Source organism: Dermacentor andersoni, chromosome 1 (genome assembly GCF_023375885.2).
Source record: "Dermacentor andersoni chromosome 1, qqDerAnde1_hic_scaffold, whole genome shotgun sequence".
Taxonomy (NCBI): domain Eukaryota; kingdom Metazoa; phylum Arthropoda; class Arachnida; order Ixodida; family Ixodidae; genus Dermacentor; species Dermacentor andersoni.
The window spans coordinates 409,236,533-409,308,621 of NC_092814.1; the positions used below are offsets into that span (position 1 = coordinate 409,236,533).

At 48.7% G+C, this 72,089-nt stretch overlaps 1 pseudogene; it reads left to right on the forward strand.

Moving 5' to 3' along the window:
- Positions 1-27,539: 27,539 nt before the first annotated feature.
- On the forward strand, positions 27,540-32,594 carry LOC126518682 (putative nuclease HARBI1; annotated as a pseudogene).
- Positions 32,595-72,089: the final 39,495 nt, after the last annotated feature.

The window sequence follows — 72,089 nt, forward strand, 5'->3', positions numbered from 1 at the left end:
CAACACTTGAGTACACAATTCGCGTAAGAAGGAACAAAAAGGTTAAAGTTTATACAGTTTTCTAATCAATTGAAGCACAACAACAACAGAAAAAAAAAAAGCATGTATGAAATTTTCCATACCTGTAGCTGAAAGGTTAAAGTTTACACAGTTTTCTAAAAACAACAAGAAACATGTACAAAATTTTCTATACCTGAAGTTGAGCATTTCTATTAGTCTTCGGATAGTAACAATTCTTTTACCGTTTTCTTAAAGTTTTGCTTTGAAATTCCAGAATTTAGCAGGTCCAATACCAAGGGGTAGTCGTTTAGAAGGTTAGGAAGTTGAACTGCTAGTTTTCGATCTCCGTATTTTGTTCTGCAACGTGGTTTTCCTATCAGAGTTTTTCTGAGGTTATAGCTTGTCGTTCTGCCATGGTATTTACTTTGGAAGGAACATTTGTCTTCCCAGAATTGCCGTGAAATTTCGAGGAATAATTTGTAAGTGTGAAGTTTTGATGCTGTTAATATTTTATATTTGTTATAGTATGGTTTAGTGGTATCAGTACGTTCTAAGTTACCTATCGCGCGCAGTGCGCGGTTTTGGAGTGTTTGAACTGATTTTAAGTTAGTTTGTGTAGTGGTTGACCAAACTATAAAACAATAAGTTAATCGAGAATGTATAAGCGCGTTGTAAATATTGCGCTTCACATTTATCGGTTGCAAATATCGCAACCTATTTAGCACACCGACAGCACGAGCAATATTTTTTCTAAGAACATCTACGTGCAGTGACCAGGACATATTTTCATGGAATATAATTCCTAAAAATCTGGCTGTTGGTGCCTGTTCGAGGCTGACTTGCTGAGGAGTGTTAGCTGAGGGTGGATTATTGTTCCTTTTGATTTAAACACTAGATACTTAGTTTTAGTTATGTTTATTTGGAGTTTATTCGCATTTAGCCACAAGCTTAGTTGCTGTAACCAGATGTTAGCTTGCTTAAAAAGATTTCCTATTTCCCTTCCTGAGAAGAACACGTTAGTATCATCCGCGTATAATATAATATTGGAACAGCCTTGAATATTGACAATATCATTAATATAGAGTAAAAATAAAACAGGCCCCAAGACGGATCCTTGCGGCACGCCGTACTTAATGTGCTGAATTTCGGAACTAACTCCATTTATTGTTGTGTACTGTGTTCTAGAGGGAAGATAGCTTTTTATTAAGGATAATGCGACACCACGAATTCCATAAAGAGGTAGCTTTTTAAAAAGGACATCATGTTGCACGCAATCGAAGGCCTTCCTAAAATCTAGAAAGATACCTAGAGTTAACATTCGGTTTTCTATGTTGTCAAGGATTTGTTCCTTTATTTCAAGTAAAGCGGTTTCTGAAGATTTAGCCTTAAAAAAACCATATTGCTCCTGAGCTATTATTTTGTGCGAAACTTGCACGGTTTATTCAATAGTTGGTGAAAGATAAGAGAAAAATGAAGTGATAAAGTACACTGCGGGGCCCTTTAAATAGGCCAACTAAAGTCGTAGGCGGGATCTTGCTCACGTCAACGTCACGTGATATGGACTGAATTCCACGGCGCTTGGCTGCGGCACCCACTCACCCGGCGACCTTTCACGAGCCCGCCACCGCAGGTCGCAACCAGCAGGTCCAGGATCGTAGGCGCTTATCCTTTCTTCTAGGAGACGTTGGTTCGCGAAAGTCCTCCTGTAGAGCTTGACAGTTCGTGGAAAGGACGTCTGGTTGTGGACAGGCGGCTGATCCATTGTACCAGTTGACGTCTTCACGAGCGTGCCTCTGCTGGCGGCAGCCCGGGGTTCCCGTCTGGTTCGCGGAAAGGGTTTTCACGCACACGCACAAAGGAGCCTGTGAACACTGCGGCGCGTCCGCCAGACCGGCATCCACTCGAGACAACCATATCGAATTAGCCATTCTTCGTTTCGCTCAGGCATGCACACACGAAGGGGCCTGTAAGCACTGCGGGGCCCTGCCAGACCGGTCATCCACTCGATACAACCATGGCATTTGGGAATCCATCCTTCGTTTCGATGAGGCATGATGGTAGAGCATCCTTTTTGCTCGGGGTGTCACACGCCAACCATAACAGCATGTCCGGCGGGGGGGGGGGGGGGAGATCCCGATGGCGTAGGGGCCAGCAGCCACTGGGCGATGAATCGGCGTTTCAGCAGCAGAATTTCCCTCCGTGGTGACAAACCCTTGCTTCGCAGCTGGTAGATTCCTGGGTGTCGTTTATCAGTCCTCGTGGCGCTCTTGTTTTTTTCTCCCTGGTCCGATCAGGTGAAACGACTTGCAAACAGGTCTCGCAACTTTTCGACCCCTGTTTGGGCAAGCAATCACTCCAGAACAGTGCCGGACCCACAACCACAAAGCGAGCGAGCACAAGGTGTTAGCGCTGGCGTCTGGCACCACGTGTTGAAAGGAATTTCAACCGACCCTCTCTCACCCTGCATCGTCGAAATGAGGCATGACTTCGCCTGCTATTGTTGGCGTCCCGCACCTCGTGCACAAAGAACTTTCTTGAACGAGAAAACCAGTCAAAAACACAAAGGACAAGATGAGATGTTCACACCACAACGACAGTCGTTGTGGTGTGAACATCTCATCTTGTCCTTTGTGTTTTTGACTGGTTTTCTCGTTCAAGTATGTACCAACTGGCCCAGATTTCAACCCTTCTGCGAAGAACTTTCTCTCACGCGCCCTTCTTCCACCAGGCCTTGTCGAAATGAATCGTGACTTCCTAATTCGACATGACGGTTTCGAGTTTCTGCCTGTCTGCCGGAAGCCCCGCAGTGTACAGGCCTCTTTTGTGTGTGGGTGTGCGAGTTTAGCGAGACCCTTCTCGAATTGGACCTAGAGGAGAACTTCCATGAAGCCGCAACACGCAGAAGAGGCGGACAGGCGTCTACAATTCCAGGAGGCGGGACCACCTCTTCCTTGCAGCAGGCTCGGTATAACCACCAGGAGGGGCCCTCTTTCTGTGCCGTTCACGTGACGTCGACGGAAGCAAGATCCTACCCACGATTGTAGAGGGCATATTTAAGGGGCTACTGCACTTTTAAACACTTCATTCAAATGAACTTTTGCAAATGCACTTTTAAACACTTCATTCTCTTCTCTTCAATTTTCATCAACCTTTGAATAAACCGTGCAAGTTTCGCACTAGAAATCGTCTCGCCCTTGCTTGGTCGCCATGGTCTACCGGATGCCTGCAGCCCGCCGACAACGCCACGCTACCCAATAAGTAACGTCGGTCGAGCTTCAATAGGCAGGCGCCGCTACTTCTCGGCAGCAGTACGATACGCTACCCGGGACTATGCAACAGAGGTCACCCTCCTCCAAGATACACCAGGCTTTAAAAAAAGAAAAGCCGCTACTGCTTTCCCATTCTTTTTAACGCGTGCCCCCCCCCCCCCCCCCCCGTGAGCACTACAACAGCCATTTCTTGAAAGCGTTATGACGTGCTTACTAAAATCAGCTAACAATCAAATACAACTTCGCGATACTAAAAAAAATTAAGAAATACCAACGTAAAAACCACGGAAACCCGACTTACCCTTATTGTAGCGAATATCGAAGGTGTACTGTTGAAGAGCCAAGCTCCAGCGCAAAAGACGACCGTTTTTCGTAGACATGGACTGCAGCCATGTGAGGGGACAGTGGTCAGTCTCTATGGTGAATCTTGAACCAGTGATATAGCAAGCTAGCTTCTGCACCGCCCATACTACGCAGGCGCATTCTTTTTATGATGCGCTGTATGCTTCCTCACGAACTGAACGCTTTCTACTGGCTGACAGTATAGGGTGTTCGTTCTCGTCATCTTTCTTTTGACAAAGCACCACCCCCATAACCCTGTCACTGGCATCACACTGAAGAATGAATGGCTTAGAGTAGTCGGGCGCGTTGAACATTGGCTGACTGGTTAATGCTTTCTTCAGCATACTAAAAGCCTTTTTTTTTGCGTCATCCCACTTTACCGTTTGTGGTTCTGTTTTTCTGAGAGCATCCGTTAAAGAACTCGCAATCTCGGGATACCGCGCGATATATCTTTGGTAATAACCTGCCAGGCGAAGGAATGATCTGATGTCGCGCTTGGTGCATGGTTGCAGGAAGTTGTCTATGGCGATCAGTTAACCTCGGAAGGCCGACGATGACCTTGCCCTATGACATGACCTAGATAAGCTACCTCCGCGCGCCCTAATTGGCATTTGGGAGCCTTGACACTTAAGTTGGCCTCTCGTAGATGACACAACACGGTTCGCAAGTGCTGCATATGGTCCGCCCTTGATGAAGAAAACATTGCTATGTCATCGAGATACGGAAATGCAAAGTCCTCCATTCCCTGTAGCACTTGATCCATAAGGCTAGAGAAACAATAGAGAGAATTCTTCAATCCAAAGCTCAGGACTCTCCACCGCAAGATTCCCACAGGGGATATAAACGCCGCAAGCCTGCTTGCCTTCTCAGTTAACTGAACTTGCCCGTACCCTCTGACTAAATCGAGCGTAGAGATGAAATTAGCACTGCTCACTTTCTCAAGCCTTTCCACGATGTGCGGTATTGGGTAGGTCTAGTCTATCATGATTAAGTTGAGCCTGTGATGTCGACACATGGTCGTGGCTCCTTTCGTGGGACCTCAACCAAGATAAGAGGCGAGGTATAATCACTTTCTCCTGGTTCGTTTACACCTAGCTCGAACATCATGTTTATTTCAGCGGCCATGACTAGACGTTTACGAGGTGAAACGCGATAAGCTTTCGAACGAACTGGGTCTGATGAGGTTAAGTCGATGTCGTGAACGTTTGTAGTGGTACTGCCAGGTGTGTCTGAAAATGTGCCTTCAAATTCAAACACGAGTTCTGTGATAACAGAGCGACGTGACTCAGTTGGCTCTCTTGTGCGCATGTCTTCCGCGTTTAAACCCATCGCACGTGTGCCGACAAGGGATGCACCGTACCTGCATAAAACCTTGTTTTTCGTGCAATAAAGGAATCTTGCAAAAGCTGCTGCTGCGTCCACATGGTTATTACACTGGCGACGAGGCACGGTTGTGCCCACGCGGGGAGGGCATTCCCGGCAAGATGGCCGTCGGCGTTCGTATCGGCTAATTTCACTTAAATGGAAACTCTTCATGGGAGGATTACGTCGAGCGTATAGAGCTATGCTGCAGAGCAAACAAGCTCCAGGAAGACGCCGACAAGAGGGCAGTATTGCTGAGCTGCTGTGGGGAGGATACATACTCCCTGATAGCTACACTCGTAAAGCCTCTCCGACCACCGAACGCTGACTACCAGTCCATCGTAAAAGCTGGGAAGAATAACATCAACCCGAAGCCATCCGAGCTATATTCAAGGCACGTGTTCTCGAAGCGAGATCAGCACGACACCGAATCTGTCGCTGACTACGTTACAGCTTTACGTAAGCTAGCCGAGAACTGCGGGTTCAACGACAACCAGCTTCCTCCTGACGTAATGCTGAGGGACCGGTTGGTTTTTGGAATCTCCGACAGCATTGTGCAGCAACGTTTGTTGGCCGAGAAAGACCTAACATTTAAGACTGCCTGCGATCTAGCATTGACGGCAGAAGCTGCTGCAAAACGTCAAAGGGTTATGGGGGGCCTACATCAGGACGTTGCAGATTTGACAGCTAAAGTGGAAAGGCAACACATGAAGCAGCATAAGAATGGACAAGATGAAAAAATTTCAAGCGAGCAGTTGAAACGGCAGTGTTTCCTGTGTTTAGGCAACCACGCTGCATACCTTTGCATGTTAAAACCGCAGTATGCTTCAAATGTTCCGTGGAAGGACACTTGGCCAAAGTGTGCCGAAAGAAACAAAGAGGTCAGGTTAACCACCAGCTGGAAAATATGCCAAAATCTGTGCAAACTGAGTATGATGACATGCTAAATATTAGTCAAGTGACTAGCGGTTGCCCCAAGTTTGTGGTGGCCGTAAATATAGGTGGTGAACTAGTGCCCATAGAAGTCGACTCAGGATCAGCTAGATCGCTTATCAGTCAAAACACCTTTAGCAAACTGAAACTGGCAAGGCACATAAAGCTTGAAGAATCGGACACCAAGCTCGTAACTTGGACTAAGGAAGGATTGGACGTCGTCGGAAAAGCCACACTTCCGGTTAAATTCAAAGAACGACTTCGAGCGGCCGATACTCGTTTTAAAAAACGAAGGTAGCACGCTTTTGGATCGTGATTGGTTCAAGGTCTTGAACATTAATGTCACTGGGCTTCACAGCATCGAACAAAACGCAGAAGCCCTTATCAAACAGTTTCCGGATGGTTTTGGCGAACCATTTCCAGGCGCTGCTCTGCCACCGCTACAGATCGAGCTGAAGCAGGACGCCCAGCCCAAGTTTTTAAACTGCCGCAGCATTCCGTTCGCACCCAAGGATGACGTCATCACAGAACTGGAAAAACTGGAACGTGGAGGTGTTCTGCAACCGACGCAGTACTCCGAATGGGCCACCCCTGTGGTCATCGTCCGTAAAAAGGATGGGTCATTAAGAATATGCGGCGACTATCGCAGTACAGTCAACCAAGTGGTAAGGAACAACGTTTACCCTTTACCTACTAGCAAGGAACTTTTCGCAAAGTTGCGGAAGGGCCGTATTTTTTCTAAAATTGACTTGACGCCAGCGTACCAGCAACTTGCAGTTGATGACGCTACAGCGGAAGTGCTCACGATAAATACAGTAAAGGGCCTGTACAAAGTGCGACGCTTGCCGTTTGGTGTGTCGGTAGCACCCGGATTATTTCAAAGAGCAATTGATACAGTGCTTGCAGGTATATGCCAGGTGGCGACATACCTCGACGACATCCTTGTGGCCAGCGAAGCAGCAGATGAGCACTACGAAGTCCTCACGGAGGTTCTCAACCGACTGTCAAAAGCGGGACTGCGTATACAAGGCGACAAGTGTCAGTTCTTCAAAGAGAGCCTAGAGTACTTTGGACACCGGATAGATGCAAATGGCATCAACCCGTCAAAGGCTAAAGTCGAGGCGATTCACAAAGCACCTGCACCAAAGAACAAGAAGGAGCTCCAAGCTTTTCTAGGTATGGTGAATTTCTACTACCGCTTCCTAAAGGGTCAGTCTCAAGTTGCAGAAGTGCTCTACCGCCTACTGGACAGCGACCGTACGTGGAAATGGGGTGAAGAGCAGCAACTAGCTTTCGAAAGACTAAAGACGTTGCTGACGTCCGAGTCACTTTTAGTGCATTTCAATCCTGATGCACCCTTAATTCTGTCTTGTGATGCATCACCCGTGTGTCTCGGAGCTGTATTAGGTCACAGCGATGCTCAAGGACGCGAGCAACCTGTTGCTTATGCGTCAAGAACACTCACTCAGGCGGAACGGAATTACGCCCAGATTTACCGCGAGGCTCTAGCTATTGTCTATGGCGTCCGTCACTTTTATCAGTACCTCCGTGGGCGAGAATTCCGCATCTTGACAGATCATAAGCCACTACTCGGTATCTTTCAACGAGACAAGCAGATTCCCGTTGTTTTGTCACCGTGCATGTTGCGGTGGTCTTTGTTGTTATCTGCTTACGAATACAAACTGGAGTATAGAAGGACGCAAGATCACAGGCAAACGCTGACTGTCTAAGCAGGGGACCGATACCCGGTGACAGGAGGGACACCGAGCCTCCTGGCGACGTCCTTTTGATAGAAGCAGTGGAGTACCCTCCTTTGAGGGCAGCAGACGTCGCATCAGCCACTATGCGTGACCCTTGCCTGTCGCGGGTGAAGAAATGGGTCGCAACTGGCTGGCCAGAACAAGGTGTGCCCCCAGAATATGCTGCCTATCAGGTGAGGCGCGGAGAGCTGTCTTTTCACCGTGACTGCCTTCTGTGGGGTAATAGAGTCGTTCTACCAGAAGAACTGAGAGCAAATGTCCTGGCCATTCTGCATGCAAATCACCCTGGCATAACGGCCATGAAAGCTCTGGCAAGGTCATATGTGTGGTGGCCGAAGATCGATGCCCAGATTGAAGAGTTCGTGCGTCATTGCAAACTCTGTCAAGAGAATAGGCAAAGCCAACCGAAAACGCCTGTGCGTCTTTGGACTAAACCCGAAAGCCCGTGCAGAAGAATTAACATAGATTTTGCAGGGCCGGTTCGGGCATTTTCTTTCTTGTTGTCGTGGACGCGCTATCAAACTGGGCCGAGATCGAGATAATGCCATCGCTTCATTCCTCAGCCCCGATCGAAAAACTGCGAAGAATGTCTGCTGCATACGGATTGCCGCAGTTAGTTGTTTCTGATAACGGCACAGCCTTCTCAAGCAACTGATATGAAGTGCTGTGCCACACGTGTCAAACATGATTCGTTCTTTTTATGTTACGTCATAGGCAAGCAGACTATATATATAGTTCGCTGTCACTGAAAACAAGTGCGGCACGTGCTCTTGGATCGCGTCCGTCACTCTACCACCCGCTACAACAGTGGCGACGAGGGTGACCACCCCGCGGAGCCCCCGCCACGAACAGCGGCGTCTCGGTAGCGCTGGGAGTCCTGCTGGGTACTATGGGTACTAAAGTAATTGAGTCTACGGAGCATCGGCGGTCATGGCCCTGGCTACGAACCTCGGTACCCCAAGTTTCGACGAAAATCAAGATAAGTGGGATATTTACATGACTCGACCGGAGGCATTTTTTGAAGCAAATGATAATACAGATGATAAGAAAAGGGCGCTCTTGGTTTCGACACTGTCAACGAAGACGGTAGGCGTTCTTGCTGGACACTGCGCCCCTCAGAAAGTAAATGGCCTGAGTTACAAGGACGCACTTACCATCCTAAATAACGACTATGCGCCGAAGACTAATGAGGTTGCCGCAAGTTACAAGTTCTTTACAAGGGATCAGGCTGCAAGCGAATCTGTCTGGGACTATGTTGTTGAGCTACGCAAGCTTGCGGATAATTGTCACTTCGGCACCAGTTTGGACCGTATGTTACGGAACCGGATTGTTTTTGGCATCCGAAATCGGGCGGTGCAGCAGACACTGCTTGAAAAAACTGAGCTCACACTTGCCCAAGCTGAAACGATTGCCATAGCGGCAGAGACAGCCGCACTGGAAGTAAGCGCCTTGACTAGACCTGATAATGAGGCAGCGGTGTGCACTGTAGCGAGTAAATCGCGCCGATATCAGACCTTCACCAAAGATAAGCAAAGCCATACTGAGTGCGCACGCTGCGGAAACTACGATCACGAAGCAAGTGACTGTCCGCACAAAAAGGAGCAGTGTTTTCGCTGTCGGAATACTGGTCATTTCACAAGAAAATGCCGCTCCCAATCGGGGCTCCGGGCTGGTCGTAGGAGCGATGGCGTCGCTAACGCAGCTCATTATGAGAGCGCTGTATCCGAAACGGAGGAAGGTGATATTTCATCAGTCTTCACATTGCAGGAATCACGGGAAAAGAAATCTTTGCTCCAGGCGTTCCGCGGAGTTATCCACTGGGGTGGCGTGCCCTTGAACATGATTATTGAACCGGGATCGCCGTTTTCTATAGTTCCGCAGGAGGTGTATCTAAAGCCCCGTCTGAGTTGGCCACGCTTATCGAAATGCAAACACACGTTCAGCTGTTACTTGGGCAAGCTACCTATTGTCGGTGAACTGCACCTTGAAGCCCATTTTGTGGGGAAGACTGTACCTGCCACACTGATAGTTACAGGTTGCTCGGTTCCCAGCCTTTGCGGAAGGGACTTAATCCAAGCGTTCTCGCTTTTGCCGTCCGGGTTTCTCGCTACGGTTCAATCGACGTCAGCAGATCCCGACAGCCTCAGGACCGAGTTTCCTGCGCTTTTTGAGCCAGGACTTGGAAACATTTAGGGGCCACCTGTGAAATCCCACATTCGAGAAGGCGCCCAACCGAAGTTACACAAGGCGCGGTCAATTCCTTATGCTCTTCGTGAAAAAGTGGAAACTGAGCTGGACCGTTTAGTAGAGCAAGGCGTATTATCGCCCATAGCACATTCTGAGTGGGCGGCGCCAATAGTACCAGTACTGAAGAAAGACGGGTCTCTTCGCATCTGCGGCGATTTCAAAACCACAATCAATGCTGCGTGCATAACTGAGCAGTACCCTTTACCAAACATTAAAGACATTTTCGCGTCGCTACGTGGGGGATCATTTTTCACAACACTGGACCTTAAGGATGCATATAACCAACTCCCATTGGATGAGGAGGCGAGGAAGTTGGCCGTGATAAACACTCACAAGGGGTTGTTCTGCTATAACTGTCTTCCGTTTGGAGTTGCCTCGGCTCCCGCGATTTTTCAGCGGCGCAGGGAAACGGTCCTGGCCGGTCTTCCAGCCGTGCAGGTGTATTTGGATGATGTATTGATAGCGGAACGTCAAGACGATAATGGCTCAGTGCTTTGGGACGTTTTGCGCAGGCTTCAAGAGAATGGTATCAAGCTGAAGGCCCAAAAATGCCGTTTTTTCAAAGGCTCAATCGTCTACCTGGGCCATCGCATTGACAAAGACGGCTTGCATCCGCTTGAAAAGAACCTAGCAGCAATACGCGACTCGCCACGGCCTACGAATGTGAGTGAACTGCGCTCGTTTTTGGGTCTGTTGACTTATTATCACCGGTGCTTGCCACACATGTCAACGATGCTGGCCCCGTTGTATCTTCTGCTTGAAAAAGAGCATAAATGGCACTGGGGAACGGCGCAGGAAAATTCATATCTCAAGGCTAAACAAACACTTCTGAGTTCGCCTGTTCTGACGTATTTCGATCCCAACCAACCAGTGCGCTTGGAATGCGATGCGTAACCTTCGGGTTTAGGTGCCGTAATCTCGCACCGAATTGGGAAATTGGATATGGCCATTGCCTTCCGTTCACGCACGTTAACACACGCCGAAAAGAATTAGTCTCAGCTCGAGAAGGAAGCGCTCGCACTGGTGTTAGGAGTAACAAAGTTTCGAGACTTCCTGCTCGGCTGCAAGTTTGTATTCGTCATGGACCACCAACCACTGGTGGGACTTCTACGTGAAGATCGACCTGTGCCCCCAATGGCGTCGGCACGTATTCAGCGATGGGCTCTGTTTCTAAGCCAATATAGCTACCGCATAGAGTACAAGGCCGGGAAGGAAAATGCCAACGCGGACGCACTCAGCCGCTTGCCCGTGCCGATAACAGACGTTTGTCGATCGGGCACCTTACCAGAATACGTGTTGTCTTCAGAGATCCTTGATAGCTCGTTCGTGCCAGCGGATGCCATACGGGCGCTGACGAACGGAGATGAAAACCTTAGCGTTGTGCAGCACTTTGTACTGAATGGATGGCCTAAACGCTTGTCACCGTGTCACAATCACCTTCAACCTTATTTTTGCAGAAGACCGGAGCTGTCAAGTGTAGAAGGCCTGCTCTACTGGGGTCATCGCATCGTCGTACCCCGCAAAGCGCGAGTCTCCATGCTCGCTGAGCTACATCGGTCATACCAGGGTGCATCTGCGATGAAAATACTGGCTCGGACGCTGTTCTGGTGGCCTGGGTTGGATGGTGAGATCGAAAGCCTTGCACGTTCGTGCATCTCATGTGTACAAGCTCAGCCAATGCCCCATCGACAGGTTCCTATCTGTTGGCCAGAAACGGGTCCCAAATGGTCAAGGCTTCACATTGATTATGCCGGACCGATAGAGGGACGCATGCTGTTGATAGTCGTCGACTCGCATACTAAATGGATTGAGGCACTTCCCGTCAAGTCGGCGACCACAGAAGTCACAATCGCGCGGCTTCGAGAATTGTTTGCGCGTTTTGGCTTGCCGCAAACAGTTGTATCAGAAAACGGGCCTCAGTTTGCAAGTCAGCAGTTTTCCCAGTTCATGACTGTCAACAGCATAACTCATCTACGTAGTGCGCCGTACCACCCACAATCTAATGGTCTGGCAGAGCCTGCGGTCCGCACAATAAAGGATGGCCTTCTTAAGCACTCGATGGTGAACGATCGCGAAACAAAATTAGCGCGAGTGCTCCTAGGCTATCGACGTACCCCACTACCGTGCGGCAAGTTTCCTTCAGAGATGCTGCTGAACTACCAAATTCGTTCCCGCTTGGATACTTGCGTCCCTTCTCTACCTAGAAGTTACTCGCAGCCTCTCATGTTCCAGTCCGGCGACCAGGTGTGGGTGCGCAACTTTGGCCAAGGGAAGCGTTGGCGTCCAGGCATCGTCAAGAGCGTAGAGGATTCACGCCTTGTAACGGTCGACACTCCAGATGGCCTAGCCAGACGTCACTTCGACCAAATTTTCCGTCGCGTGCCTGTGTCACCCGTGACCCCAAAAGCGGAGGCTCCCGACTCGCTTCAACCCAGCCCGGACAACAAGAATTGGCCCACGTCAACGCCAGAAGGCCGGTGCAGCCTGGCCAATCCAGAACCAACTGGCGCTGCGCCTGTTCCTTCGACAACACCTCCAACGTCCCTCCCAGCCGAACAGGCTCTCTGTCCCCCAAGTCCGCCGGTCTTACGGAGGTCTACCCGACAACGTAGACCCGTGCAAAGACTGCAGTTTTAAAAGAAAGGGAGAAGTGGTATGAAGTGCTGTGCCACACGTGTCAAACATGATTCGTTCTTTTTATGTTACGTCATAGGCAAGCAGCCTATATATGTAGTTCGCTGTCACTGAAATAAAACAGTGCGGTACGTGCTCTTGGATCGTCTCCGTCACTCTGCCACCCGCTACAACAGCAACGAAATGCGATCTTTCTTGAACACAAATGGCATGCGCTACATGTATACAGTGCCATACCATCCCGCAAGCAACGGAAGGGCTGAACGCATGGTTCGCGAGCTAAAGTGTGCGCTCCGAAAGCAGAGCCAAGGCACAGTGGCGTGTAAAGTTTCTCGTTTTTTATTCAAGCAGCACACCATGCCCCACTCGGAAACCGGGAAGACGCCAGCAGAAATGCTGGGCAGGAGATTCCGCTCTGCCTTGTCCAAACTGCACCCTGACGCAAAAGGCCCTAGATGTACCAAGCCGCCATCCTCGAGGGAGTTTCTACACGGCGACCCCGTGTATGTGCGGAACTTCTCTCGTGGTCTGAAGTGGCTGGTCGCACGGATACTGAGTCGCACGGATACTGAACCATCGGAAGTACAGACTTCCGATGGTTCAGTACACCGACGTCATCGCAACCACGTGCGGAGAGCATGGGATGATGTATACCGATAGTCTCTCACGCAAACCCCAGCTTCAAGCTTCCTGCGGCTAAAACTGCAGTGCAGAGATCGCCTAGTCCAGAAGTTCCGCAAGCATGCTGTGGGTGTACTCGTGTACGTCGACCAGTGCTTGGTTATGGCATTGACTACTAGGTGGGAAAGGATGTGACAACAGAGCGACGTGACTGAGTTGGCTATCTTGTGCGCATGTCTTCCGTGTTTAAACCCATCTCACGTGTGCCGATAAGTGATGCATCGTGCCTACACAAACCCTTGTTTTTCATGCAATAAAGGAATCTTGCAAAAACTGCTGCTGTGTCCCCCACATCGGTTATTACAAGTTCCCTCAGTTCTGCCCTTTGATTGGGATTCAACTCTGCCTGCTCTACTAGCTTGTCAATGGTCTCGTGAATGTCTGTTTCCCGTGTTACTGATGTTAACTCCGGAAAGTCGACAGGCATCTCCTCAGGTTGGTTAAGGGATATGTTCACAATGGCCTCCCTCTGCCAGTATGGTTGAAGTAGATTGCTGTGGTACACTTGTGGTGTCCTTCGTTTTCCCTGTACCGTGATTACCAGGGGCGTAGCCAGGGGGGGGGGGGCGCTTATGGGGCTTCAGCCCCCCCCCGAAATTTTTTCGTGCTGTCCATGCATCGCCGACAAAAGTAACCCCCGGTGCCGGAAATCATTCTAGATTTTGTCTAAAGAGTGTTTTTCACGCTCGAAAAGCCATTTCACCGGGAAAATTGCGAACTTGGGCTGAATTTCGCGGCAACACCCATGCACCGGGAGTCACATAACGCAAGCAGCCCCATCCGAGCACAAAGTTTCAAGGATGTTTTCATGGCGAACGGGCTCGCCGCGGCATCTCGCGGAGGCCGCGGAATCTACACTCTGTCATGGAATTTACGGAGCGCGTGGATATCAATTCCGAAACTTCATGTGTATAAAGTTCTCAAACTTTTGATGTGAAAGGTGCATTGACATTTCTAAACGTGTGCTTTAGATTTTCAATCGCGGAACTATGTAAGTTTAATGCTCCCATAAATATTTGACGCCAAAGGTGCATTTACTTTTCCAAAGTCGCACATCGGGCCATGCAACGAGACAAGCCAAATCAACATGCTATCAGACAAGTTGACAGAGCCCGGAGCGAGGCCGGATGAGAGGAAGCGTTCTGGTGGTTCATTCGTGCCGTCATGTCACATAAAAAAAATATCAACATTTTTTTTTATCTGCGCCAAAGCATCCAGTGATGACACTAAAGCCAGCCAAGGCAACTACGTTCTTATTTATTTTTTCTACTTTGACTTTTAATCACGAGGACACATTCAGCCTCTTGAATTTTTTTGTTCTCGCTCCCCTACCCGCGCGCTGCCAGAGTCAGCCAGAGCGCATGCGTTTTTCTCGCGTTGACCCGACCACCGCGCGGCGCACTTCGGTGGGCGTTCGGTTTTCTCTGGCCGAGTGCATTTTCGCCCGGCAGAGCTTTGGACGCTATCTAGCTAGCCGACGAGAAAAAAAAATTGGAGGCTTATCAAGGTTAAGCCCAGTGGATGCGAAGCATCCACTGGGCTTAACCTTAGCGTATCCTTAGCGTTTGGAGGCATCGTGACCGCATACACGCCCGGCGCAAAGACGCTGGCGCGTTTGCCGGCACAGAGACTGACGCGACGGCGGGCGCGCGCCGCTTCATCCCTGGCGTGACGTCACATATCACGTGATGCAGCGATGGTGGCGCCTCCGCCGGGCGACGTCCGACGGCGCGATATGAGGCCCCATCTGCAGCCGGTGTGACGTCATCACGTGACGTCACATCATGTGATCTCACTTCAGGGTCAATGGTGGCCACCGCCGAGAGGCGACCGACGGCGCGATATGAGGCCCCATGTGCAGCCGGTGTGACGTCATCACGTGACGTCATGTCACGTGACCTACTTTAAGGTCACTTGAAGGTCAATGGTGGCCACCGCCGGGCGTCGCGCGAAGGCCCGAAACCTACGTTAATATGCTTCGAATAAAAGAAACAATGGTCGCTAGCCACCATCACTGTGGGGACTCGACGGATTGCAGCGCGTTCGCTTGAGCGCAACCTCTCCAGAAAGTCTTGTCTCGCCGGTATAGGATACCGAGCAGTATGCGCATGGTTCTTGGAGGACCAAGCGTCTCGTGTTTTCTTCAATATTCCTTTAATAGCCATATTAGTTGCCCAAAGTAGGCATTCGATTGTGACCAACATACCTTGCGTTTTTTTTTTTGTTCATTGCGGTGTCCCCGCTCCACAAAAGAAAAAAAGAAGCGTTGTGGTAGTGAAGCGAATTGTCGCATGGTGAAAGTGGTAGTTTGTTACTTCTTTTGTGGAAAGTAGTGGGCCATGGGACGCTTCAGCTGCCGGATACTCTTATTATATTATTGCGACAGCAATTATATGGACGCTCTATGCGCATTCCTACCGTCGCCGTCGCCCTCATATTCCGCATAAAGTCCAAGTGCGATAACATCGTGACCCCGCGCCGCATGCTGTATGTGCGAGTGAAAGCGTGTGGGTGCTGGGGGGGGCGACGATAGTGGCTCAGTCTTGTGTGCGCAAGGGAGAAAAGTGAGGAGCAAGCACGCCGCCTTCCGTCGCGCGCGATACATCGGGGGGAGTGGATGGAATGGGGGCAGGATCTAGGATTCTGTGAATCTGTGATTGCGCAACATGTTTATTTGCCTTGTTTGACGCATTATATACCGTTACTTTTTCTTAGATACGTAGATTTATTGGAGACTTACTTATACGTATGTTTAAGTGTCGTGTTGCGAGATTTTGTGTATACGTGCAGTGAACTTCGTTTCCAGTGGCACTTTTTTGCCCTTTATCAAGCTGTATCTTCGCATTTGTATATTCCATTGTATATTCGCAATTCTAATGTACGAAGGCGAGTCAAATTAAAGTGAGCCTACCCACCCCGCGCAATTATGGTTCTGTTCATTATCTGCAAGGCCTGCGCGTAGCACACAGGCATCTCTCATTAACAACAGTGACCCGCAGGTGTGAGGATAAATGTTCTTTAGTGCTCTCATACACTAGGTTGAACATGGTTGCGTGCTGTAATGGACTCTCCAGAAGTTGAGCAGCGTGGTGCCGTCAGGTTTTTGACAGCTGAAGGTGTTTACCAAAAAGAAATTAGTCGCCGTATGGCTGCCGTGTACATGGAACATTGCATTTCATTGGCCACTGTGAAGCGTTGGAACAAACGGTTCAAAGAAGACGTGAAAGTTGCAAAAGCGATCCCAGACCGGACCAAAGCCATCGTGCACCCCTAACAATATTGCAGAGGTTGATGAGCTGATGAGACAAGAAGGGAGGATAAGCATCGATAAACTGGCAGAGTGTGTGAACATCAGTTACGGTTTGGTTCACGCCATAATTCATGAACATCTCGGTTATCGGCTCTTGTGTGCGCAATGGAGGCGCAAGATTTTGAACCACCGCCAGAATAAGGAGAAGATCGGCGTTGCCTTTACTCATCTGATCCGGTATCACAATAAAGGTGAGGATTTCTTGTCTGCAATTGTGATCGGAGACGAACCATCATGTCACTACTACGAGCCTGAAACACGACGGCAAAGCTTACAATGGAAACATTCAAATTCACCTCCCCCAAAGAAAGCAAGGCAGTCATTTCCACCAGAAAGGTGCTGTTGACTTTTATTTTTCGATCGTCAGGGGCCATTACTGATAGAATTTGCTAAATCTTGAGAGACTATCAATTGATTCCGATATTGTGAAACGCCGGATCGGCTGCGTGTCGCAATCAAGAACAAACTACGTGGAAAATTGACGAATGGGGTCATCTTGTTCCACGACAATGCCCGTTCCCACGTCGCTGATGTGGTTAATACAAAACTGGCAAAGTTCAAGCGGGAAACGCTGCAACATCCGCCACACAGCTCAGACCTGTCGCCTTTACATTTTTCATATCAGCGGCATGCACTGCTTTGCTGGCTTCGAACTGTTGTAGTTCTAAAGTTCGTGTTATATATTCTTTACTTATTAAATAGACAAAATACATGGAAGCATTGACATCAGTTATGTTGGGCACAATGTTTGGCACATACGAGCTTATTCTTTTATGAAAAAATACATAGTTTACTTGTATTGACAGTGCTTAGCGTTCAACAATTCGTTTGCAGTATCTTTGGCAATGGCAATGCAGTTATTATTCCTGTATTTGATCCCTAGGCAAATTGTTTAAGAGGAAGCTTTAGGTCAGGCCCAACTCCGACGCGGGCTATACGGATACATGTAAAACGCAGAAACGCTTTTCTGAGATAACTCCTGAATAGCTTTTAATAAAAAATTTTTTGCATTTGGGAGAGTAAGTTAAATTCTAGTGTCTGTGGGAAGCGGAATTTCAATTTAGGGCCTGAACTCTGTTTAAAATATTTTTAAAAATTCCAAAGTTCAAAAAAAAATAGGAGCACGAAGTTTACAAATTAATAGCTCTGCATCAAGAACAGACATCGCGGTTCTGTAAACGGCATCCATTACACCATTCAAAGAGGACAAATTCTATATGTCACTTTGTATCTTACGTGAATAGGTTATGTTATGTACAAGGATTCTGCAAAAGCCGTATTTCCATAACACTTAATTTTTTGAGTCTCATGTGTAACGTATCAATTTTGTCCGCTGTAGATGTGCTATTATGTGCAATTCACAGCATTGTGATATCAATTTTCATTGCTGATTTACAGAGTTGTAAACTTATTTGCTTCGTTTTCTGAAAATTTTCGAATTTTGCCACTTTTCAATAAAATATTGACGACCTAAATAGGAAATTCAAAACACAGTCACTACAATTTAGGGTTTTTTTTTAAATGCAACAAACCTCGTCAAATTTGGTGCAGTGGTTGCCGAGAAAAACGAATTCTCCTGCTACATGTATTTGGATAGGAGCATCCGACCTAATGTTTCCTCTTAAGGAGGAGGCCCACCTGCAACGTGAGCCCCCCCCGAACGAAATTTCTGGCTACGCCACTGGTGATTACATAGTTTGTTTCAGGTAATTTCTGAATTATGTCAACGGGTCCTTCCTACTGAAGCTGTAGTGTGTTTTTCAATAAGGGTTTCAGGATAATTACCTTTTCCCCAACTTCAAAGCGTCGCGTTCGAGGCGTCCTGTCATAGTCATGCTTAGCATTGCTTTCTGCCTTACGCATTTCCTGCCCTGCTAATTCCTGAGAAGCGTGCAGACGGTCCAACAGCTCTAGCAAGTATGCCACAACCGAAGGATCGTCTGCCCGGCCTTCCCAGGCTTCTCGAAGAATGCGAAGAGGGGAGCGAAGGCAGCGTCCATAAACGACCTCTGAAGGTGAAAATCCTGTTGATTCGTGCGGTACAGTTCGAAATGAACATTACTGCAGGCAAGCAAACTTCCCAGTCGGTTTTGGAATTATAATAAAGGGCTCGCAAAAGCCGTTTCATGACTGAGTGGACTTTCTCTGCCGCATTTGACTGCGGGTGGTACACTGGGCTATGAATAATTTTATTACCGTATGTTTCCAGAAACGTCGAGGTCAGTGCACTCGTAAAAACGGATCCTTGATCTGACTGGATTTCTGCGGGAAACCCCACTCGCGCGAAGATAGACAAAAGCCCGTTCACGATCTCCACCGAGCTTAGTTCTTTGAGGGGCACTGCCTCTGGCAATTTCGCTGCGGGACATAGTGCGGTAAGAATATGCCGATAGCTCGACTGCGTTGCAGGAAGTGGTCCCACTCTGTCTTTTATGAGCCTGCGAAACGGCTCCGTGCTAATGGGAAAAAGTTTCATTGGCGCTTTAGCCTTATCTCCGGGCTTGCCTATGCGTTGACATGTGTCGCAGCTTCTTACGAATGCTTCTACTTTTCGAAACAGCCAGGCCAGTAAAATTCATGCAGTAAGTGGTCCTTTGTTTTACGAATGCCCAGATGGCCTGTCCAAAAGCCCCCGTGAACCAGGGGCAGGAGCTGCTCACGATAGGGATGCGGCAGCACGAGTTGGTCGAATTGCGCTCCATTTCGACTGGCATACTTTCTATAGAGGACGCCTGCCCTCTTGAGGAACGTTACGTTCTGTTTGGCCAGACCTTCTTTCGCGTCTGGCCTTAGGTTACGCAGAGTAGAATCTTGACATGTGACACTGCCACATTCATTGCCGAGCACTCAATGTGGCAGTGCTTACATTGAATAACTTTATTCTGCATTCTGCTTCTCGAGACGTTACAGGCTCCGGTGCTTTCCTGACATCTTCATTAGCTGGTATACTTTCCGTATTATCCCCTATATGGCTGACCTGTTTGGTGCTGGTTGACGAATCCTCCGTCAAACCTGTTTCCTCCACCACTGGACATACGTACACTACCATGGCCGCGAGCTCCCTTGCCTTCGAGCGATTTAGGGCTTGCACTATTCCCTCACTAAACCCGATTCCCCTGTGTCGCAGCAAATCCTCAGATTTGTTGGAGAACAAATATGGATACTGTGGCGGGAGATGTGCCGAGACGGTGACTGCATTGTCTTTTCAGCGTCGCCCATTGCACCCTCTTCTCTGAGCCATTCTTTCATGTTTACCTCCAAGGTTTACGCGAAATCCGAGTATGACTCACTTTTGGTCTTCTCAACCTCCCTGAATTTTCGCCTGAATACTTCTGCTGATAATATATACCTTTAAGCAGCCTCGGTTTGACTTTATCGAAGTCCTCTGCTTCTTCTTGCCCCATGCGAGCAATGATATCAGCTACCTTACGTGGCAGTAATATAAGCAAGCGTTGCGGCCTCGTGTATCTTGCGAATTTTGTCTTCTCACACACGCGCTTGAACTGCACCAGAAAAAGACCTATGTCCCCTCCTACTGCGTAGGGTGCCATCAAGTCTGTCATCCTGCGCTCACTTTGACGTGCCCCTGTGCTAGGTCTCTCAGTATCTTGAGCTTTCAGAAGCTCAATCTCTAGGCGCTTCATTTCGAGTGCATCGCGTGCAACACGGTCGCGCTCTTTGGCCTCACGTGCTGCCCGCTCGCGCTCTCCTTTTCCTCTAGGCGCTTACGCTATTCCTTTTCTTCTAGACGCTTACGCCCTTCCTTGTCTTCTAGGCCTCCCTTTCTTTTTATCCTCAATGCTCTCTAGGCATTCCTTCAGTTCATCGTCGTCAGCCCCGGCCGCTTCGATCGCCTCTATGATCTCCGGCTTTCTCTTTGATTCGGCAATTTGGAGGCTCAATGCTCTGGCCAAGCTCAAAAATTCCGGCTTCTTTAGTGCCTTCAAGTTCATCGCTGCCCTTATTACGGCTAACTGTTCACTCTATAACAACCTCGACGTACTCAAAAATGCCGTAAACGGTTAAAGAAAAATCACTGCTTTTTACTTCTCCAAACAAATGCGTAAAGCCAAGTGATATCTTATTGAAGAAAAGCCGTGCACTCACCATATGCAGTCATGAATCCTGACACCTTCCTTCCAAAAGTTGTCACCAAGACGAAGAGGAGGCGATCTCTTAGATGCCGTCCAAAGATAGGGTCTCCAGGGTAAGGTATCTGAATCGCTGCCAACCAGTTGTTGCGTTCTCTAGGGTAGCGTATCCCAACCGCTGCCACCAGTTGTTGCGTTCTCCAGGGTAGCGTACCTCACCGCTGCCGATTAGTCGCGACGCCTATTTCTCTAAGCTGGACCGACGTTACCGCTGGGTAGCGTGGCGTTGTCGGCAGGCTGCCTGCATCCAGTAGACCATGGCGACCAGGCAAGGACGAGACGATTTCTAGATCGAAACTTGCACGGTTTGTTCAATGGTTGGTGAAATATCAGAGAAGAATGAAGGGAAAAAGTACATTGCGGGGCCCTTTAACTAGGCCCACTAAAGTCTCAGGCGGGATCTTGCTCACGCCAACGTCACGTGATGTGCACTGAATTCCACGGTGCTTGGCGGTGGCACCCACTCACCCCGCGACCTATCACGACTCCGCCACCGCAAGTGGCGACCAGCAGGTCCGGGATCGTAGGCGCTTATCCTTTCTTCTAGGCGACATTGGTTCGCGAAAGTTCTCTTGTAGAGCTTGAAAGTTCGTGAAAAGGGCGTCTGGTTGTGGACAGGCGACTGATCCATTGTCCCAGTTGACATCCTCACGAGCGTGCTTCCGCTGGCGGCAGTCCGGGGTTCCTGTCTGGTTCGCGGAAAGGGTTTTCACGCACACACACAAAGGGCCCTGCGAACACTGTGGGGCGTCCGCCAGACCGGCATCCACTCGAGACAACCATAGCGAATTAGGAATCCACCCTTCGTTTCGCTTAGGCATGCACACACACGAATGGGCCTGTAAGCACTACGGGGCCCTGCCAGACCGGTCATCCACTCGAGACAACCATGGCAAATTAGGAATCCATCCTTCGTTTAGATGAGTCATGGTGGTAGAGCATCCTTTTTGCCCGGGGTGTTAGACGCCAACCGTAACACTTTACTTGTTGTGTAACCGCACCGATCGCCTACAGAGGGACCAGGGTAAAAATAGTATGGAGGGTAGCGTTGAGGCTCTAACGACATCTAAAGCGCGTGTCTTGGCTCCTAAACGGGAAACCAAAGAACGGGATACCGACGTGGAAGTGAGCAATCCACTCGGCGATGAGTCCGCAATTGAACCAGAAAATGCTTCAATATCTCTGAGTAGTGACGGAGAGACTGTGAAACATGAAATAGAGATTGTCGAAAATGCAGAGGTGAAGCCTGTTAGGCAGTCAGGAAGAACAAACAAAGGAAACCGAGATCGAGAGCGCATTGATGAGCGACGCCGAATGTGTCGAAGGGTTAATTTTTCTGTGTGCTCTAGTGCGCTGCATGGCATACTAGCAAATGTGACGAGATAGGTTCTCGTTAAGGAGCAAACAGTAATTTAGCTCTCAACATGACGGAGGAATTGGCGACAGAAATTTCGTGCCTAAGTGGAATGAACGAAATTACGGGTGCGGAAGATGTAATGAGGGTCAGGGCGTCTCTGGAAGCTTTGACAGACATGCGATTGGCTGATCTAATAAGAACTTGGTAAAAGAGAACGTGGATTTGTTTTCTCAAAATGCAGGAAAGGCGGAGCTGATGACTCACGACATAGAACTCACATCCGAGACTGCAGATAAATCACGAGCTTACAGGACGGCACCGAGACAGCAGGAAATGTTCAAAAGAGAAGTTGAACGGATGCTAGAAGAAGAAGAAACTTTATTAAAGAATAAGCTGGCAGTTCTTCCTGTGGTGGCCTCAGGTGACGGCTCGAAGTCCTTGGACTCGAGCGGCATCTTCGGCCGGATGCTAGAACTTAATATAATCGAGCCTTGCGAGAGCTCCTGCGCTTCTCCGCTCATTCTTGTAGAGGTCTGGAGTAAAGACCCACGACCTTGCATTAATTATAGGAAGCTGAATGCGATAACCAAAGATCAGGTGTATCCCATTCCACATATTGAGAACGTGAGTGCCGTGCGGTATATATCCACTTTGGACTTAGGGTCTACTGGCAAGTATCAATGACGGAGCGAGCCAGCCAGTGCGCTGCCTTCGTGACTCCGATGGGCACATTTATACCCGTTGTGTTGAATTTCGGGCTGAAAAATGCTCCTTTCTGTTTTCAAGGTTAATGGACAGGGTGTCAAAGGGTGCGAAGGAGGGTGCCCGTTCTTATTTAGGCGATATAGCTATATTTTCTGTCAGCTGGGAGGGGCATATCTATCACCTCCGTGACGTTTTTCGGTGCTTGAGTGATGAAGGTCTCAATGTGAAACTTACGAAATGCCAGTTAGCTCACGCCGAGGTAAAATACTGTCCCGGGTAAAGACCCACGTAAAATACTTGGGCCATATTGTAGGCCAAGACAAAAAGAGACACGACGTAAATGTAAAAGCAGTGACGGTGTTTCTGCGACCTCCCCCCCCCCCCAAAAAAAAAAAAGTCGGCCATCAGAGCTTTTATAGGGTTGAGGGGATATTACCAGCGGTACATTCCCCTATATTGAGAACTAGCGGCTCCACCGACCGATGCCTTAAGAAAATCGGCCCTTGAAAGATTAATTTGGGATGACGCCAAGGAGCACGCGTTTCAGGGGCTCAAAGCGGCTCTCTCGGCTCCTCCCGTGCTGCGTGTAGCGAGCTACGATGCAGGCAGTCGTGGGTGGGATGTTAGGTTGTGTCAGGAGGGTATCAGTGGGGAAGAGCACCCAGTGTTATACGCTAGCCGAAAGCTGACGGTACGCGAAGAGGCCTATGACGCATCGGAAAAAGAATGTGCATGCCTCGTTTGGGTATCTCAAAAACTAGCCTGCTACCTTTACGGAACGACATTTGTTGTTGTGACTGATCATTGCCCGCTAAAGTGGCCAGCTCAAATGTCAGGCAATAACCCCGATTGTTAAGGTGCAGTCTAGCACTTCAAGAGCCGATTTTCAGCGTGCGCTATCGAAAGGGAGCAGCCAATGGTTTAAGCCGCGCCTTTTAGTTTATCTTGCCAGATTGTGCTAAATTTGTTTTGGCTGCAACTGTATAATTTTGCGTATTTGCCTTTCGAAGAAGCGAGAACACTTGTGTGACTGCCAGGAGTTAATGAAGTATTGGAATTTTCAATGTCAATGTCAGCTTGGTTGCTGCCGAGCCAGTGGTTTCGTTCTATGTGATTTAGGAGAAATTCAAGAGACAGGAGGCGAAGCAGATCTCTTCCGTCGAGCAGCTGAGACTTCTCACCGTGCGAGGTCTTGCCGTCGACGGAGGAGCTGTTATGTTTGTGCCCTGGGATTTGTGTGACGGGAGGCCAGTGCTATGGTGTGTCGACCGTGGAGGCAGCATTCATCCCCGCATGGTGCCTGCTTAGGGCACACGACGACTGCGTGCACGGCTCGGGTTTCTTCGCGGCTGCACCGCGTCCATAACGGAAGCGGCCGCCGGCTCACGGACTGCTATCCGGCCTCTTGCCGTGCCGTCAGCAATTCACCCCCCCTCCCCTCTGTGTCCGGCGGCCCCCGCACCACGGACGACTCCCGTTGTGCTTGGGACGGTTTCCAAATGAGGGCTGTGTTTCGACCTCGTGCCTTGCAGTTGGTTTCCTTTGGTCTATGCCGGGTCATAAAACTTGCCCGGCGCACCATTCTGACCGACCGCCAGATTGGCCCGACTCTGCAGCGCGGTTCGAGGAAGCGCCGGCCACCGAGAGCGGCGTTAGGACCACGGAGGCTGCCAGGACCATCACTCTCTCGACCTTGTTTCGTCCTTAGGGACTGTCTGGGGAATCTGGGGACTGCGGGTGTATATTTAAGCAGCTTTCAGCGGCTCTGTTGCTCTCTCTTGATAACTACGACATCATGTAAACATTGTATAAAGAATTCTTCGCGAACAAAGCTCTCCTCGTCTCTGACTCTGCGTGAAGTGGAGTCACGCATACCTCGGCACACGCAACACTATGTATGCCATAGTGACTAGGCAACGTACCACTGGTATATTATATCGTGTCCTTCGTCAACTATGTGATGGTGGACTTCCCTGATCTCTGTGAGGAGGTGCTCATGTGATCCATGGCGCAGTGCTCAAAGTACACTCTGTAGGGCTGCTTTGGAATCACAGAAGTTTGATTTGTAGGCAGACGTAGTGCTCCTATCGATGGCATTTTCAGCTTACTCTTTCCCTGTTTCCTTTGTGTGCTTGTATGTTTCCATATCTAATAATAATAATAATAATAATAATAATAATAATAATAATAATAATAATTGATCATGCATGGGGTGGTTCCTCCTGAATGAAACGAAGAGCCGCATGTAGGGTTACCAGTTCAGCAGCTATCGTTGATGGTACATCGGACGTTTTTAGCTGTATTGTGACGGATCTCGCTCGTATCACCACAGCGGCAGCGGAAATTGTAGGCGCGACTCAGTGATTGATGTAAACATGTACGCGGCCATTGTGCATCTCTTGTAAAAATTCTAAGGTGGCCTGTTTCAGGGCAAACGACGGCATGTTAGCTTTCTTCATAATTCCTGGGATGGTGAGGCGTATTTCAGGTTTGTGCAGGCAGCATAAAGGTGAGGATGGTCTTGCTGCAATCATGTAGTTCGATGGCAACGAGGTTGGATTGGCAGCAATAAAAGACTGAAAGTTGTGGGTGGCCTTTCTGCAAATAAATAAGCAAAGTGGTGAGAAGGTAGTCGGGCAACGTGCCGAATATGCACCCTGAGAGTGCCGGTGGCTAAGTACGTTGGTATTGGGTGATCGCGAACTATAACAATCATTGTCACTGTAGACGCACACTTCGGAAGCCCGGTCTTTAGGGCTTGAGCATGTAGTCCTTGGAGTACACGCAGGTTTGTTTTGCAGGTGTTGCCTTGCACAGGTAGGCTGTATCTTGAGAAACCGAGCAAAAAGGCGTTATAAAGCTGCAGCATTGACCACACCAATGTGCCCCATGACTTTCCACCCAGAAATTTTAGGAGATGTGTTATTGTCGTTAACCTCCTCTTTAGGTATGAAACATGCGGGCTCCATGATAGCTCACGGTCGATAATTACTCCCAAGAAGCGGTGTTTCCGTGCGTTTGCAATTGCTCGCCCATTGACACAGAGCAAGTCCTCATTGCCTTCCGAAGATGGCGCCACGAATCACCACCAAATATTTTGTGGAGTACCGCAAGGCGGGGTGTTGAGCCCAACGCTATTTAACCTAGTGCTCGTTGGCCTAGTCATATGCTTTCCCAAGATAGTTCAAGTGTCAATCTATGCTGGCAACATCTGCACTTGGGAGTTTGCTGTAACACGACTACAGGTACGAGCAAGGCTACAAAAGGCAGCTACATTAACATCACTCTACTTACGGAAACCTAACTTAGAGCTCTCTTCAGAGATGAATTTCGGAAGCTGCTCATTGAGTGAGTGAGTAAAGACTTTATTTCAAAACAAGGTATTGACGGATAACCTTGTTGTTAGGCAGCCACGAGCCCCTGGGCCCGGGCGGCTTTTTCAGCTCTCTTGATGACCTTGGCCTGCAGGTCATGGTCAGAGCTGAGCAACACGGCCTCCCACTGCTCAGTATTACTTATTTCATGATTTGTGTGATTTTCTGCTGGGCACGACCTCATAAAATGGAACAGATCCGCTTTTTGCTTACAATGCTTACATGTATTAGGGTATTGGTTCGGGTAGTAGTAGTAATAGGCTACGGGGTTGAGGTAGGTGTTCGTCTGAAGTCGTCTCCAAGCTACTTCTTGTCGCTTGTTAAGCGATTTGTGTGCTGGCGGGTACACTGCCCTGGCTAACCTGTAGTGCTGAGTTATTTCCTGGTAACTGACCATGCGATCCCTCTCTGATCCTAGCGTGAGCCGTCCGGGTGCTCGGTTGGCGAGTCCTCGAGCGGCGGTGTGGGCGGCATCGTTGCCGGGTAGGGAGGAGTGTGCTGGTGCCCAAAAGATCAGGATTGGTCGTGGGTTTTGGTTGGTGTCTACTATGTGTTTTACGGGAGCCGAGACCCGGCCTTTCGCAAAATTGCGTACTGCTGCTCTGGAATCGCTAATAATGTAATGACAATGTGTGGAGGCTATTGCAGACCGATAGCCGCTTCTTCCGCTGTTTAGTTCTATGAATTCTGCACAGCGGGCGGTGGTTGGGGGTGCGCCAAATGTCCGTCTTCCTCAGGTAGCTGCGCTTGGCGACGAGTGGGCGTGCTGGCGGCGGTGGACGATGCCACTGCGGTGTTACAGAGCCCTCGCGCTGTCGCCGAGGGGGACCTTGAAAGCGGGCGACGGTGGCGTAGATTATCGCTTCCGGCTGGTGTTGCAGCGAAGCCGGAACTTCTGGTACTTCCAGTGACCGCTGAATTTCTCTCGAACTACATCAGCAATCGAATTAACTTGGGAACATCTTGGAACATCTTCTGGAATTATTCTCGCACAACTGCCTTAATCGTCTCCCGCTTATCATTGGAGCGGAGTGCTTGGAGGTATGCGTTGTCTGGCGCTGTGCGGAGGTTCTACTGCCTAGTACGCATTTCTACCACATTCCCAATCGTCGTGCCACTGTGAGAAACCCTGCTACGGTCTTGGCGGGGTTGCGCATTAGTGCGGCAAAAAGTTATTTCTTTACCTCACGCATGATGAACTGGGCCCGCTTGCAAAAAACTCTTTAGTCCGGTCTTATTCTGATATTCAGGCTCAATCGAATAATATTTGAGGCTTAATCTTCCCTAGCTGAGAAGTCGCTTGCACGAAGGAGACTAGACGGGAACAAGACACCACATGAAGATTGAAATGAGACCGGGATCTAGGCTGTTTCGAGCAGGCTTATCCAAAAAATCTTATTCAGTTTTTTCCGACATGGCTGCCCTGCGGTTGGCCCGCCTCGAGATGCTCTCCGAGCACCTACTGCGCCGCGAACGTGTGTTTCGCGACAGGACAAATCCGCTTGACGCCTTCAGCGAGGAGAAGCCACAGCGGTGCGTATGCTTCGGGCGGGATGGCATAGCATTTCCTGTCGAGTTCCTTCGCTCCGAGATCGAGCACCCGACGTGTCGGAGCGGTGCTTTGAGCGCCGTGCTACAGGCGATGCTGGCGCTGAAATTTTTTGCCTCCGGTTGCTTCTTCATTACTGCTGGAGATATGATCGGCGCCCACGAATCGACAGCAAGCCGCACGGTACACCGGGTTGCTCTCGCCCTCGCCCGTCGCAGCACAGATTGCATCTGGTAAGTCTATCTGCAACTATCTATTTTACACTCCCTGTGTTTTAGTGGACAGTCTTAGTACTGCGCCATGACGATACTTACGCAGCACGCAAGTGCTTTGCGGAACGTAGGAGCGCGCGTTGCGTTAGGGTTTTAGTACTGCGAAATGCCTACGTGCGTAGAGGGCGAGCGTTAGACGCCGGGCGCGTCGGAGCGCATTGGCCGCGTCCGCCAGTACATCGAACCGTCGGTCGAACTAGGCTCTGTTGATCTCGCTAACGTGATGTAACGTGGGGGCACGTTCCCGCTTTGTCGAACTTTAAATTTAACAAGCTGCGCGGCCAGAACATCAGCTGCCGTACGTACGATGTCTCAAATGTTTGCACCTACTCGACTGCAAGGATGCTAACTGATTGCACGTACCGCGAAGGTGTCGCTCTCCGTGAATAATGTTTCCAGGCTCAAGCGAGCAATTCGTGATTTTGTTCTTTCAAGTCGACGTCGTGCGTAGCGGTGTGATGGTCAGCGCGAGATTAACACTATATACGTGTGCCTCCCTGAATATGTGCGCGTGTGATTGTGCGCAAGCCCGCGCATGACATCGGCGTGAATCTGAAGGTTACCACCTTCGTTTTCTTCCCAGTTGGCCGTCGCCTAGACAGGTGCGGAAAGCCCAAGGCTGCTTCTACGCTGTCGCTGGCTTTCCGCGCGTCGTGGGTGCAATTGACGGCACGCATGTGTGGATACAGGCTCCTGGTCAACCAGGAGCCTAGGTCAACTACCACTTTTATCACTCCATAAACGTGCAGCTGGTGGTTGACAGCCACTGCCGCATCATCGATGTCATCGCACGCTGGCCGGGCGGCCCTCACGACGCGCGGATGCTGGCGAACAGCAGTGTGGCCGAACGCTTTGACAGCGGCGTTTACACCGGCGTACCACTCGGAGACAGTGGTTACCCGTGCGAGCCCTGGCTGATGACGCTGTTCCGCACTACAAACACGCCCGGTAAAAGGCGCTACAACGCTGCACACGGCACGAGGGCGTTTGTGGAGAGGTAAGTCTTGACCTTTCGGTCGAAAACAAACACAGGTGCCTATAGTTGGTTCCGTATACACCGTATCGAGCAGTGAGCAACACATGAAAAGGTAAAACGCACACAGCTCTGTGCAGTACGCGATTGAGCTCTCATGCCACCACGTAACAATAAAACATAGGTGTGCATTATTAGTCAATTTGTATTGGTTGTATTCTGATTGTGCGGTTCAGACATTGAGGCATTAAAGCAGGCTGAGTGAACATCTTCCTTAATTAATCCATGTACTATGGTTATCAGCAGCACACTTATATTGTGTAGCAATAATTTCACGAAGGCATGTGCTCATCTGTTATTGCGCTTAAGTGCGCTGTGGTCTTCAGATATTGTTGTAATATTCTGTTAAGCGAAAATATGCACTTCTCAATAGAAAACGTAACTTTCAGAATGTAAATGTACAGTATGCAGTTTACAGATACCAGCCGGAAAGACACGTAGCCTGATGTAGACACATGAATCAATATTTGGATGCTACTACTATGTTTGGGTGTGACTGTGCCAGTTAAGAGTGTCCCCTTGCTTTTGTAGGTCGATCGGGCAGCTGAACGGCGCTTCGACTGTTTGCATTGGGAACTGCGAATGGCACCTCACCGGTACTTAGCTGTCATCGTCGCCTGCTGTGTGCTGCACAACATTGCCAAGGTGCACGCATGCACTAGTGACGATGAATGCCTGCTTCCCCCAGAGGTGCCAACTCCTCCCATTGACATGGCTGATGATGGAAACACAGTGCGAAATGCAATGGTGCAGCAACACTTTTCTCAGTGTAAGTATCAAGCTTTTTATGTAATTCGGAACTAAGGGGAAATATGTTATTCCCTGTGTTGCTGTCCTAACATATCATGCCCTGGACTTCACGAAAGCCCTTGCTGAATGTGCAGTGCTTTTGTCATAATTGTTGACAAAGTTCGATAGCGAACAGGAACACATTTTATTTTGTTTGTGTACACAACAAAAAACTAAAATTCAAAAGGTAAACAATTGCCCAAGAAAACGTGAATGTTAACAAAAAGTCCAGCAAGAAATTTACTGCTTCTGAGCATGTCATGTGCGTAATTAACCTCGAGTACAAAAGATGATTGCGTATTTAAGTATTGTTCTTTATGTTAAAAGTGGTGCATGTAGCCAGAACAGCACAAGGTGGGAATCATGGTACATGAAACCATATTATGTATACAGGGAAACCCATACACATAGGCATTGAATACTGCTCCGAAACGTGGTCACAGGAATACACATATCACCTAGAGACGCGCTATTGCGTTAATGTGAAAACTATGCAAGCATGTCACAGTCGTGAAAATCGTTTATGATATCAGTTCTAAACTAAATGCACAGGAAGAATGCTACCACTGAGGTTAATGACCCCCGACATACATGTATCTTGCCCTGGACAACAACAATTCCCTATTTGATTATGCAATAGTGTTATCACAGTTGAGAAATAGCTAGAAAGTGGATAGAAACACGGGCACCGAAAAATCCTAAATGTCAAAAGCCAAGCAAGAAAACTGAGTACAAAAATAAACATAGGCATTCTTAAGGAATACACCAGAATGCTTTCTGCTTCTTGGCATGTCATATAGGTGTTCTAAACTTAGACAAGATCATTGTATCTTCAAACATTGCTCATAAGACCCAGCGTGACACGTTGCCATAACAGGGGAAGTTCAAATAAGGAATGACACGCCAAGCACATCATGAACAAAGAGACAACCCATCCACTCGACCTGCACATTGTGTTTCAAGAAAGGGCTGCAACCACGCTAGGCACATATCACATAGCAATATGTTTTTGCCTCAGTGTGAAAACTACATATTCATATCACGTGTGCTGTGAAATTCAATCACACCATTTCACAGGCAGAATACAGGCGAGAGCTAGCGCGAACCAAAAACGCGCGGATAGCACAGCCTTTCAAGAGCGAGAGCGAGGGTGACGTACCGTCGCGGTGATGCCCTCGCCCCTCACGCCACACTTGAAACCTCAACGCGGTAGCAGGTGCTCCCATTCAACCTCTCTGCTCTGTCGAGTCGCGCACGTGACGTGGCGTCATAGCCAATGGGAATTCAGGTGCCATTTCGATGCTACAGACGCCAGCTTTTTCGCTCGATGTGCCATTTGATGCTTTCGCATGTTATAGAAGTGACAGCTCGAGGTCATGGCTCTGGTCAGTAAACGACTCTGCGAGTTTATCAAGCAACAGTGCTTTCAATAATATTTTATGCTTTGCCTTTGTTGAATGTGCAACCTCGGCAGATGGCACAGATATAGAAAGATAATCGAGTGGCTGTTCGAGCATACTAGACCTTCCATGATCCATAGAATCAAACGCTTTGCTTGCCGATGCCAGATAACTACCGCTGAGACTGCAAGCTGATCAAATAACCTTACACCACACATATCGTCTCTGTCGCGCCCACGACGGCGGAAACCGTTTTAGCGATGCGCAGCAGACTATAGTCGCGAATGGCAAAAATGGCGTGTACCTTCCTTGAGATAGTTAATGTTGGAGAAGACGCGGCGTTTGAGCGAGAGCACAACCGTCCGCAGCTGTTCGTCCACTTTGTACCCCGAGTTCGAAAGAAAACAGTGGTATACACTGCAGGTCTTCGCCCAGTGACAGCGTCCCTTCTAGAAAGCACGTATAACATTTTACTCAGGTTTACGCAGACGTCTCTGTTCACCAAGGCAGTACAACTGCTCCATTTTATTGCGCAGAACATGCAGCACAGCTTTTTATTCGAATAGATTATACGGCGTCTTCAACATCTGCGGAACTATTATGTATTGATATGGCTCTTAAGTATGTTATCCAATAACCAAAACTATCAAAGGCTGCTTTTCTAAGGGACTCCCGCGGAGCTCTCAGCTACCTGGGCCAGCGCCAATGCTGACCCACCTCTAGTACGCGAAGTGTTTAGGATGACCCATCAAATCACATCTGAGGAAAGAACAGTGATGCTTCAGTGGACACTACCACACATTGGTACTTCAGGAAACGAGGTCACTTTGGCGGCCTCAGCACGCAATCTTGATTTCACAGATGACAATTTATGCAGATTCTGTGACTCTATAGACTGCTTATACGCCACCACCTACAGCACTTACACCAGAATGTAGGTGTAGCCAAGGAAACGTGCCCTGCACCAATCACTGGCCGTACTCTCACTGGCCGCAGCCGGTCTCCATTGCTCAAGTTAGGCTTTGGGTGTGCAAATGTCGCAGATCGCTTTCAACGACAAGGACGTACGCATGCCTCACTTCGTGCCTCACTTGTGAACACTCCAGCGAAACGCTTCAACATTTGATGTTAGAATGTCCAATTTTGCGCAGTTGTCGCTCTGTGCTGCTGAGCAAGATTCAACAACTTAGTCTTGCCCGAACTGCGCTTCATAATATGTCGTTCCCGAAGGGTCGTGCGTCAACTACACATGAGGCTCACAAAGCTGTCCTGGAATTTTCGTCAACCACAGGACTAGACCCTCGTCTGTAACGCTGGTGTTCTGCGTGTGACCATGTGGAATGTGTTCTTTGTTCCTCACTTTCTTTTTTCTTCCTTTATCTCCCTCTTCTACTTCTCCTCTTTTCTCTTCTGTGCAGGCGGCTAGACGTGGTGTTCCTTTTAGGATACAATTGCTAGCCCACTTTTTCCCTGTGATTTGTGGTGTTTATTATTAATGATGTGAACATATATAGAATAATAATAATAATAATAATAATAATAATAATAAATCTTTTATTGCACATAACTTATACAGGGTAATGAAACGGGCCTGTCAAAGCCTCTAGTGGCTTGAGGGACTTGGCCCGGCAAAGTCGGCAGACGGACGTGCAGTAAAACATAAAATATGAACATAATATAAAAACATTACTAACATGAAATCAATAGTGACTAAGGTGCAAAAAGTTAGGAAAAGTAATATTCACAAGAAATGAAAAATAAAGAGAAAGGAACAGTATTTTAACAATTCGTGCCTGATCATGAACATTTTTCAGGCATATAGGAACCGTGTTACAATGAGTGAACCATGATTTTTAGCACTTTTTTTGATGTTGCGGAAAACGTTTCCTCTGGTAAGTCATTAAAAATATGGGGAACATAAACACAGCGCCTGGCTTCCCCATGCCTTGTTGAGGAGCGCGGCACCTTAAAACGAATGGAACTACGCAGGCTTCGGGAGGCTGTATGACGTGTTTTGAAATTGCTCTCCCAGAAATGTTGTACCACTACAGCCTGTAGAAAGAGTGTTCGAAAGTATAGAAGACCAAGGGCTGTGAAAATATTATCAGACACAGAGAAGGGGGCGTTATATTGTCACGTGGTGGTGACGTTAAGAACACAGTAGCAATACTGTGAAAGGCAAAACTAGATTTTATTGGGCGAACCTGTGCCCACCAAACAGGCTACACTTATAGCACAACGAAAGCGGCGAACACAGTCGGCGATCGTCGGAAATCTGATCAGCGAGGCAAGCGCGTCGGCTTTTATACAGCAGTCGTCGAATGTTCCAGACTAATCGTTCGGACCCGCGTGCCTTCCACAATGTTCTACACCATTCGCGTCACGCGATGAAATCAGATAACACAACGTTCGGCGACAACAGACAGCCGGGTAGAAGCATCGATAACTTTCCAGAAACTTCGGATACATGCAGGCGCGTCCCGCGCTGTGCGATTACATTTGTTAGGTGGCGAAACGCGGTCGCCCGATAAAGATAAGTACACGTGTCAATATGCTATGTTTCTTAGTATGTTTCTTAATGAAGTGTCAACTCTGTTTTGCCATCTGGCTGAGCAAAAAGCAAAAACAGTAATCCCATATCTGAGAATGGTGTACACCAGAGCATGCGCAATATTTTTTTTATGTGAAAGGGAACAATGGATTTTATATGGAAAAACAACCAGGCCGCGCTCCGAAGCTTACCACAAACATGTGATAGCTGGCTGTGCCAAGACATATCACTGTCGAAGAAAACACCCAAGTATTTTACCGAATTCCCATAGGCGACAGGCACGCACCGGCAGGGATAACAGCCGTGAACATGTAGAAAAACGGGCGCATCTATAGCTGTTAGTTTTAGTGGGGATCTGAAGCAAACGAGTTTCGTTTTAATTGGGTTAACTTCCAAGCAGTTATTAGTGAACCAAGTCATTGTTTTGTGTATATTATTTTGGAGATTAGTAATGGCCATGTTGTAAGAAAAGTGCTTGGAAAGCAAAACGGTGTCGTCGGCATATTGAAATAATAGACCTTTGGAAATAACGTGAGATAAGTCATTAACGAACAAATTGAACACAAGAGGTGATAATATGGAGCCCTGTGGAACCCCGGCCTTCATTGGAAGTTGACTACTTACATTTGTCATCCTGTCTAAAACAACCACTTGTGAACGACCGGAAAGGTAATTCTTGAGCACATCATAAAACGGACCTCTGAAGCCTATGGAGTATAGGTTTTCTAATAAAATACCGTGATGAACGGTTTCAAAAGCTTTAGAAATGTCTAAAAATAAAGCAACACTAAACATATTTTGATCGAAAGCTGAAAAAAGTTCATCGGAGAACTCTACCAGAAGAGCTACAGTACCACGACCAGGAACGAAACCAAACTGGCGGGTTGACAAAATGGAAAATTTTTCAACAAAGGATGACATAGATCTCAAAAGAAATTTGTCGATTATGTGGGAAAGTATAGGCAAGATCGAGATGGGTCGATAGTTTTTCATGTCGTCTTTTTGTCCTCCTTTAAATAGCGGTTTAACTAAAGCAGTTGTAAGTTCATCCGGGAAAAACGCAGTGCGCAGAAAACCATTTAGCATGAAGATCAGCACATCAGACAATGCCTCGAAGTTTCTTTGGAGCAAATTTGCTGACAAGCCGTCAATACCAGGAGGTTTATTCCGCTTGAAGCTAAAGATTATATCACGCAGTTCTTCTTTTTTAATGCTGGCTAGAAAAGCGGACGCAGAGTTTGATTCTTTCAACGTGTATTGGTATGCCTGAATGGAAGATGATTTCTCTGAGGCCGGTGCAAAAAAAAAAAACGATTAAAACTATCTGCGACTTCAACGCAATCTCCCGGAAAGAAAGAAAGCGGGGAGGTACTTGCAGAATTTTTGCCACGAAGGTGGTTTATCAATGACCACGTTTTGGCGGCATTCCTTGACGACTGGCGAAATTCTTGAGAAAAGTACTGGCGCTTCGTGGACCTTAGCAGAGCCACCACCCTATTTCTTGCGGCTTTATACTCCAGTCGTAAGGCTTGATTTTTTGGTACCCGTTTGCACCGTCTCCAAAGTATGTTTCTGTATGAAATGGCACGGGTTACGTCGGGGGTCAACCAGTTATATTCTCTTCGGCGCTTTTTTATTACGACGCGTTCAGAATTGTTCTCAAACTTCCTTATTTGGTCGCAGAGGATACTATAGACCTTTTCCGGTGAATTAGACTCAGTTATTGCTAACCAGTTAAGATTGCTAGTTAAGGTATTTAAGACTCCATGGTCCGTTATTGTAATATAGATGAGGTTATTTGGAACAGCGTTTCGTGAAGCATTTGATAAAGGAAAAGATGGAGACGAACGACAAGCAACCAGGTAGTGATCCGCGAAGCGCTGTAATATCACACAGGAGGCAAACGAGTAGTTAGGAGCACGTAAGACAATGTGGTCTATACATGAACTAGTTAGATGATCGTTAACCATTTCTTAACGAGTAGGAAATGTCGTATTTATTAAACCACATGAGGACAGGACAGACAAGTAATCGGAAACGATACCCATTGTAGGGCAGAATGTATTTATGTTTAAGTCGCCCACTAAACATACTTCTTCCACGGAATTCCAGAGGTGCAATATTTCTTCGAATTATAACAGAAATCGGATGATACTAGCGCACGGCGGCCGATATACAGCCAACAAACTTAAACACCGGGCGCCGCAAGTTGTCTTCAACGCTAAACATTCCGCATGTGCGAAGTTCACGTCCATTGATGAAACATCAAATTTATCACTTACAAAGATGGCGATTTTACCACCTCGACGATGAGGCCTTATCACAAAGCGACTTTGATAGCCTGGCACTGAAAATGTACGCAAGCAGGCATCTGAAGCATTGATTTCTGTCAGCACGAATACATCGACGAATCCTATTCCTGACGTAGTGATAACCTTGAATTCTTCCCAGTATTTGCGAAGGCTCCTGATATTGGTATTTACAGTAGTGAAAGCATTATCAACGCTCACACCAAAAGTGTCCTTGAACGACTGAAAATGTGGAAGCGGGTAGCACGTGTTGGCCATGATAGCTACGCAATGTTGTCCAAGTCAGCATGTCTGATTGTTCGAAGAAGCGACGATCCTTCACTCTTTTTCACAAAAATCTTGCCACGCTTCACCCAGACAAACTTGTACTCCATTTGCTTTGCTCTTGTCCTAGCACGCCAGAATAGGTCACGGTTTAGTCTTGCCAGGTTTTCGTTCAAAAATATCTTTTCAAGCGAACTAGCTTCGCAGAGTTGTAGAAGCTTTCCTCGGGCATCGAACAGAATGTTTCTGGCAGCAATTGAAGTGAAACGCACAAGGACCCTCGGAATAGAGTCACGTTTGCCCGGCACACGATGAATCGCCTCAACCTCCAGCAGGGAAAATTTTTGGAGGTGTAGTTTTTCAGCGATATCGGAAAGCACTTTCTTCAGATTTTCATTCTCTTTTTCTTGGAGACCACGGATTTCCAAGTTCATGTTGCGGCTGTATTGCTCGCTCTCATTTATGTCAACCTGCAGGTGCTCTAGCTGTTCGGCTTGTGTCTGAACTGTTGCTCGGAGGGCTTGATCTCCGCATCTCTAGACGTGGCTTGTTCCTTGGCGGTCTTCATTTCAACACGAATGGAATCATATTGTTTTGCTAGAAAAGTCACTGAGTCCTCGAGTTCATGAAATGACTGCGTTAGGCTGACAACTTCGGCTTTCAAGAGGAGCAATGAATCAACCTTTTTGTTAAGCTCAGGTAGACATTCTAGACTCTTTTTTATCTCGAGCAGTTCCAAAAGCAAAGGTGAAACCACGCCTGTACCTTCATCAGCCTCGGAAGCATCTACCTGAGAGGCGGAACCACCAGCGCGTTTTTTGCTGCTCTGCATGTTTTACACTCCCACACGTCCCTTTTGGCTGGGCCCATTGTATTGAAGGCACTAGGTGCAATTCCGGAACATGTCGGGCCTAAGTGGTACGATAGCATACAATTCGCACAGGTCATGAACTTGCCATCATCGGGCACTTCTTTGTGGCAAGCAATACATTCAGTAGTGTCATTAGACATTGTAACATGTAGAGAGCGTACACAGAGGGCAGTCGGCAGCAAATTCAAATTACGAATGCAGGCAACGAAGAAGACACGCTACCTGTTGAAATACAAAGTGTCAGCGTTGGGCAACGTAATCGCCGCCGACTGCAGCGGATCCCGCGATGTCCGTTGGCTTAAATAGTTTTCCGATGAAACCAGGTTTTCAGACGAAGTTGGTGATTGCCGCCAGAAGCGGCAGGACGGTTAGCTTCGACGAAGGTGATAGTGGCATCTGGGGTAATAATAATAATAATAATAATAATAATAATAATAATAATAATAATAATAATTGCCACAAAAAGAACACAAAACAAGACACAAAGGCCGGTCTAAGCCTCAGTTGGCTTGTAGGACCGTGCCTCTGAATATGAAGACAGGGCAAGAAAAAAAATACATAAAATGATGAGACATGTAGAATAAACAAATAAAACGAATGACAAAAAATTGAAAAGAACCAAATAACATTTGGTGATCTACTTAAAACAAAAGAGGTTGAAGAAGTAAATATTGTGATGCTAAAATTTTGTCGGGGTTAATTTCAACATATCTGCTTTAATAATTCTTTCAGCATGCTTTTCGATGTCGCGTTAAAAATTTCCTCTGGTAATTTGTTAAATATGTCCGGCGCATATGCACAGCGTCTGGCTGCACCATACCTTGTGGTTGAACGAGGAACTACGTAACGGACGTTCTTTTCTAAGCTCTCTTGTGGCACACTTTTTTGTTTGAATGCGGAATTCTAAAGATGTTTAACGACAACTGCTTTTATAAGCAAAGAGTGAAAATTCGGTAGACCAAGTTCACGGAAGATATTTGCAGCTGCTACTATTGGGGAATTTTAGGCAACATTTTTAAGAATAGTTTCTATAATCCTGTCTACCCTGCATCTCCAACGATCCGAACAGAAGCCGTAGACTGTAATGCCGTACCTCAACACACTGTAAGTAACCAAGTGTATGTACTATAAGCTTTTTACAGACAAGGGTGCAATACTTTTGGTATTAAACAACAGCCAAGCTACTGACCTCAGTTTAGAACAAATAACTGATAAGTGATGTTGCCAAGATAAGTTACTATGGAAAAAGATTCCGAGATATTTCACACAATCCACCTATGGAATGGGTGTCTTGCGCTGGAGTTTGAGGTATAGTAGCGGCGCCTGGTGGCGGCGCACGAAACGTTATCTGGGTAGTACCAGCTTGGGTAGTATTAAGCCCTGGCTGTAGCGAAGCACGTTTTTATCCCGAGTTTTGCTTCGATTCGCGCGTGTACGAAAAAGCTCGTACCTTCTCACAGACTACGCTGACCATGCTGCGAGCTCGCCGCAGCGTATAGTCCCCGCAGGGGCGTCTGCGTAAGCAGGCGTTTGGTGCGTTGCGACACCACGTACCCGAGCACACGAGGGTTGGCCCCTCCCGCGTGTAGCCGTGCGCGGCTTAGCCGTGTCTGGGGAAAAGGGGATCCTGGAGGTTGAGCCGATGCTGGGTGTTGGACCTTTAAGGCCCCCCGGCGGAGGCAACACGCCTCTTTGGCCTCGGCTTCGCATAGACGGCACCCCCGGACTGACCCATCCGGGGGAAATCGGTAGTTGCCTTCTCCTGTCTCTCTCTCCCTACAACCTTCGTCTTTTCCTTACTTTCCACCTTTCCTGTCTCCTTCTCACTTCTTTATTACTTCCGACCTTTCTGGCAGCAAGGGTTAACGTTGTGTGAGTAGCCAACCTTGGTTATATCATATTGGGTTATAGCGGCAACGTACAGCTGGCGTTTGCAGGCCCTGTTGTTCAGGCCCTGCAGCGTCCCCTTGTTGGACTCCATGGTGGGTGGCTAGCGTTGCTGCCGAAAACTACACTTCCACACATGGCTGTTTCCTTCCCTCCACTACCTGATCGCCCTCAGAAAAGAGGGCGCACCGATGAAGTCTTCCAGTTTTTTGGCCGCCAAAAAGAATCATTCCCACGTTTCCATGTGATTCATTCTGCAAACCCAGATAAACAAGTACGAACGATCTCACCCTTCCTTGTTTCCAAGTCATTGACTGAAGTCTTTGGTCTTGGTTATAAGGCGTCGAGGATGGCAAGTGGTGATCTCCTCTTGGAGCTCCGCGACCAAAAACAATATGAAAACTTGTCAAAACTAGTGTCATTTGGGGAAACCCAGATAATTATTACCCCGCACCGCACGATGAACACCACCCGTGGTGTTGTCTCTGACGATGACTTGATGGAGCTCACTGAGGCTGAACTCTTGGAGGGCTTCACTGACCAGAATGTTATCAATGTTAAACGAATTAAGATGAGGCGAGATGGAAAAGAGATAAAGACGAAACACCTGATACTCACCTTCGGCTCAAGTGTCCTTCCCGAGTCCATCGAGGCCGGTTATATCAAACTTCGTGTTCGGCCATACATTCCCAATCCTCTCAGATGCTTTAAGTGCCAACGTTTCGGCCACAGTTCACAGAACTGTCGAGGCCGGCTGACTTGTGCCAAGTGCAGTGACAACGAACATTCCTCTGAAACGTGTCGGAACACTCCACATTGTGTTAATTGTGATGGCGAGCATGCCGCATACTCGCGGTCATGCCCGTCCTGGAAGAAAGAAAAAGAAATAGTCACAATCAAGGTAAAAGAAAACATATCTTTCCAGGAGGCACGTAGGCGGGTGTCATACCTGTCTAAGAGTAGCTTTGCCGATGTGGCGCGTAAGGGGGCAGCGTCACAACGGCCTCCGGCAGCTGTCCGACCCACAGGCAGTGAGTCGGCAGTTACGCCATCTGCCCCCGCGGCGGTTGCAGCTAGCGCTGCTCCGTCTACCCAGAATCAGGGACCATCGACCCCGAAGGTGGACGCAGCCGAGGCTGCCCCAGCCTCCGAGGCCCCTTCCAGCGCTGGCAACGGCCAGCGCAGCGAAATCCCTCTGGGAGCCCCATCGACCTCCGGGCTGGTGGGCGCAGGGGTCTTGCCCTCCAAGGCGGGACTCCCTCTGAAAACCTCTCGCTCGCAAGAGCGCTTGTCCGGCGCCTCACACGAGGCAATGGACATTACACCTGTCCCCAAGGCGCACCAAACGCCTAAGGAGCGTCGAGAATCGCTCGAACGCTCCAAAAAGAACAAAACACCTATTACAGGGCCTCGAAAGGGCTCTGTAATCTAAGGCATCTTTCCGTTTCCGTACACACAGCACCAATTTACCCTAAATATGGATACACAAATTATTCAATGGAACGTCAGAGGTCTTCTTAGAAACCTGGATGACGTACAAGAACTCATACACAAACACAATCCAAAAGTGCTGTGTTTACAGGAAACACACCTAAAATCAAAACACACAAACTTTCTCCGACAGTATATAACTTTTCGCAAAGATCGCGATGATGCTATCGCATCATCGGGAGGTGTAGCTATAGTTATCCACAAAAGCATTGCGTGTCAACAATTACAGCTCCAAACGCCCCTTGAAGCAGTGGCAGTTCGAGCTGTCCTCCTAAACAAACTCATCACCATTAGCTCGCTTTACGTACCCCCACACTACAAGTTAAACAGACATGAATTCCAGTCATTTATAGACGAATTGCCAGAACCTTATGTTGTTCTTGGCGATCTCAATGCGCACAGCTCCCTGTGGGGTGACTGTCGTATAGATGCGCGAGGTCGTCTTGTTGAACAGTTCCTTTTTTCTTCTGGTGCGTGCCTTTTGAATAAGAAGAAACCCACTTATTACTGTCTTGCAAGTAATACCTTTTCTTCAATTGATCTCAGCATAGTTTCCTCGTCTATACTGCCTGAACTGGAGTGGGAAGTTGCGAACAATCCTTACGGAAGCGACCACTTCCCCATACTATTAAGAACACCTAAAGAAAACGAATATCCACCACAGGCTCCCAAGTGGAAGATTGATACAGCTGACTGGGAGAAATTCCGAACTCTCAGTAATATTTCATGGGATGAGATGTCCTCGTTAGGAATTGATGCTGCCGTAGAATACTTTACAGCCTTCACAATAGATGCCGCAACTAAATGTATGTCACAAGTAAATGGCTTGGCATGCAAACGGCGTGTCCCGTGGTGGAACGAGGACTGTAGGATCGCTCGTAAGAAACAGAACAAAGCGTGGGGGTTGCTACGCGCCTCTCCCACTGCGGAGAATCTGTTTAACTTTAAGAAAGTGAAATCGCAAGGCAGGCGAACACGCCGACAGGCTAGAAGAGAGAGTTGGCAGACGTTTTTATCCGGTATCAACTCGTATACAGATGAGGCCAAAGTCTGGAACCGGGTTAATAGGATAAAAGGGCGACAAACATATTCACTTCCTTTGGTAAACACACAAGGTGAAACACTAAAAGATCAGGCAGATTCACTTGGGGAACACTTCGAGAGCGTGTCGAGTTCAAACCATTATTCGCAATCATTTTTGAAATACAAACAAATAGAAGAATGTAAGCCCATAATACGAAAATCCAGGCAGAATGAACCTTATAACCGGCCTTTCAATATTGCTGAGTTGAGAGCTGCCTTGACCACATGCAGGGGCTCTGCGCCGGGGCCTGATAGGGTCATGTACGAAATGATCAGAAACTTACACGCTGACACCAAACTTACACTACTCACGCTTTTCAACGCTATTTGGGCTGCGGGAAACCTCCCATCCACATGGAAAGAAGCGATTGTGGTCCCTGTTCTTAAACGGGGCAAGGACCCTTCCTTGGCGGCAAGTTACCGTCCGATAGTTCTTACAAATTGTCTTTGTAAGCTTTTTGAAAAAATGGTTAACCGCAGACTTGTACATTACCTTGAACTCAACAATATCCTCGATCCCTTTCAGTGTGGCTTCAGAGAAGGGCGGTCCACAACCGATCACCTTGTGCGCATTGAGGGAAACATTCGCGACGCCTTTCTACATAAACAATATTTCCTATCCGTATTCCTCGATATGGAGAAGGCGTACGACACTACGTGGCGCTATGGAATATTGAGAGACTTGTCGGGAATTGGCATCCGTGGCAATATGCTCGTCTTAATAGAAAGCTATTTGTCCAACCGTACATTTCGCGTGAAAGTCGGCAATGTACTGTCGCGACCTTTTACACAGGAAACTGGTGTACCTCAAGGAGGTGTACTTAGCTGCACGCTCTTCATCGTGAAAATGAACACCCTTCGTGCCTCGTTACCGCCAGCCATTTTTTATTCTGTTTACGTAGACGACATACAGATAGGATTCAAATCCTGCAACCTTACAGTATGTGAGAGGCAAGTTCAACATGGCTTGAACAAAGTGTCCAAATGGGCAGAAGAAAACGGATTTAAAGTCAACCCCAACAAAAGTTCTTGTGTGCTTTTCACAAGAAAGAGAGGACTCATTGCAGAACCCAGTATCGAAATGTGTGGTCAGCGAATTCCTGTGAACAAAGAACACAAGTTCTTAGGCATCATACTTGATTCGAAATTAACTTTCATTCCACACATAAAGTACCTCAAGGTCAAATGCTTAAGAACAATGAACTTACTTAAAGTGTTATCCCACACAGCATGGGGCAGCGACAGGAAATGTTTAATGAATCTTTACAAGAGCCTCATCCGATCGCGGTTGGACTACGGTGCCGTGATCTATCATTCTGCAGCCCCGAGCGCGCTAAAGATGCTAGATCCGGTCCACCATCTAGGAATTCGACTGGCCACTGGAGCTTTCAGAACAAGTCCCGTAGAAAGTTTATATGCAGAATCAAATGAGTGGTCACTACATCTGCAGAGAACATACATCAGCCAAACATATTTCCTGAAAGTCCACTCTAATCCTCAACATCCATGTTTTAATACCATTAACGATATGACATATGCTACGCTCTATCATAATCGTCCTTCCATAAGACGGCCTTTTTCGATGCGTGTGAGGGAGCTTAGTGATGAAATGCATGTCCCACTCCTCGAGCTCCGCCTAATGCAGCCAGCCAAGCTGCTACCTCCTTGGGAGTGGCAGCACATAGAATGCGATATATCTTTCATGCAGGTTACAAAACACGCTCCAGAGATTGAAATACAAATGCATTTCCGGGAACTCCAGTACAAATACTCCTGCGCGGAGTTCTACACAGATGCATCGAAGTCACGTGACGGGGTGTCCTATGCAGCCGTCGGTCCATCCTTCTCGGAATCCGATTTACTGCATCCGGAAACTAGTATCTTCACGGCTGAGGCCTACGCAATACTGTCGACCGTGAAGCATATAAGGAAATCAAAACTCAAAAAATCAATTATATATACGGACTCCCTAAGTGTTGTGAAGTCTTTGATATCGTTCTGTAAGCACAAAAATCCTATAATAATTGAACTCTATTCCGTCCTATGTAAAGCATATGTATCCTACCAGCATGTGATAATATGCTGGGTGCCTGGACATAGGGGCATCCAGGGTAACGTTCTAGCGGACCAAATGGCCACATCAATTGCATCACAGACTGTTAATTCTACCGCTGCAGTCCCTGTCGCAGACCTGAAGCCTTTCTTCAGAAGAAAACTGCGAAACTACTGGCAACGCTTGTGGGACCTGGAAACAAATAATAAGCTGCATATAATAAAGCCACAATTAGGTTTCTGGCCTCCTGTAACAAAATCACGCCGGACAGATGTCTTATTCTGTCGTCTAAGAATAGGACACACTTTTGGCACGCATAACTTTTTACTTACTGGAAATGAGCCCCCAACCTGTGGGAGATGCGGGGAGAGGCTGACCGTCCTCCATGTACTCCTGGAGTGTCGGAAAGCAGAATCTGACAGAAAGAAACATTTTCCATTAGCATACCGGCAGCACATTCCCCTTCATCCTGTAATGTTACTCGGCCCAGAACCACTCTTCGACACTAACGCTGTCCTAGACTTCCTGAAAGATGTCGTGTTACATGTAATTAGCCCTATACGTTCATAGCGTCTCCTCTCTCCAGAGGATGCCGCTGTGATAGCTATTTTGTATAGCACATGCCTCTCGGCCCTTGCGTTTCAAGGGCTCTGGCGAGGCAGTAGTGCTCTTAGACAATTTTAGTCTCTCGCATATTTTATATAATGCATCATTCTTTTTTAATGCATTTTAGTGATCATAGTACATGTCATTAATCATTGCCATAATTTTATTACGGGTAACTTTTATGCAATTTACACACTCTTTTAGGCCCCTCTACAGCCAAGTCACATGAATTCACAGAGCCCATCAGACCATGACATATTCATTACCACTAGCATGGCGCTCTTTGGCCATACCTGGCCCTTGCGCCATTAAACCTCAAACATCATCATCATCATCAGCAGCGTATAGTTTAACGAAAACAGACTCTCCGTAAGACGTAATGCCGGAAGCAGAAGGAATCGCCGACGCCGATCCGGAGAGACCTAGCCCAGCCTAAAAAAAGCGTCACTGTCGTTACTTCAGCGTCGTGGGCTGGCATGGACAAGAAGGCCTGAATCGCAACGTCAGATTCTACCGTTTTCCTTCAAGGCCTCACGAAGCGGAGTGTCAGGCGCGCTGGGTAAGCGAAACTTCGCACTATGCTGACTGCTTCGCCTGTCCTGAGGATTGCTTGATTATCTGCGTTCTAAAATTCGGTATTTTGCACCTACAGTCCCGATGGCAGACCGACATAGCAGCAGGAATGGCTGGTGATTCACGATTTGAGACTCGGCCACAGCGACAACTAACAAGTCGACTGGTGTGAAGTGGTGAAGTGACCAGCTGTGTGCAAATGAGCACAAATGGTCGGGCTGATTCGGTGACAATTCACTACACCACTACGAGCAGCACAGGTTCGAGAGATAAATGCGCTCATCTTTGACCTCAAGCCAGCACGTTGAGGCAGCACAGCAAGGTAGTATTGATTGCAGCACATCGATGTTCGAGCGCTGTCAGTAAAAGCTACATCAAGCGAGCAGCGCACGAGCTCGCGCTGCAGCGCGATTCGCACGCACGTTACTGCGAGCTCATATGCATTGCATCAGTTATTTATCAGTTCCTAAAGGGACAGATGACCGCTACTACAGTGCAGGCATAACTACTTGTCTAGCGGCATGCATTCAACAAAGATTGCAGGAGGCCCGCCGTTTCGCGGCATGTCGAAAGACCACTGCCATCGCGGCGCGCACGATCGTGCGCTCGAGCATCTCCGTACACATGATGTCTGCTTATTGCTGCTGTGAATTCATTTACAGCAAGCATTTCCTCGCATTTGTGCGCCTGAATCTGGCAGCATGCAAACCTTACCTGAAGCTCAACTTCGTACGCGACTCGCTTCACTTGCTATTGACACCGCGCTAGAACTTCGCCGCTTATCTTCTTGAACGGCGTACACGCGTATTCGGCATTGCATAACTTATTGCCTTTACGCAGCGTACCACACCCGAAAAAATCTTCGGCGCCCGATATTCGCTGCAAGCTGTGGTACAACGAAACTGAAAGGGCCGGGTCCATATTGTAAACATGCTTTCCGAAGCAGACGACCGAGTTTGGTACTACCCAGTTCAGGACAGAGGGCGCTTTTTAGCACCATTTTCGCAGCGCCCCCTGGGCAATGCAAGAGCCCCATAGGCACACATTTACAAGAAACACAGTCCGACTCATGTAAGTAGAGAGGCATGTTAATTATAGTAGTCTTGAGTGGAGAGCGAAAACAAACAAACAAGTTGTGTTTTTTGGGCCTTAACAACAATTTCATTATTAGTGAACCAAAGCATTGCCTTGTACGTGTCATTTTGCAACATTTTAGTGGAAATTTTGTAACAAAGATGTTTCGCCAGTAACACGTGTCGTCAGCACACTAGAACACGGAACATTTGGAAATTGCCGAAGGAAATTCGTTAACGAACATATTAAACAACAATGGAGATAAAATGAACCCCTGTAGAACTTCAGATTTCAGTGACAGCTTAGAATTAAAAACGCCCCTATCATGGGTAGCGACCATCTGAAATCTGTTGCTCAAGTAATTTTCGAGAATGTTCTAAAAAGGTCCACGAAATCCTCCAAAATACAGTTTAGTTAACAACATTTGATGATTCAGGGGGTCAAATGCTTTCGCTACATCTAAGAACGGCGCACACGTGAAAAGATTCTGATCGAATGCCGACAACAGTTCATCTGAAAATTCATAAGCAGTTCCGCAGTACCACGCCCTGAAATAAAGCCAAACTGTCGATCACTCATGATAGAAAATTTGTTAAGCAAAATAGACATAGTGCGGAAAATAAATTTTTCTAAGACCTGAGCAATAACCGACGATATAGAAATTGGCCGACAGTTTTTAATACTATCTTTCTTCCCTGACTTATGTAGTGGTAAAACAACTGCAACGTTTAGGCATTCTGGAATTTCGTCACCTTCCAAAAAACCATTCAGTATATGCAGGACAATATGTGACAGCACATTGAAATTCCTTCTGATGATGTGTAAAGATATTCCATCGTATTCAGCGGGCTTGTTAGAACGGAAACGGAAAATAATTTCTTCCAGATTACCCCTCAAAGTTCTTGGAAGAAAAGCTGACGCGGATACGGATTGCCCTAACGACCGAGTGTTTGTGAATGGAGAGACAGCTGTTTGGGACGCTTTAACAAAGTGCCTGTTGAAAGCATCAGCCACTTCTGTGCGAGGGTGCAGAGAAGCACCGAAAACAGACCGTTTATTGGAACTGATTGTCTTGAGATGATTTACCAAAGACTAAGTTTTGCTTGCATTATTTGAAGATTGTTGGAATTTATAAAAAAAGTAACAGCGTTTCGCGCCACGCCGAAGAGAAGCAAATCTATTTCTTGCCGACTAGAATTCTAATCGTAGTTTCTGAGATTTCTCCTGCAGCGTTTCCACAAGCTGTCTCGATACGAAATAGAAGCAAGAATTTCCGTGTCCATACAGCAGTGCTCGGCTTAGCTATCAGCCATGTGCAATGTATTCAAAATTTTTCGCTTGAATAGAGAACTTTTCATACACTTTGCCCGACGACTCTTTTTTTAGTTAAGGATGCCCAAACAAAAGAAATAAAAAGCTTATCAAGCTTGGATTGATTAGCAATACGGACAAGGCATTTGATCTGCCCAGATGCAGCTTCGACCGATGGAGTTCCAGACGCATCCTGCAATACAAGACGGCATGCTAAAGAGTAGTGGTCAGCCAACCTTTGTAGAATAGTACATGACCTAAATGAACCGCGGGGAGCTCTGACCGCGATGTGATCTAAACAAGATTGCCACTAGGTTATTATTAACTAATACGGCCCTAAGAGGATCTCCAATTCTACATTCCAGGCCATAGGCGGACAAAACAGATAAATAATCAGAAACGGTCCCCTGTTCAGGCCATAAAATGTTGATACTCAAGTATCCGACCAAGCAGAATTGGTACACTGAGCTACACTGACATAGTTTCATCAAGTTCTACAAGAAAGCGTGAGAAGCTGCATGATGATGGTCGATAAATCGATAAGATATGCACAGCAAATGACATCTTACAGACCTTTACCATCATAAATTCAGCATGAAAAAAAGCTGCACCAGCAGAAGAAACTTTACAGTCCGTATCCAGAGTCCGTTTCCACCCGCCAGCATTTGTCGTCGCCTCGCAGAGAGCAGCAACAAGCGACTACTATAGCGAGCAGGGGGGCGAGGCAGACAATCTTGCGTTGAGCGGCAGCCCACAGCAAGTCGCCACGCACGCGCACTAGCGTTGACCGGGGGTAGGGGAACTGCTGTGGTAGTCTTTCCGAAATAATGCGGTGCGAGTGCTTAATGGTCGACAAGCCCTGAACGTCGTGCAAGTTCTGCAGCAACCGCCATTGTAACTGCCAGCATTTGTTGTGGCCTCACAGAGAGCAGCCACGAGTAACTACTATAGCGAGTACTTTTGCGTTGATCTGCAGCCCGCAGCAAGTAGCACAGCACACGCACTAGCGTTGACCGGGGGAAGCGGAGTGCGTGGCAGTCTTGCCGAAATAATACGGTGCGAGTGCTTAATGGTTGACACGGCCGGAACGTCGTCCAAGTCCCGCAGCAAGCACCGTCGTAACTGACAGCATGTGTTGTCAACTCGTAGAGAGCACCCACAAGCGACTACTATATAGCGAGCAGGGGCCGACGCAGACACTTTTGCGTTAAGCGGCAGCCCGCAGCAAGTACTAATGCACGCGCACTAGCATTGACCGGGGGTAGCGGAGTGCTGTGGTAGTCTTGTCGAAATAATGCGGTGCGGTGCAAGTGCTTACCGGTCAACACGCCCCGAAATCGTCCAAGTCCAGCAGCAGCCTCCGTCGTAACTACCAGCATGTGTTGTCGCCTCGCAGAGAGAAGCTACAAGCGACTACTATAGCGAGCAGGGTGGCGAGGAAGACAATTTTGCGTTGAGCCGCCGCCCACAGCAAGTCGCAACGCACGCGCACTAGCGCTGACCGGGGGTAGCGGAGTGTTGTGGTAGTCTTGCCGAAATAATGCGGTGGGAGTGCTTACTGGTCCACAGGCCCTGAACGTCGTCCAAGTTCAGCAGCACCCGCCGTTGTAAATGCCAGCATGTGTTGTAGCCTCAGAGAGAGAAGCCACAAGCGACTACTATCGCGAGCACTTTTGCGTTGATCGGCATCCCACAACAAGTAGCACCGCACACGCACTAGCGTTGACCGGAGGTAGCAGAGTGCTGTGGCATTCTTGCCGAACTAATACGGTGCTAGTGCTTACTGGTCGACACGCCCGGAACGTCGTCCAAGTCCGGCAGCAAGCACCGTCGTAACTGCCAGCATGTGTTGTCGCCTCGTAGAGAGCAGCTACAAGCGGCTAGTATATAGAGAGCAGGTGCCGAGGCAGACAATTTTGCGTTGATCTGCAGCGCGCAGCAAGTAGCACCGCACAAGCACTAGCGTTCACCGGGGGTAGCGGAGTGCTGTTGCAGTCTTGCCGAAATAATACGGTGCGAGTGCTTACTGGTGGACACGCTCCGAAGGTCGTCAAGTCCCGCAGCAAGCACCGTCGTAAGTGCCAGCATGTTTTGTCGCCTTGTAGAGAGCAGCCACAGGCGACTACTATATATCGAGCAGGTGGCGAGGCAGACAGTTCTACGTTGAGCGGCAGCCCGCAGCAAGACACAATGCACGAGCACTAGCGCTGACCGGCGGTAGCAGAGTGCTGTGGTAGTTTTGTCGAAATAATGTGGTCTGAGTGCAAACTAGTCAACACAGCCCGAAAGTCGTCAAAGTCCCGCAGCAACCACCGTCGCAAATGGCAGCATGTGTTGTCGCCTCGCAGACAGCAGCCACAACTGACTATTATAGTGAGCAGGGGTGCGAGGCAGACACTTTTGCGTTGAGCAGCAGCCCGCAGAAAGTAGCAACGCACGCGCACTAGCATTGACCGGGGGTAGCTGAGTGCTGTGGTGGTCTTGTCGAAATAATCCTGTGTGAGTTCTTATTGGTCTACACGCCCCGAAAGTCGGCCAAGTCCCGCAGCAACCGCCGTCGTAACTGCCAGCATGTGTTGACGCCTAGCAGAGAGCAGCCACAAGCGACTACTATAGCGAGCAGGGGGGCGAGGCAGAGAGTTTTTTGGAGTTACGACGGTGGTTGCTGTGGGACTTGGACGACTTTTGGCGCGTGTGGAACAGTACGCACTCACACCGCATTAATTCGGCAAGACTATACCACAGCACTCCGCTACCCCCGGTCAACGCTAGCGCTCGTACGTTGCGACTTGGTGCAGGCGGCCGCTCAACGCAAAAGTGTCTGCCTCGTGCGCTGCTTGCTATAGTAGTCGCTCGTGGCTACTCTCTGCGAAGCTATACCACATGCTAGCAGTTACGACAGCGGTTGCTGCCGGATTTGGATGACGTTCAGGTCGTGTCGACCAGTAAACACTCGCACTGTATTATTTCATCAAGACTGCCACAGCAATCCACTACCCCCGATCAACGCTAGTGCTCGTGCGTTGCGACTTGCTGTGAGCAGCCGCTCAACGCAAAAGTGTCTGCCTCGCCCCCCCCCCCCCCCCTGCTCGCTATAGTAGTTGCTTGTGGCTGCTCTCTGCGACGCGACAACACATGCTGGCAGGTACGACGGCGGTTGCTGCGGGAATTGGACGACTTTCGGCGCGTGTGGAACAGTACGTACTCGCACCGCAATAATTCGGCAAGACTACCACAGCACTCCGCTACCTCCGGTCAACACTAATGCACGTGCGTTGGTACTGGCTGCGGGCTACAGCTCAACGCAAAAGTGTCTGTCTCCCCCCTGCTCGCTATAATAGTCGCTTGTGGCTGCTCTCTACGAGGCGACAACACATGCTGGCAGTTACGACGGTGGTTGCTGTGGGACCTGGACGACGTTCAGGGCGTGTCGACCAGTGAGCACTCGCACTGCATTCTTTCGGCAAGACTGCCACAGCACTCCGCCACCCCCGGTCAACGCTAGTGCTCGTGCGTTGCGACTTGCTGTGAGCAGCCGCTCAACGCAAAAGTTTCTGCCTCGCCCCCTGCTCGCTATAGTAATCGCTTGTGGCTGCTCTCTACGAGGCGACAACCCAGGCGGCACGTCAGGTTGGGCCAACTTTGGAAACACATTGGCACTTCTTGGCCCAATGACGGCCTAAGATTAACAGCGTGTTTCCAATATTGGCAGTGCCATTCTGATTCCTGGCCCAATGAAGGCCTAAGGTTAACAGCGTGGCGCGAATATTGGCTGTGCCATTCTGATAGAGATCCAACTTTGGCCCACATTACACAGTCAGTAAACAATAATGGCTGTGCCATTCTGAGAGAGATCCAATGTTGGCCCACATTACACAGTCCGTAAGTAATATTGGCACTGCCGTTCAACAAGGCGGGAATTATTGGACCGACTTTCGTATGGATTTGCCAATATGGGTTACTAGTTGGCTTACTTTGTAGTACATTGGCCCGTAATAAGCCAATTTTCGCCTTGTCGGCTTTTAGTGCTCTACGACTTGCTGAGATTGAACAACGTGTTTGGAAAACTAATGCACTGATCACAGGCACACTGCGCAGGAACCAGAAATATGTTCTCCCATGTCAACTCCATGAATGGTACACCGCCATTTTTGCACTTCTCCTTTACCGAAATGTGTCCCCTAAAGAGAAAAGCCAGTGTACCGCGTAGCAAGCAGGGGAAGTCGCATAAAATTAGCCGCTGCTTTATTGATGGTGCATAAGAACATGAGCTTTCCATAAGAAGCAACGGTATTGCGAATTTGCCTGCGCATTGTATATTTTGCATGTACGCTCCGCGGCTTTGGTGCATCAGGATTCTGAGGAGAATCGAGAATTACAGTGTCTCAGAGCTGATGGAACCGTTTTATATTGCATCGAGATGGAGCGCATATGTATTAGTGAAACTTTTGTTTGTTTGTTTAGCATGCATGGCATGTTGCGGCGACATAATCATCATGCTCCTATTCTAATATATTTGTTTGTTCGTGCATGTGTAGTATGCTCCTTGCATGAATGCCTCTGACAGAAAAAAATTAATTGCATGTTTTGGCATTTGCGTGTCAACAACCTCTCGTCTTTGCCTTTAGTAGGCACGGCGCATTGCGGATTTTCTTTTTCGGCCTAGCTTTCCGTCCTTCAGCCCCCACTTGCCTCTCCACCACGCACCCATGTGAGCCTGGTCAATGCTATCAGTCAAGCGTTCAGACAGCCATAAGCTGCTGTGTCGAATTGGTTGCTCTCGGAAGCATGGGGGAAGGTGGCGGGGTCACTATTGTCCTCCTTGTCGCCCTCCGTCGCTGCCACTCCGAAACGCGGTCGGGCTAGGTCCAGCGGGGGAAAGTGGCGTTTACGCCATATTCTTCGTTCACCCTTTCCTTTCACTCTTTCCTTCTATGCGTCGCTAGCACGCCGACTGGGTGCAACACCACCTGAGTGCTTGCCGTCTTGTCCGTTCTTGCCAGCGCACTCCTCTCGTGAAAAATGCTCGCTTGCGGTCGTCATTCCTACTGAGAAGCCTACATCTTGAAATACGCAGCAATGTGGCCACGAATTTTTGTGAGTGTTAGAATCAATATAGGCGAAACAAGAATTAGAAAAAAAGTCGGCGCTCGTGGCCACCGTCTTCGATGCGGGATGAACTCGGATACACAGAAGCATGGATCTTACAATGGTGAGTCCATTTGTTTTGCGCATGTTATAAGTTTTATAAGGAGCAATATCACGCGGTTTATATATTACTGAAACAGGCCTGGTTAATGTAGAGTGCCTGTAATTACATAGCTCTTTTTATTTGCAGCCTTTGAATAGTGCCCGGAGTAGAACCACGTGTATATCTCTGTGAATTTCACCCCAATTCCAGGACTATGATTTTATCAAGCCACGCGCGCGGCCTAATCCTGCTAGTGATACCGAGGAACCACGCTTCTTCTCACTGTTCTAGGTCAAGCATCATTTCCAGCCGACAGTATTTCTTTCTTTTCGTATAAAAAATGCCTCTTTTACTAGTGTTTCCTGACGGAACTTCTCGGTTTCCACATTAAAAATTTCGCACGAAGGCAGCATTGTGTCTACACAGTCTGAAACTAGGCTTCTTGTGCTGTAGCAGGTTTTGCTGCAATTTTTTAATTATAAAGTGCTACGCTGACTAGGTGTGGGCTGTAAACAAGGCGGACGGGTGCTGCGCATTTTATGTCTGTTCTAAATATTACGTTACACCTTGTACACGATATGCCATATATGTCGTAATATTAAGAAGTGTTACCGGACAATTCTCTTGCAAGAAAGTTTCTTGATTCACCCCTTCGAACTCTCTGCTCAGACTCATAATATTGTTGCAGTATGGCGATTTTTCAAATGAAAACGCTGCCACATACACTTGTCATACCAACATTTCTGATAATGTTTCTTTTTATTTTACATTGCAAGCATTTCCTTCAAGTAATGGTGAAGTCGCTATGGCATATGGTAGCAATGTCAACGAAACCACCGCGTTATCGTGGTTCTCGGGGGCCTGATCAGCCCGCCGTCATCCAAGCACTGACCAACCTGCCTACCGACGTCAGCTCCCCGCCCTGAAACCCCTGGCCAGCCCACCGTCCTCGGCACCTTGCCCAATGCCTATCCTGAGGGCAGTGCCTGTAAATAAACTGTTTGAAGATAACCGAGCGTCACCCATCTAGGTCCACGGAAAATGCCTGTTTGTGAAAATTTATTCGCAAATAAATTGTCATAAACATCAATTTCAGTATTCTTTTATTATTATTTGCAAGCATATATGACTTCTGCTTCTTGACATCTTTTTTCGAGCTTTCCTAGCTACTATTGAGGAAGACGATAAGCGGAAAATTGCTTCAAAAAATGCCGCTAGCAAAAAGTTTGCGGTAAGAATGTGTGCGTGCTCTAAAACCAGCGTATCTAGAATATTCGTCATGCAAAGGGCATTGGCTCAAAGCTGGCATTAATAATGGCAACGATATGGGTCAACACTGGTCCTACGCTGGCCGCACGATGGCTGCTGCATTGGCATAACATTGGTCCAATCTTGGCTTTAACGCTGGTCCTACGATGGCTGCTGCATTCGCATAACATTGGTCCAATCTTGGCTTTAACGCTGGGGCAGCATTGGATTGGGTTGCACTTTGCCAATATGCCAACATTGGTCCAGCATTGGTACCAATTTCTACCAGCATTGGGCCATGGTTGGACCAATGCTGGTGTGTTGCCTGGGAACACATGCTGGCAGTTACGACGGTGGTTGCTGCGGGACGTAGACGACGTTAAGGGCGTGTCGACCAGTAAGCACTCGCACCGCATTCTTTCGGCAAGACTGCCACAGCACTCCGCAACCCCAGGTCAACGCTAGTGCTCGTACGTTGCGACTTGCTGAGGGCGGCCGCTCAACGCAAAAGTGTCTGCCTCGTCCCCTGCTTGCTATAGTAGTCACTAGTGGCTGCTCTCTGCGAGGCGACAACACATGCTGGCAGTTACGACAGCGGTTGCTGCGAGATTTGGAGGACGTTCAGGGAGTGTCGACCCGTGAGCAGTCGCACTGCATTATTTCGGCAAGACTACCACAGCACTCCGCTACCCCCGGTGAACGCTAGTGCGTGTCAGGTGCTACTTGCTGCGGGCGGCCTATCAACGCAAAAGTGCTCGCTATAGTAGTCGCTTGTGGCTGCTCGCTGCGAGGACACAACACATGCTGGCAGTTACGACGGCGGTTGCTGCCTGATTTGGACGACGTTAAAGGGCGTGTCGACTAGTAAACAGTCGCACTGCATTATTGTGGCAAGATTGCCGCAGCATTCCGCTACCCCCGGTCAAGGCTAGTGCGCGTGCGTTGGTACATGCTGCGGGCTGCCGCTTACGCAAATGTGTCTGCCTCGCCCCCTTCTTATAGTATATAGTAGTAGCTTGTGGCTGCTCTCTACGAGGCGACAACACATGGCAGTTACGACGGTGGTTGCTTCGGGGCTTGGACGACGTTCAGGGCGTGTTTAACAGTAATCACTCGCAGTGCATAATTTCGGGAAGACTGCCGCAGCACTCCGCTACCCCCAGTCAACGCTAGTACGCGTGCGTTGCGACTTGCTGTGGGCTGCCACTCAATGCAAAAGTGTCTGCCTCGTCCCCCTCCTCGCTATAGTAGTCGCTTGTGGCTGCTCTCTGCGAGGCGACAACATATACTGGCGTTACGACGGCGGCTGCAGCGGGACTTGGACGAATTTCGGCACGTGTGGAAGAGTACGCACTAGCACCGCTATAACTTGGCAAGACTACCACATCACTCGGCTACCACCGGTCAACGCTAGTGCGTGTGCGGTGCTAGTTGCTGCGGGCTGCCGATCAACGCAAAAGTGCTCGCTATAGTAGTCGCTTGTGGCTGCTCTCTGCGAGGATACAACATATGCTGGCAGTTACGATGGTGGTTGCTGCGGGACATGGACGACGTTCGCGCCGTGTCGACCAGTGAGCACTCGCACCATATTATATCGGCAAGACTGCCACAGCAGTCCGCTACCCCCGGTCATCGCTAGTGCGTGTGCGGTGGTACTTGCTGTGGGCTGCCGATCAACCCAAAAGTGCTCGCTATAGTCGTCGCTTGTGGCTGCTCTCTGCGAGGATACAACACATCCTGGCAGTTACAACGGCAGTTGCTAGAGACCTTGGACGACGTTCAGGGCGCGTCGACCAGTGAGCACTCGCACCGCATTCTTTCGTTAAGACTGCCACAGCACTCCACTGCCCCCGGTCAACGCTAGTGCTCGTACGTTGCGACTTGCTGAGGGCGGCCGCTCAACGCAAAAGTGTCTGCCTCGTCCCCTGCTTGATATAGTAGTCACTAGTGGCTGCTCTCTGCCAGGCGACAACACATGGTGGCAGTTATGACAGCGCTTGCTGCGGGATTTGGAGGACATTCAGGGCGTGTCAACCAGTAAACACTCGCACTGCATTAATTCGGCAAAAATACCAGAGCACTCCGGTAACCCCGGTCCACGCTAATGCGAGGGCGTTGGTACTTGCTGCAGGCTGCATCTCAACGCAAAAGCGTCTGCCTCGCCCCCTGCTCGCTATATAGTAGTCGCTTGTGGCTGCTCTCTACCAGGCGACAACACATGCTCGCAGTTACGAAGGTGGTTGCTGCGGGACTTGGACGACGTTTGGGGCGTGTCGACCAGTGAGCACTCGCACCGTATTATTTTGGTACGACTGCCACAGAACTCCGCTACCCCCGGTCAATGCTAGTGCGTGTGCGGTGCTACTTTCCGCGGGCTGCTGATCAACGCATGAGTGCGCGCTATAGTAGTCGCTTGTGGTTGCTCTCTGCGAGGCGACAACACAAGCTGGGACTTACAACAGCGGTTGCTGCGGGATTTGGACGACGTTCAGGGCATGTCGACCAATACGCACTCGCACCGCATTATTTCGGCAGGACTGCCATTGCACTCCGCTACCCCCGGCCAAGGCTAGTGATTGTGCATTGCGACTTGCTGCGGGCGGCTGCTGAACGCAAAACTCTGCCTCGTCCCTTGCTCGCTATAGTAGGCGCTTGTGTCTGTTCTCTGCGAGGCGACAACATATGCTGGAAGTTACGACAGCGGTTGCTGCGGGATTTGGACCACGTTCAGGGCGTTTCGACCAGTAAACACTCGCACTTCATTATTTTGGCAAGACTGCCACAGTACTGCGCTACCCCCGATCAACGCTAGTACTCGTGCGTTGCGACTTCCTGTGAGCTGCCGCTCAACGCGAAGTGTATGCCTCGCCCTCCTGCTCGCTATAGTAGTCGCATGTGGCTGCTCTTTGCGAGTCGACAGCACATCCTGGCAGTTATGACGGCGGTTGCTGCTGCATTTGGACGACTTTCGGAGCGTGTGGAGCAGTACGCCCTCGCACCGCATTAATTCGGCAAGACTACCACCGCACTCCGCTACCCCCGGTCAACGCTAATGCGCGGGCGTTGGTACTTGCTGCAGTCTGCTGCTCTACGCAAAAATGTATGCCTAGCCCCCTCCTCGCTGTATAGTAGTCGATTGTGGCTGCTCTCTACGAGGCGACAACACGTGCTGACAGCTACGACGGTGGTTGCTGCGGGACATGGACGACTTTCGGGGCGTGTCGACCAGTGAGCACTCGCACCGCATTCTTTCGGCAAGACTGCCAAGGTGGGCCCGGTGACTGTACCTTGGTGCAGTTCGCTAACCGCTTTGCTTTTGCCATGCAGATGGTCGTCTATCGCATCTACAACCTGCTGCTTCCTGTTCTGGCATGCGGATCCTCGAGTGCGTCGTCAGTGCAGGCTTCCTCATGTCACGAAGACGGAGCGGCCACGTGCAATCCTTTGCCTGGTTTCCACATATCGCCATCTCCATCTGCCTCACCGTTTGAATGCCACCTACCGGTCCTGGAGCCAACTTGGAAAGATTCATCGCCATCGACAGCCCTATCAGCTATAAAGCAACAACCACCGTCGACGCAGCTCTGTGGGCCCGGTGACTGTACCTTGGTGTAGTTCGCTAACCGCTTTGCTTTTGCCATGCAGATGGTCGTCTATCGCATCTACAACCTGCTGCTTCCTGTTCTGGCATGCGCATCCTCGAGTGCGTCGTCAGTGCAGGCTTCCCCTTGTCACGAAGACGGAGCGGCCACGTGCAATCCTTTGCCTGGTTTCCACATATCGCCATCTCCATCTGCGTCACCGTTTGAATGCCACCTACCGGTCCTGGAGCCAACTTGGAAAGATTCATCGCCATCGACAGCCCTACCAGCTATAAAGCAACAACCACCGTCGACGCAGCTCTGTGGGCCCGGTGACTGTACCTTGGTGCAGTTCGCTAACCGCTTTGCTTTTGCCATGCAGGTTAGTCAAACATGTGCACTTTTTGCTAAACAATCAAGCAATTATCTTCTGGTACAGCTCCCGAGCACACGGTGCTGCGTCGCGATCGCCACTGAGTGCATTTCTGTCATCCGTCTGCTATTATTCATATCTGGCGACGTCGAGACTAACCCTGGTCCTACCAGCCTTGACACTGTACTGGCCGAATTGCAGAAACTAACCGCCGGCCAAACAACACTTGTGCAGGAGCTAAAGGGCCTGAAACTGCAGCTGACCACCCCGGACAAAACAATCAGTGACCTGAATAAGCGCATGACCGACTTAGAGGCCCATTATCAGGCTCTCATGCTTCTACGCCAAGATATAGAAATACTGCAGACAACATCAACTGAAACAACTCGCCTAGTCACAGCGTTAGAGGCCCGTTTTGACGACGCCGAAAACCGATCTCGCCGCAATAACCTGATCTTCCACGGAAAAACTGACCCCACTACAAATGAAACATTTACTAAGTCTGAAGAATTAATAATCCAGATCTGCCGTAATCATTTACAAACCGACATCAACCCCACAGATATAGAACGGGCACATCGCTTAGGAAAACACACCAAAGATCGAAATCGCCCAATAATAGTAAAAGTCGCACATTGGAAAACGAAAGACGCCCTTCTGTCAAAAGGCCGAATGCTGAAAGGAACTAATTATAGTGTAGGTGAAGATTTCTCTCGCCTGACTCAGAAAGCACGGAAGGCCCTTTTGCATTTCGCCAAATCTGCATCACTTGCATATTCTCTACGCTATAAAACTTTGTTCATTGTCCTAAACGATATGTTTTTGATGAATCATCTAACTCATTAAAAGAAATTGTGTAGCAATCATCCCGTCCTCTACAAAAAAAGAATCAACCAGAACTTGCACCTAGAAAACATTTTTCGTTTTCCGCAGTCTTTACTAACGCACGTAGTTATCTTCCAAAGTGCGAGCTTATATCTAACATCATATCATCAACAGGCGGGAACTTGCTCATTCTAACAGAAACCTGGCTACACAATGACATCACTGATACCGAAGTTTTGGCCGAGCTACCCGACTTCCATCTTTATCGAACTGACCGCGTAGGCGCAAGGGGCGGTGGCGTTCTTGTAGCAGTTCACCGGCAACTTTTGTGTTCATTTATTAACATCGCATCAAAACTCGAAATACTATGGGTACTATATCGCACATCACCACTTAAAGTGCTGCTGGGGGTTTGCTACAGGCCTCCACATGCCACTCCTGAATTCTGTGGGGAGCTCAATAACAATTTAATACAACTAACGACCATCTACTCTAATGCCTCCATCATACTTTTCGGGGACTTTAATTTCCCAAACATAGACTGGAGCAACTTAACATATTCTTCAATAGTAGGTCCCCCAGAGACAAGGAATTTCATTGACATTTGTTTGAACTTTAATCTAACACAATTAGTTACAGAGCCAACGCGTGTCACACCAGAATCCGCAACCATTCTGGAGCTCATCCTGACTAATGATCCCAGTACCCTCTCATCAATTACACACCTTCGAGGAATTAGTGACCATAAAGTCATTCATGCTACTTTCTCCTTTCCTGCAACACCAAATAAGACACATAGGAAAACTATAAGGCTTTACGAAAAGGGTGAGTATGATGCAATTAACCGCGAACTTGAGACCTTCTTTCCCACGTTTGAAGCCGCGTATCGCAATTGGTCAATATTCCATAACTGGTCGATGTTTAAGGATAAGTTAACAGATTTGGCTAACAAATATATTCCTAAAGTTCACATTCACCCCAATAATCAAAAACCTTGGTTTACTAACGCCCTAAAAAACAAGAAAATAAAAAGAAACGTCTTTACCGAGTAGCTACAAATAACGGGAACTCGCATCGATGGGAAACCTACTACAAAGCTGAAAACGAATATCTGATTGCAATCCGCAGCGCAAAGCGTTCCTTTTATGGCACTACACTCCCAAATTTACTGCGCACTAGCCCAAGACAATTTTGGCAAGTAATAAATCCTCATCCTGTTCACACTATTACGCTCACCAATGACTCACACGAGACAATTACCGATACTGAATGTGCTGACACTTTTAATTCCGCATTTGCAACAGTATTTACGAAAGAAATCGAAACAAACATTTCTTTACCTTTGTACAACATTGAAGGTCACATGCCGCGCATCACATTTTGTGCTGACGGAACTTCATCCATAATCCAGAAGACTAAGCTATCATCGTCATTTCGCATCGATGAAATTAACTCTAAACATCTAAGAAACACAAGACACATGGCTGCATCATACTTGTTCTTACTGTTCTCACAGTCACTCTCTTCAGGAAACTTGCCGGGTGATTGGAAAGTGGGAAGGGTCATTCGAGTCTACAAAACCGGTAAGAGGATTTCTCCATTAAATTATTGACCCATCTCACTAACAAGCGTGCCGTGCAAAATCATGGAACATGTCATCTACTCTCAAATCATTGCCTTCTTAGACAGTAATAACTTTTTTCACCCTTCATAACATGGTTTTCGCAAAGGTCTTTCTTGCGAAACTCAATTAGCTATTTTCGTTCATGACTTGCATACTAACCTTGACATCAATGTACAAACTGACGCAATCTTTTTAGATTTTGCAAAGGCATTTGATAAAGTATCCCACCAACGTTTGCTACTAAAACTTCAACTGTTGAACTTGAACCCTAACGTTCCAATCTGGATAAATGAATTTTTGTCTAATCGCACACAAATGGTTTTTATCAACGGTAACCTATCACGTCCCCTCCCAGTAACCTCTGGCGTGCCCCAAGGATCTGTTCTTGGTCCCCTGTTATTTTTAATATATATTATTGATTTACATCACTGTGTCTCCTGTAATATACGCATGTTTGCAGACGACTGCGTCATCTACCGCTCTATCAATAACTCATCTGACCATACTGCACTCCAAAATGATCTTAACAGTGTTTTAGAATGGTGCAGCAATTCGCTGATGACCCTTAACGCCAAGAAATGCAAATTCGTGTCCTTCTCCCGCCGTCGCAACCCTTCCTTCTTACCATATGAAATTAATACCACACCATTAGAATCAGTACAATCCTATAAATATCTAGGTGTAACCCTGTCTCACGATGTGTCTTGGCGCGCACATGTCACTAGCATTATCTCTGCGGCTAACAAAACCTTAGGTTTTCTAAAACGGAACCTACGGCAGGTCCCATCAGATTTAAAAGTACTAGCATATAAGTCACTTGTCAGGCCGAAACTGGAATACGCGTCAGCTATCCGCAACCCGCATCAAGCATACCTCACCGACGCATTAGAATCAGGTCAAAATCGTGCTGTTAGATTCATTCATACCTCATATTCATACGACGTCAGCGTTTCATCACTGAAATCAGAATCCCGCTTATCAATACTTTCATGTCGACGTCGCATTTCCAGTCTTTCCCTGTACCACAAGTTCTTCTTTTCCTCCCTTAATCAAGAGCCTTACATCACAGCAGCTGCACGCATATCTCATCGCACCAGCCATCCACTTCAAGTGGCACGCCCACGTGCACGGACAACCACCTTCGCAGCCTCCTTTTTCTTCCGTACCACCACAGACTGGAATGGCCTTCCCGCCAACATCGCTAATATGACTTGACCATCTTCGTTCACCGAACTTGTAACCGACCATTTTTTTAAATAGTTATTTCTGACGATGTTTTGCTATCTTATAAAATCCCACCCCTTATGTAATGCCCCTACGGGGGACATTAAAGGTAATAAACTGAACTGAACACTCCGCTACCCCCGGTCAACGCTAGTGCTCGTACGTTGTGACTTGCTGTGGGCGGCCGCTCAACGCGAAAGTGTCTGCCTCGTCCCCTGCTAGCTATAGTAGTCGCATGTGGCTGCTCTCTGCGAGGCGACAACACATGCTGGCAGTTACGACAGCAGTTGCTGCGGGATTTAGACGACGTTCAGGGCGTGACGACGTGTAAACATTCGCACTGCATCATTTCAGCAAGACTGCAACAGCAGTCCTCTACCCCCGGTCAACGCTAGTGCCCCTGCGCTGCTGCTTGCTGCGGGCTGCCGCTCAACTCAAAAGTGCTCGCTATAGTAGTCGCTTGTGGCTGCTCTCTGGAAGTGTACAACCCATGCTCACAATTACGACAGCGGTTGCTGCGGGGCATGGACGACGTTCAGGGTGTGTCGACCAGTAAACACTCGCACTGCATTATTTCGGCAAGACTGCCACAGCATTCCGCTACCGCCCGTCAACGCTAGTGCGCGTGCGTTTGTACTTGCTGCGGGCTGCCGCTCAACGCAAAAGTGTCTGCCTCGCCCCCGTCCTCGCTATAGTAGTCGCTTGTGGCTGCTCTCTGCGAGGTGACAACACATGCTGGCAGTTACGACGGCGTTTGCTGCGGGACTTGGACGACTTTCGGCGCGTGTGGGACAGTACGCACTCGCACCGCATTCTTTCGGCAAGACTGCCCCAACACTCTGCTACCCCCGGTCAACGCTAGTGCTCCTGCGTTGCGACTTGCTGTGAGCTGCCGCTCAACGCAAAAGTGTCTGTCTCGCCCCCCTGCTCGCTATAGTAGTCGCTTGCGGCTGCTCTCTGCGAGCCGCCAACACATGATGGAAATCACGACGGCGGTTGCTGCGGGATTTGGACCACGTTCAGGGCGTTTCGACCAGTAAAAACTCGCACTGCATTATTCCGGCAAGACTGCCACAGCACTCCGCTACCCCCGGTCAACGCTAGCACTCGTGCGTTGCGACTTGCTGTGAGCTGCCGCTAAACGCGAAGTGTATGCCTCGCCCTCCTGCTCGCTATAGTCGTCGCATGTGGCTGCTCTCTGCGAGGCGACAACACATGCTGGCTGTTACGACGGCGGTTGCTGCTGCATTTTGACGACTTTCGGCGCGTGTGGAACGATACGCACTCGCACCACATTAATTCGGCAAGACTACCACCGCACTCCGCTTCCCCCAACACATGCTGGCAGCACATGCTGGCAGTTACGACGGTGGTTGCTGCGGGACATGGACGACGTTCGGGGCGTGTCGAACAGTGAGCACTCGCACCGTATTATTTCGGCAAGACTGCCACAGCAGTCCGCTACCCCCGGTCAACGCTAGTGCTCGTACGTTGCGACTTGCTGCAGGCGGCCGCTCAACACGAAAGTGTCTGCCTCGTCCCTTGCTTGTTATAGTAGTCGCATGTGGCTGCTCTCTGCAAGGCGACAAATTATGCTGCCAGTTACGACGGCGGTTGCTGCTGGACTTGGACGACTTTCGGCGCTTGTGCCACCGTACGCACTCGCCCAGCATTAATTCGGCAAGACTACCACAGCACTCCGCTACCCCCGGTCGACGCTAATGAGCGTGCGTTGGTTCTTTGTGCGGTCTGCCGCTCAACGCAAAAGTGTCTGCCTCGTCCCCAGCTCGCTATAGTAGTCGGTTCTGGCTGCTCTCTGGGAGGCTACAACCCATGTTCACAATTGCGACAGCGGTCGCTGCGGGACTTGGACGACTTTCGACGCGTGTGCAACAGTACGCACTCGCACCGCATCGTTTCGGCAAGACTACCACAGCACTCCGCTACCCACGGTCAACGCTAGTGCGCGTGCGTTGGTACTTGGTGCAGTCTGCCGCTCAACGCAAACGTGTCTGCCACGTCCCCAGCTCGCTATAGTAGTTGCTTATGGCTGCTCTCTGCGAGGCGACAACACATACTCGCAGTTACAACAGCGGCAGCTGCGGGATTTGGACGACGTTCAAGGCATGTCGGCCAGTAAGCACTCGCACCACATTATTTCGGAGAAACTACCACAGCACTCCGCTACCCATGATCAACGCTAGTGCTCGTGCGTTGCGACTTGCTGCGGGCGGCTGTTCAAAGCAAAATTGTCTGCCTCGCTCCCAAGCTCGCTATAGTAGTCGCTTGTGGCTGCTCTCTGCGAGGCGACAACACATGCTGGCAGTTACGACGGCGGTTGGTGCGGGACTTGGAAGATGTTCGGGGCGTGTCGACCAGTGAGCACTCGCACCGCATTATTTCGGCAAGACTGCCACCGCACACCGCTACCCCCTGTCAACGCTAGTGCTCGTGCGTTGCGACTTCCTGCGGGCGGCTGCTCAACGCAAAAGTGTCTGCCTCGTCCCCAGCTCGCTATAGTAGTCGCTTGTGGCTGTTCTCTGCGAGGCGACAACACATGCTGGCAGTTACGGTGGTGGTTGCTGCGGGACTTGGACGACGTTCGGGGCGTGTTGACCAGTGAGCACTCGCACCGTATTATTTCGGCAAGACTGCCACAGCAGTCCGCTTCCCCTGGTGAACGCTAGTGCTCGTACGTTGCGACTTGCTGCAGGCGGCCGCTCAACGCGAAAGTGTCTGCCTTGTCCCTTGCTTGTTATAGTAGTCGCATGTGGCTGCTCTCTGCGCGGCGACAAATTATGCTGGTAGTTACGACGGCGGTTGCTGCTGGACTTGGACGACTTTCGGCGCTTGTGCAACAGTACGCACTCGCACCGCATTAATTCGGCAAGACTACCACAGCACTCCGCTACCCCCGGTCGACGCTAGTGCGCGTGCGTTGGTACTTTGTGCGGTCTGCCGCTCAACGCAAGAGTGCGCGCTATAGTAGTCGCTTGTAGTTCCTCTCTGCCATGCGAGAACACATGCTGGCACTTACGACAGCGGTTGCTGCGGGATTTGGACGAGGTTCAGGGCATGTCGACCAGTACGCACTCGCACCGCATTATTTCGGCAGGACTGTAACAGCACTCCGCTACCTCCGGCCAACGCTAGTGCTTGTGCGTTCCGACTTGCTGCAGGCGGCTGCTGAACGCAAAACTGTCTGCCTCGTCCCCTGCCCGCATTAGTAGTCGCTTGTGGCTGTTCTCTGCGAGGCGACAACATATGCTGGATGTTAGGACAGCGGTTGCTGCGGGATTTGGACCACGTTGATGGGGTTTCGACCAGTAAACACTCGCACTGCATTATCTCGGCAAGACTGCCACAGCAGTCCGCTACCCCCGGTCAACGCTAGTACTCGTGCGTTGCGACTTGCTTTGAGCTGCCGCTCAACGCAAAGTGTCTGCCTCGCCCTCCTGCTCACTATTGTAGTCGCTTGCGGCTGCTCTCTGCGAGGCGACAGCACATGCTGGCACTTAAGACGGTGGTTGCTGCAGTACATGGACGACGTTCGATGCGTGTCGACCAATGAACACTCGCACCGTATTATTTCGGCAAGACTGCCAGAGCAGTCCGCTACCCCCGGTCAATGCTAGTGCGTGTGCGGTGGTACTTGCTGCCGGCTGCCGATCAACGCAAAAGCGCTCGCTATAGTAGTCACTTGTGGCTGCTCTCTGCGAGGATACAACACATCCTGGCAGTTACAACGACGGTTGCTTGAGAACTTGCACGACCATCAGGGCGTGTCGAGCAGTGAGCACTCGCACCGCGTTTTTTCTGCAAGACTGCCACAGCACTCCGCTATCCCCGGTCAACGCTAGTGCTCGTATGTTGCGACTTGCTGAGGGCGGCCGCTCAACGCGAAAGTGTCTGCTTCGTCCCCTGCTTGCTATAGTAGTCACTAGTGGCTGCTCTTTGCGAGGCGAAAACACATGCTGGCAGTTACGACGGCGGTTGCTGCTGGACTTGGACGACTTTCGGCACATGTTCAACAGTACGCACTCGCACCGCATTAATTCGGCAAGACTACCACAGCACTCCGCTACCCTCGGTCAATGCTAGTGCGCGTGCGTTGGTACTTGGTCCGGTCGGTCGCTCAACGCAAAAGTGTTGTCTCGTCCCCAGCTCACTATAGTAGTCGCTTGTGACTGCTCTCTGCGAGGCGGCCACACATGCTGGCACTTACGACGGCGGTTGCTGCGGGATTGGATGACGGTCAGGGCGTGTCGACCAGTAAACACTCGCGCTGTATTATTTCGGCAAGACTGCCACAGCAGTCCGCTACACCCGGTCAACGCTAGTGCGCGTGCGTTGCTACTTGCTGCGGGCTGCCGCTTAACACAAAAGTGCTCGCCATAGTAGCCGCTTGTGGCTGTTCTTTGGGAAGCGACAACACATGATCGCAGTTACGACACCGGTTGCTGCGGGACGTGGAGGACGTTCGGGGCGTGACAACAAGGAAGTACTCACGCCGCATTATTTCGGCAAGACTGCCATAGCACTCGGCTACCCGCGGTCAACGCTACTGCGCGTGCGTTGCGACTTGCTCCGGGCTGCCGCTCTACACAAAATTATCTGCCTCGTCCACAGCTCGCAATAGTAGTCGCTTGTGGCTGCTCTCGGCGAGGCGGCAACACATGCTGGGAGATACGACAGTGGTTGCTGCGGGAATTGGACGACGTTCGGGGCGTGTCGACTAGTAAACACTCGCACTGCAATATTTCGGCAAGGCTACCACAGCACACCGATACGCCCGGTCAACGCTAGTGCGCGTGCGTTGCGACTTACTGTGGGCTGTCGCTCAACGCAAAGGTGTGGGCTGCTCGCTATAGTAGTCGCTTGTGGCTGCTCTCTGCGAGGCGGCCACACATGCTGGCAGTTACGACTGCGGTTTCTGCGAGACTTGGGAGGATTTTCGGGGCGTGTCGACAAGTAAGGACACGCACCGCATTATTTCGGCAAAACTACCACAGCATGCCGCACCCTCGGCCAACGCTAGTGTGCCTGCCTTGGTACTTACTGCTGGCTGCCCCTCAACGCAAAAGTGTCTGCTTAACCTCATGCACGCTATAGTAGTCGCTTGTGGCTGCTCTCTGCTAGGCGGCCACACATGCTGGCAGTTTCAACGGCGGTTGCTGCGGTACATGGACGAGGTTCAGGGCGTGTAGACCAGTAAGCAATGGCATCGCATTATTTCGTCAGGACTACCACAGCACCACGCTACCCCCGGTGAACGCTGGTGCGCGTGCGTTGCTACTTGCTGCGGGTTGCCGATCAACGCAAAAGTGCTCGCTATAGTAATCGCTTGTGGTTGCTCTCTGAGAGGCTACAACACATGCTGGCAGTTACAACGGCGGTTGCTGAAGAACTTGGACGACGTTCAGGCCGTGTACACCAGTAAGCACTCGCACCAGATTATTTCGGCAAGACTGCCACAGCATCCGCTACCCCCAGTCAACACTAGTGCGCATTCGTTGCGACTTGTTGTGGGTTGCCGCTCAACGCAAAATTGTCTGCGTCGCCCCTCTGTTCGCTGTAGTAGTCGCTTGTGGCTGCTCTCTGAGAGGCGACAACACATGTTGGAAGTTACGACGGCGGTTGCTGCGGGATTTGGATGACGTCGAGGGCGCGTCAACCAGTAAATACTCGCACTGCATTATTTCGGCAAGACTGCTACAGCAGTCCGCTACCCCCGGTCAACGCTAGTGCGCGTGCGTTGCGACCAGCTGCGCGTTACCTGTCAACGAATAAGTGTCTGTCTCACCCTTTGCTCGCTATAGAAGTCGGTTGTGGCTGCCCTCTGCAAGGCACAACACATGCTCGCTGTTATGACGGTGGTTGCTGCAGAACTTGGACGACTTTTGGGCCGTGTCGACTAGTAACCACTGGCACAGCATTATTTCGCCAAAATTACCACAGCACTCCGCCGCCCTCGGTCAACGCTAGTGCGCGTGCGTTGGCGCTTGCTGCGGCCTGCCACTACACGCAAAACTGTCTGGCTCACTCCCTTTCGCTATATAGTGGTCGCTTGTGGCTGCTCTATACGAGGCGTGGCAGTTACGACGGCGGTTGCTGCGGGGCTTGGACGACTTTCGGCGCGTGTGGAACAGTACGCACTCGCTCCTCATTAATTCGGCAAGTCTACCACAGCGCTCCGCTAGCCCCGGTCAACGCTAGTGCTCTTACGTTGCGACTTGCTGCGGGTGGCTGCTCAACGCAAAACTGTCTGCCTCGTCCCCTGCTCGCTATAAGTCGCTTGTGGCTGTTCTCTGGGAGGCGCCAACACATGCTGGCGGTTACGACAACGGTGGCTGCGGGATTCGGACGACGTTCAGGGCGTTTTGAGCAGTAAACACTCGCACAGCATTATTTCGGCAAGACTGCCACAGCACTCCTCTACCCGCGGTCAACGCTAGTGCGCGTGCATTGCGACTTGCTGCGAGCTGCCGCTCAACGCGAAATTGTCCGCCTCGCCCCCTGCTCGCTTTATAGTAGTCGCTTGCGGCTGCTCTCTGGGAGGCGACAACACATGCTGGCCGTTACGACGGTGGTTGCTGCGGGACTTCGACTACGTTAGGGGCGTGTCGACCAGGAGGCACTCGCACCGTATTGTTTCGGCAAGATTGCCACAGCACTCCGCTACTCCCGGTCAACGCTACTGTGTGTACGGTGCTACTTGCTGCAGGCTCCCGGTGAACGCAAAAGTGCTCGCTATATAGTCGCTTGTGGCCGCTCTTTGCGAGGCTGCAACACATGCTGGCATTTACAACGGCGGTTGCTGCAGAACTTGGACGACGTTACGGGCGTGTCGACCAGTGAGCACTCGCACCGCATTATTTTAGCAGGACTGCCACAGCACTCCGCTACCCCCGGTCAACGCTAGTGTTTGTGCGGTGCTACTTGCTGCGGGCTGCCGATGGACGCAAGAGTGCTCGCTATAGTAGTCGCTTGTGGCTTCTCATTGCGAGGCTGCAACACATGCTGGCAGTTACAAATGCGGTTGCTGCAGCATTTGCACAACGTTCAGGGCGTGTCGACCAGTAAGCACTCGCACCGCATTATTTCGGGAAGACTGTCACATAACTCCGCTACCCCCAGTGAACGGTAGTGCTCGTGCGTTGCGACTTGCTGCGGGCTGCCGCTCAACGCAAAATTGTCTGCCTCGCCCCCCTGCTCGCTATTGTACTCGCTTGTGACTGCTCTCTTCCAGGCGACAACACATGCTGGCAGTTACGGCAGCGGTTGCTCCGGGATTTGGACGTTCAGAGCGTGTCGAGCAGTAAACACTCGCACTGCATTATTTTGGCATAAATGCCACAGCAGGCCGCTACCCCCGGTCAACGCTAGTGCGCGTGCGTTGCAACTTCCTGAGGGCTGCCGCTAAACGCAAAATATTCTGCGTCGTCCCCCCTGCTCGCTATAGTAGTCATCTGTGGCTGCTCTCTGCGAGGCGAGAACACATGCTGGCAGTTACGACAGCTGTTGCTGTAAGACTTAGACGACGTTCTGGGCGTGACGACCAGGAAGCGCTCGCACCGCATTATTTCTGCTGGACTACAACAGCACCATGCTACCCCCGGTCAACGCTAGCGCGCGTGCATTCCCTTAGAAGAGAATTGTTGAAAGGTTATTGAAATGTTGTTGTTCAACGCCAGCAAAGTACCTTGAAAGATTATTGGGGAATTCTTGAAACATTATTGAGGAAGTTGTTGACAAGTGTTGATAATTGGCCCGCGACATTTTGTCGAAACACCATTGGGGCTTTTCAATTTGAAAGATCATGGGTATATTGTTGAAAATATGATGCATTTCAATGTTGAAAGCCCATTGAAGGATTGTTGCAGATATGTTGAGTCTCAAAGTTGAAAGCCCATTGAGGTATTATTGAAATTTGTTGTTTGTCAAATTGAAAGCCCATTAAAGTATTCTTGCAGATTTGTTGAGTCTCAACATTGGAAGTCTTTTGAAATATTGTTGCAGCTGTGTTGAACGTCAACACTCGAATTATGTTGAAAGCCCTTTATGCCCCTCTGTGCATTTGGCGTTGTTTAAAGCTGCACTTTTCTTAAAATACTGCTCAGCTGTGTTGTGTCGCAAACTTTCATATTTTTTGTTCACGTTGATATATTTGCTGCGAGAGGATAAGGGTAAAATTTAAATACAGTCACTTTTGTATTGGAGGCCTTCGTCACTCTGGGCTCAAAAGTATGCTCCTAGATTGCCTGTAATGAACCGTTCTAGTACTATTATGCCACTTTTTCAATTGTCACATTGAATAGTCCTTCACAAAATCAAGGGTGCTGAATTGATGCAGACAAAAACAATTTTTCTAGCGGAAGTGTTTATTTCTAACCAAACATCTGTGTAAATGTACAACCATTTGTAGTTTGAGAACATCAGAAACTTCATGCAGCTTGACACCGTAACACAATTGAATACTGACAGATGTAATCCGTATGGCCCTCAAGTAAACACATTTTCCAAAAGAAATAAATCCTAAAAAATAAATACCTAAATATATAAATGTACAAGCAGACTGACTTGACTGTAAATAAGAACACTAAGAAAGGTACTTGCTTTCTTTATTAGGTAGCCAGTGGTACAACCATGGCACGATTGGCTTGAGCCCACAGAACTCACTGGGACACTGATATGTAGGGTGGTTATCTTTAAGTTTCATAAATTTATTTAGGAGTGGCTCTGGCAGCTAACATAATTCTAGATACAAAGTGCCAAATAAAACTTGTATGAGAAATCAAGACGCATATTCAGCTAACAAAACTCACTTCCTAATAATTTTTTTACGAATTGTAGCGGTAAATTTACAAGGTATCTGCAGTTAGAATGAATTTTCAGAATACCAGTAACGAGACAGATGCCATCAAACTGACTGCAGAAATGCACTGTTGTTGCACTTACTCTGCTTACCAAAATGCACTGTTATGCACTGAAGCACGAAAGTAACTGGAATGCCCATGTATTTTGTCTCACATTTATGCTAAAATCTCGAACCTGGTTGGTCATCCTGGAAATTACTTTCAAGTGAAAACGTCATTCAAACTCACTGGCTGCAATTTGTAAACTGCAATATGTACCGCAATGTTATAATTGAATTAGTAAATTAGTGAGAATGAGTTGAAAGTGTTTCTCTTTCTTGTGCTAGTGCTGTCCCCCTTCGAATAATCTAGCTCAAGAACAAGAGTTATGCTACCTGGCACAGGTAACCTTAAAAAAAATCTGTAAAACTGGAAAAAGGATAACTGTGTACAATCATTATTTGTTGGTTGAAAGGTGTGTCCCAATTTTAGTAAAACTTACCTACTTTTGAAACATGGCAATCGCAATAAGTGATGCTAGGGAGGAGCTTATTATGCTGCATTGCTGTTGCACGAACCAGTATATATTTGCTATAACGTTCCTGCGCAAGTCATTCCACATCAAGCGACTTTTTCATATTGACTGCTTCAGATTTTTATACGAAAAAACAACTATAAGTGACGTGCTGGAACACTAGAAAATTATTCCTTGTGTGAGATTATTTCACTTTTGTTCACTGCCACAAAAAATAACGAAAGAATTCACAAAAAAATCTGGTTTCATGAAAACATGATAGGCACATCATGGCCATTACTGGAGGGCTTTGGTTGCCCTTTAAATTTAAGCCAACTTATACCTATTAATTCTTACTCATGTATTTTAGATAGCAAAATGAGCCATTTTTATGAAGTTATATAAAATGCTGTTTTTAGTGAACAACTCTGACAATGGCACAACTGCACTTGCAGGTGCGTCATCCCACGCCGAATCGACCAGCGTTTTTTCAACACCACAGATAAAGCGGAAAACATCGCCACATATTTACTGGGGTTCAAAACTCCTTCCACACTTTTTCTTACTATTGTCAAAAATGTTGTAGCATTTTCGTGACAGCATAGCTTTCCTGCTCAACTGAGCTAGAGGACATTAATCAACATTCTTTTTCAAACGCACATTGTATTGGTCGAGGCCTTCAAATGCTGTGCATGGAAATACGGTGAAGGGATGCGACTGCCAAAATAGCAAATTCTTAAAATATTTGAACACTGCGAGTGCTTTTGGCACTGAAAAAAGTGAGTAAAATTGCAATGCGTTTATTTTTTTGTAACAAAAAATTGAAAAGACAGAAATTATATACAGATTGGTAGCACAGGTTACATAGTATAGCAGAAAAATATTTGAAGCTCTGAAGGTTTAGCTGATCGCCTGTAATAAAACTGTAAAATAATAATAATTAATTTGCAACAAGCTTCATGTTCAAGATGAAAACTACTTTGGTAGTTGGCCAAAAAATATGTGATACATTATTGGATAGCTCTACATGTCTGCTATGCATCTGTGAAGTTAATAAAGAAGCCATTATTTTTGAATGTGAAAAATTCTTTTTTTGAATTTTGTCAGCCCTGCCTTTTCTCGGATGCGCGCATAAGCTTGCCGGCTGGGAATGCAGACGACAAACCTGGCTTTGTCTGCAACACAGATAGATGATAGAGAAGCGGTATTGGGGTCTGCATCTTATTGCCAGGAGACGCACGCTCTAACACACGGAAGCTTATGCTTGGGTAAACCATACAGTCATTGCACATAAAATATTGATACGTGCTAAATTCGCGAGGGAGTTCTGCAGTGCTAAAAGGTATGTTTCAAGCAGTTTACAAAAAGAAATATCTTCTGTTATGTACACAGTAAATCCAGAAAGAGCTCTGA